The sequence below is a fragment of the Macaca nemestrina genome, chromosome 1 (assembly GCF_043159975.1).
Source record: "Macaca nemestrina isolate mMacNem1 chromosome 1, mMacNem.hap1, whole genome shotgun sequence".
Lineage (NCBI taxonomy): Eukaryota > Metazoa > Chordata > Mammalia > Primates > Cercopithecidae > Macaca > Macaca nemestrina.
In genome coordinates, this window is record NC_092125.1 from 128110837 (window position 1) to 128182925 (window position 72089).

Here is a 72089-nt window from a genome sequence, read left to right on the forward strand (position 1 = left end):
GCTTTAGTTACCAATCAGAGTTGTTTTGGGGAACAAACAAATAAGCACATATTAATTATAAAAGATGTGAACAGATGTTCAAAGCTGATCCATTGAAATCTCCTTAAAATGATACAGACCGTTTCTCTTACACAATGGATGCTGTACAGAATTCTCTGGGGGATCCTGAAAAATGCATCTATTCAGCATTGCTTATTATTTAGACTTCATCATTGTTTACAATCATTCAATAACTCAACACTAGTCTCTAACTTGTCAAATTTCCTAGCTAAATTTTAGGCCTGCTTTTAAAGTTGTCTCTATGGGGACCTGCTTAGAACAACAGAATTGGCATAAAAATTATTTTAAGCTGAACACATTTGGGAATCAACAGATGGAGAAATAAGCCTTCTCAGAGCTTCCCTTATTTGACTAAATGCAGAAACTTCTGGGAAATGGGACTGCTATCAATTTTCTTTTTTTGAGGGCTTTTATTCTCAGAAAAGAGAACAAGTAAATGTAACATAAAACCCCTTTCAAGGGTAGTTCTATGGCCATGGAGAAGAAGGAAACACCGCTCACACTTGCATAAAGAAGCATTATCAAAAACTTACTTATCTCCCAATTGTTCTAGAAACCGCTTTGTCTTTGCTAAATAAATCTATTTGTTCTCCACATGAAGGCCTTGTCTGCTCTCTGCCTTGTCTAAGTTGGCTCTCCCTATAAGTTGGCTATATAAGCCACTAACTTCAACTACGTTATCAAGCTACTTCTTTTCTAAACTCCTGTACACGTACGAATATTTTTCCCTGTTAATCTTTTGTCATTGTAGTTGGCAGCCACAATCACTAAGCCTAAGACAATAGAAGTTTTGGCCGGTCGCGGTGGCTCAAGCCTGTAATCCCAGCACTTTGGGAGGCCGAGACGGGCGGATCACGAGGTCAGGAGATCCAGATAATCCTGGCTAACTCGGTGAAACCCCGTCTCTACTTAAAAAAATACAAAAAACTAGCCGGGCGAGGTGGCGGGCGCCTGTAGTCCCAGCTACTCGGGAGGCTGAGGCAGGAGAACTGCGTGAACCCGGGGGGCGGAGCTTGCAGTGAGCTGAGATCCGGCCACTGCACTCCAGCCTGGGCGACAGAGCGAGAGAGTAGAAGTTTTCTCTCCCCAACACCTCCTAATATTTATATTTCCTCATGTTTCCCTCCTTCCATTTCTACTTCAATAGCATCCATTCACCATTTAATTGCTGCCTGTTTTACATTCATTTTACTCCTTATTTATTGGATACTATTTTTATCAAATTTGAGGTAAACTAATGTAGAGTTAGAAACGTATTTATGTTCTTAACTTCCTATATAAATACACATTGGAAAAAAAGAAATGGAATACAATTTCCTTCCATCTTATTTTTCTTTCTTTTTAAAATTTCCCCATATGATATTATTTCTACCTCATGTACTTTATGTGTATACTGTTGCCCACATTCAGGAGTTTATATATAATTTATATACAGGAGTTTATATACAGTTCTCTCAGTTAACACTTATTAAGAGTTTTATCCATGCAGATAATGGTGTGTGAAAGACAAAAAGACATAGTTCCTATCTTGCCAAGCTCACTGTTTAATCTTAGACATATACAGTAAATTAAATATATTTATATGAGTACAAAATAGTAATACACTATGTATTACGGTGTTTAAGACTAGAAGATAAATAGTTCTGTTTCCAAAAATGGTAAGATTTCTTCAAGCAGGTATTATTGAAATGGACCATTGAAAGATGAATAGGCATTGTCAGGAGACAAGATTAATTTGTTTCTCTCACCAGTGGCTACTATGAATCTGATTTGTGTGACAAAGCAGTCAGTTCTGTATATTTTAATCTCCTTACCAGTAGAATTACTTAATGCCTGCTTTTCACTAGATAACTAATAAGCCATTGCAACATCGTATTCTTAAATTTTTACCTTAAATTTCCTTATATCCAAGATTGGGGTAGCAAAATTTACCTGGGTGATACCTAGGAATACATTAGAAGTAAATATAATCATGATATCTTAGATGATTACCCTATTTTTCATTTTTGTACATTATTACCCAATCAGATTTTTAATTGAAAATAATTGTTATGTAAGTGTGCAAATAGACTATATATTACAGGTTAGATTATCCTAAGTGAAGTTTATTTTGTTGAATTTACTGTTTATTATAGTCATACATTTTCATTTCCAAATAGTGAAGCAGACTAATTCAGACTCTCCAGACTGGTATGCAAATTTAGAAATTATTCCATTTGAGCTCTTTATTTATTAGAATGATGCTATTCCTTAATTATTTTGCATATTGGCATTGATCAACTATCAACCTAAGTAAACTTATAGTCTAAAAGTAAAATTATATTATTTTCAAAGAATATTTAACACATTTCACAGAAAAGGTTTAATAAAAAATATAAAATGATCCATGGGATTAGAATTAATTTTCTGAAGCCAAGAATTTTATAAATCAATTGCAAAATATAAGTCTGTATATCTAAACATATATTTAGTATATAGGTATAACATAATAAATACCTGTACATGAAATGCATAAAAGAATAAATGCTTTCTGGTTTTTCTCCTTTCGCCAAAAATTTTTACCAGAGATGTATGAACACTTACACAGTTATTGATATTTTGTTACTTTGTGCTTTAACAACGCATTCCCAATTTTAAAATGTATGGGAGTTATAACCTCAAACATGTAATATATTTACCAGAAATATATATATCTATAATATTCTTTTAAAATGAATATATATGCCTAGGTGTGTGTTACTAAGTTTTTCCTTACAGTTTTGTTTTACACATAATAAAAGATGGTTATAAAAGTCAAAGATGATCTTATGTTTAAAAAGAATTGCCGGCCGGTCGCAATGTCTCACACCTGTAATCCCAGCACTTTGGGAGGGAGGCCGAGGTGGGAAGATCATCTGAGGTCAGGAGTTCTGAGACCAGCCTAACCAACATGGTGAAACCCCATCTCTACTAAAAAAAAAAAAAAAAAAAAAAAAAAAAAAAATTAGCTGGGCGTGGTGGTGGGAGCCTGTAATCGCACCTACTCGAGAGGCTGAGGCAGGGGAATCACTTGAACTTGGGAGCTGGAGGTTGGAGTGAACAGAGATCCGTCACTGTACTCCAGCCTGGGTGACAGAGCAAGACTCTGTCTCAAAAAAAAAAAAAAAAAAAAAAAAAATTGCCTAACTTCCACTTTAGGTCATCTCCATGTTTGAGAAATTGTGTTATTATTTAGCAAATATTTACTCCTTTTCACTCTGTCGGGACAGAAGATACTACGCTGACTCACTTTTAACTAACAAAATGTTAATAAACTGATAAAAGCAGAGCAATTTGATAAGCTCCTGAGCATCCGTGATCCATCAGGAGCAGATTATTTTCTTTTTTAAAAATTTATTAATTATTTTAACTTTTATTTTAGGTTTGTTACATGTGGAGGTTTGTTACATAGATAAACATGTGCCATGAGGTTTGTTGTACATATTACTTTATCACCCACTTATTAAGCACGGTATCCAAGCATTATCTTTTCTGTATTTCTGTCTCGTCCCAACCCCCCAACTGCGTAGACCTTGGTGTCTGTTGTTTTCTTTTTTGTGTTCATAAGTTCTTATTGTTTAGCTCCCCTTGATAAGTGAAAACGTGCAGTATTTGGTTTTCTCTTCCTGTGATAGTTTGCTAAGGATAATAGCCTCCAGCTCCATCCATCTTCTTGCAAAAGACATGATCTCATTATTTTGTGTGGCTGCATAGTATTCCATGGTGTATATATATAACATTCTCTTTATCCAATCTGTCTTTGATGGACATTTAGATTGATTCCATGTGTTTGCTATTGTGAAGAGTGCTGCAATGAACATTCACATGCACATGTTTTTATGGTAGAATAATTTATGTTTATCTGGGTATGTACCCAGTAATATGTACTGTGTCTAATGGCAGTTCTGCTTTTAGCTTTTTGAGAAATTGCCACACTGCTTTCCACAATGGTTGAAATAATTTAGACTCCCATCAACAGTGTGTGAGTGTTCCCTTTTCTCTGCAACCTCTCCAGCATCTGTTACTTTTTTGCTTTTTAATAATAGCCATTCTGACTGGTGTGAGATGGTACCTCACTGTGGTTTTGATTTATATTTCTCTAAAGATCATTGATATTGAGCTTTTCTTCACATGCATGTTGGCCACATTTATATCTTCTTTTGAGCAATATTTCCTGGTTAGCTGTATCCCTAGGTATTTTATTCTTTTTGTGACAATTATGAATGAGATTGCCTGTCTCATTTGGCTCTTGGTTTGGCTGTTTTTGGCATATAGGAATGCTAGTAATTTTTGTATCCTGAAACAAAAAAATTGCTGAAGTTGTATATCAGCAAGAGATGCTTTGGGACCAAGATGATGGAGTTTTCCAGATGCAGAATCATGTCATCTGCAAACAGAGATAGTTTAACTTCCTCTCTTCTAATCTGAATGCCTTTAGTTCTTTTTTTTGCCTGATGGCTTTAGCATGGACTTCCAATACTATGTTGAACACAAGTGGTGATAGAGGGCATCCTTGTCTTGTGTCAGTTTCCAAGGGGAATGCATCCAACTTTTGCTCATTCCATGTAATGTTGGTTATGCGATTGTCATAGATGGCTCTTATTATTTTGAAGTATGATCTATTCATGTTATTTGCCCACTTTTTAACAGGGAGTTTTTCTCTTGTAAATTTAAGTTCCTTATAGATGTTGGATGTTAGACATTTCTCAGATGCATAGTTTGCAAATATTTTCTCCCATTCTGTAGGTTGTTTGTTTACTTTGTTAATAGTTTATTTGACTGTGCAGAATCTCTTAAGTTTAATTAGATACCACTTGTCAATCTGTGCTTTTGTTGTATTACTTTTGGTGTCTTTGTCATGAAATCTTTGCCCTTTCCTATGTCCTGGATGGTATTGCCTTCCAGGGTTTTTATAGTTTTGGGTTTTACATTTAAGTCTTTAATCTATCTCGTGTTGATTTTTTATATGGTGTAAGGAAGTTGTCCAGCTTCAATCTTCTGCATATGGCTAACCAGTTATCCCAGCACCATTTATTGAATAGGGAGTCTTCTCCATTGCCTTTTTTTTTTTTTTTTTTGTCAGCTTTGTTAAAGATCAGATGGTTGTAGATGTGTGGCCTTATTTCTGGTCTCTCTACTCTGTTCCTGATATGATTTAGCTCTGAGTCCCTACCCAAATCTCATCTAAAATTGTAACCTTCCACGTGTAGAAAGAAAGAGCTGTTGGAAGGTGATTGGATTATGGGGGGCAGTGTCTCTCATGCTGTTTTCGTGATAGTGAGTGAGTTTTCATGATATCTGATAGTTTAAAAGTGTGGCTCTTCCCCTTTCCCCTTATCTCTCTATCTCTCTCTCTCTCTGTCACTCACTCTCTCTCTCTCTCGCTGCCTTGTGAATAAGGCACTTGCTTCCTCTTTGTCTTCTGTGATGATTATAAGTTTCCTGAGGCCTCTCCAGTCATGAAGAACTGTAGACCATTTAAACCTCTTTTCTTTATAAATTACCCAGTCTAAGGTAGTTCTTTATAGAAGTGTGAAAATGGACTAATACAATTCCATTGGTCTGTGTGCCTGTTTTTGTACCACTACCATGCTGCTCTGGTTACTGTAGCCTTGTAGTTTAGTTTGAAGTCAGGTAATGTGATGCCTCCAACTTTGTTCGTGTTGCTTAGGATTACTGTGGCTATTTGGGCTCCTTTTTTGGTTCCATATGAATTTCAAAATAGTTTTTCTTGTTCTGTGAAGAATGTCATTGGTAGTTTGATAGGAATAACGTTGAATCTGTAAATTGCTTTAGGTGGTCATTTTAATAATATTGATTCTTCCTATCCATGAGCATGGCGTGTTTTTCCATTTGTTTGTGTCTTCTCTGATTTCTATGAGGAGTGTTTCATAACTCTCATTGTAGAGATCTTTTACCTTCCTGGTTAGATGTATCCCTAGATATTTTATTCTTTTCGTGACAATTATGAATGAGATTGCCTATCTCATTTGGCTCTTGGTTTGGCTGTTTTTGGCATATAGGAATGCTAGTAATTTTTATATCCTGAAAAAAAAAATTTGCTGAAGTTGTATATCAGCAAGAAGTGCTTTGGGACCAAGATGGTGGGGTTTTGTAGATGTAGAATCATGTCATCTACAAACAGACATAGTTTGACTTCCTCTCTTCCTAATTGAATGCCTTTAGTTCTTTCTTTTGCCTGATGGCTTTAGCATGGATTTCCAATACTATGTTGAATACAAGTGGTGATAGAGGGCATCCTTGTCTTGTGTCAGTTTTCAAGGGGAATGCATCCAACTTTTGCTCATTCCATATAATGTTGGTTATGCGATTGTCATAGATGGCTGTTATTATTTTGAAATATGATCATTCAAAACCTAGCTTATTGAGAGTTTTTAGTATGAAGGGGTGTTTAATTTTATTGAAAGCATTTTATGTATCTATTGACATACTCATGTGTTCTTTGTCTTAAGTTCTGTTTATGTGATGAATCACATTTATTCATTTGTGTATGTTCAACCAGCCTTTCATGTCAAAGATGAAGCCTACTTCCTTGTGATGGATTCACTTTTTGATTCAGTTTGCAAGTATTTTGTTAAGAATGTTTGCATTTGTGTTAATCAAAGATATTGGTCTGAATGTGTGTGTGTGTGGTGTGTGTGTGTGTGTGTGTGTGTGCACGCCAGGTTTTGGTATCAAGATAATGGTGGTTTCAAAGAATGAGTTGGAGAGGAATTACTTTTTCACTTCTCAATTTTTTGGAATATTTTCTGTAAGAATGGTATCAGTTATTTTTGTACATCTGATAGAATTTGTCTGTGAATCCATCAGATCTTAGATATTTTTTGGTTGGTAGAATAATTATTACTAATTCAGTTTTTGAGTTTGTTATCTGTTTGGTCAGAGAATCCATTTCTTCCTGGCTCAGTCTTCAGAGGGTGTATGTGTCTAGGAATTTATTCATCTCTTCTATATTTTCTAGTTTGTGTGCATAGAAAAGAGCACTAAATATAGAATGGAAAGACCACTACCAGCAAAAACAAAAACACAATTAAACACACAGACCAGTGTCACTGTAAAGCAACCACACAAACAAGCTAACAGGCCCACATAATAACCAGCTAGCAGCACAATGATAGGATTGAATCCACACATATCAATACTAACCTTGAATGTAAATGAGCTAAATGCCCCAATTGAAAGGTAGAGAGTGGCAAGTTGGATTTAAAGGAAAAAAAAAAAAAAAAGCAAGGCCCAATGGTATGCTGTCTTCAACAGACTCATCACAAACATAATGATATTCATAGGCTCAAAAGAAGGATGAAGGAAAATCTACCGAGCAAATGGAAAACCGGAAAAAGCAGAAGTTGCAGTCCTAATTTCAGACAGATTTTAAACCAACAAAGATAAAAAAAAAAAAAAAGAAGAAGAAGAAAGAAAGAAATGTGTTAAAAGGTTCAATTCAACAAAAATACCTAACTATTTTATATATAGATGCATCCAACACAGGTGCACCCAGATTCATAAAGCAAGTTCTTAGAGACCTACAAAGAGACATAGGCTCCCACACAATAATAGTGAGAGACATCCACACACCATGGACAGTATTAGACAGATTGTTAAGGCAGAAAATTTAAAAAGATATTCTGAACCTAATGTCAGCATTTGACCAAATTGATCTGATAGACCATTGCAGAACTCTCCACTCAAAAACAACAGAATATTCATTCTTCTCATTGCTATATGGCACATACTCTAAAATTAACCACATAAATAGACATAAAACAATCCTTGACAAATGTGAAAGAATTGAAATCATACCAAAAACACTCTTGGACCAAAGCACAACAAAAATAGAAGTCAAGACTGTGAAAAACACTCTAAACCATGCAATTACATGAAAATTAAACATATCCCTGAATGAATTTTGGGTAAATAATAAAATTAAAGCAGAAATTTTTAAAAAATGGTCTTTGAAAATAATGAAACAAAGATACAACACCCCAGATTCTCTGAGACACAGCTAAGGCAGTATTGAGAGGGAAATTCATAGTACTAAATGCCCAGTTTCAAAACTTAGGAAGATCTTAAATTAACAACCTAACTTCACAACTGAAAGAATCAGAGCAGCAAGAACAAATCAATCCCAAAGCTAGCAGATGAAAAATAACCAAAATCAGAGCTGAAATGAAGGAAATTGAGATACAGACATTCAAAAGACCAACAAATCCAGGATTTTTTTGAAGAAATTAATAAAATAGATAGGCCACAAGTTAGATTAATAAATAAGAAAAGAAAAAAAATTCAAATAAACACAGTTAGAAATGATGAAGAGAATGCCACTATGGACCCCACAGAAATACAAATAAAAACAACCATCAGAAACTACTATGAATACCTCTAGACACAAAAACTAGATTATTGGCCAATCATGATGGCTCAAGCCTGTAATCCCAGCACTTTGGAAGGCTGAAACAGGTAGATAATTTGAAGTTGGGAGTTCAAGATCAGCCTGGTCAACATGGCAAAACCCTATCTCTACTAAAAATACAGAAATTTGTCAGGTGTGATGGTGGACATCTATAATCCCAGCCACTTGGTAGGATGAGGCAGAAGAATCGCTTCAACCCAGGAGGCGGAGGTTGCAGTGTGTTGAGACAGTGCCATTGCACTCAAACCTGGGTGACAGAGACAGACTCAAAACAAAACAAAACAGAACAGAACAGAACTGGATTATTTTCTAGTTGGAGTGTGACCAAAGGAGAATTTCGAGGCGTGGATGTAGGATCAACATAAGAATCCAAAGCATATTTGGGATCTGTTGCTTCAAAAGAAAATTGTTCAATCTGATCTACATACTAATGAATACCTAAGCAGGTTCTACTTCCTTATGGGTCTCAACTTTTAGGAACGTTGGAACTACCTTTAGAACTAAAAAAACTTCCTTATTTTACATGTAGTAACTCCTTTAACTGTGTGATCTTCAGGGAAGTAGAAAAATGTACATAGTGTATCTGGTAGGGATTTATTTTACTATTATATATTGTGTATGTGGATGCATGTGACATACATTAAAACTGTAGCATGAAGTTTAAAGCAACTATACCCTATGTAACACCATTGGCTAGAAACTGGCTATCGTCAATAATCTTTGTGATTCATCATATCACATCTCTCTACTTCCTCTTGGAATGAAGCCCTAATTCAAATTTGATGACAAACCCTTGATGTTTTATAATATTATTGCATATGTCTGTACCCTAAAAATTATCTTAATATTTCACATTTCTACTAGTGATACAGAATATACTGTGTCCTCACATACAACTCGTATTACAAGTGTTATTTAATTTTAGCCATCCTAGTGGCTGTATAGAAGTATTTCACTGTTATCTTCATACGTTTTTGTTTTGTTTTGTTTTGTTTTTTGAGACAAAGTCTCGCTCTGTCATCCAGACTGGAGTGCAGTGGCACGATCTCTGCTCACTGCAAGCTCCATCTCCCAGGTTCACATCATTCTCCTGCCTCAGCCTCCCGAGTAGCTGGCATTACAGGTGCCCACCACGATGCCTGGCTAATTTTTTGTATTTTTAGTAGAGATGGGGTTTCACCGGGTTAGCCAGGATGGTCTTGATTTCCTGACCTCGTGATCTGCCTGCCTCAGCCTCCCAAAGTGCTGGGATTACAGGCATGAGCCACTGCACCCGACCTTCATATGTATTTTTTAAATGAACAGTTATAATTAGTAAATTTATGACCTTACATTTATATTTGTATATTATGTATACATATTTTACTTACACAAATATATACAGTTAAATATGTGTATATACTAATATGTGTATTATATATAACATGTCCTTATGGGCACGTGTAATAAACATATTCAGTGAATATGTATATATATAATTATGTAGGCATAATATATATGAAACTTATTCATATACATATTTATATATATATATTATATAAAACATATACTTATGTACGTATATCTAATACACACATACACACACATACAGTGATTCTCACATATCAATACCATCCTATTCACTTAGCAATGTAAATACATTCTGAGATATGCGTTGTTAGCTGATTTGTCATGGGAACATCATAGAGGGTACTTACACAAAACAAATGGGATAGCCTACTACACACATAGATTATATAGTGTAACCTAGCGCTCTTTGGCTACACACTTGCACAGCATGTTACTGTTCTTAGTAGATTAGGCAATTGTAGCACAATGGTATTTGAATATCTAAATATCTAAACATAGAAAAGGTACAGTAAAAATGCAATATAAAAGATACAAAATGGCATACTCCGTCCTTACCATGGAAGTTAGTATGGATGAGTCACTGAGTGAATGGAGAGTGAATGTGCAGGCCTAGAACATTATTGTACACTACTGTCGACTTTCTAAATGCTGTACACTTAGGTTACAATACATTTATTTTAAAAATTATGTATTCATAACTTCATTGGAATTTTTTATTTAATACGATTTTTTATTTTTAACTTTTTGACTTTTGTGATAACGTAGCTTAAAACACAAACACATCATGCAACTGTACAAAAACATTCTTTATATACCAATTCTGTTTCTTCTATTTTTAAAGTTTTAATTATTTGAAAATGTGTCATTAAAAACAAAGACACAAACATACACATCAGGGTAGGCCTACACAGGGTCAGGATCATCAGTATCACTGTCCACCATCTCCATATCCTGTCCCACTGAGAAGTCTTCAAGGGGAATAACACATATGAGGTTGTCATCTCCTATGAAAATGCTGCTTTCTTTCGGAGGACCTCAGCAAAGACCCGCCTGAAGCTGCTCTACAGTTAACATTTTCTTTTTTTAATAAATAAGTAGAAGTATACAGTAAAATAAAGCTAAAAGTAGAGTATGATAAATACATATGTCAATGACAGTTTATTATTATTATCAAGTCTTGCAATATACTACACATAAATATATGTTCTCTACTTTTCTACAACTGGCAGTGGAGTAGCCTTGTTACACCAGCATCACCAGAAACACATGAATAATGCTTTGTGCTATGATGTTAGCAATGGCTACGATGTCACCAGACAATAAAAATTTTCCAGCTTTATTATGATCTTAAGAGACCACCATTATACATTCATTCTATCATTGACTAAATATTATTATGCAGCATATCACTGTAAATATATACATTTGACCCTCATTATTCAATAATTCATATTTATGAATTTGCCTACTTGCTAAATATATTTGTAACTTCACAATCAACACTCACAGCTATTCATAGAGCAATGAAAAATTCGAGCCCCTGGTGTGCATGTTCCCAGCTAAAGGAGAACAAGGCAACACTCTGCCTTCTTGTTTCAGCTCTCATACTGTAAATGTCCATTTCATGACCTATATAATGCCATGTTTTTTTCCATTATTGTGTTTTCTGTTGATGATTTTTCTGTTTAAAATAATCCTCAGGCGTAGTGCAGAAGTACCATCTAGTGTTACTAAGAACAAAAGACTGTGATAAACCTTTATGGAGAAAACACATGTTAGATAAGCTTCATTTACACACAATGGTAGATGCTGTTGCTTGTGAGTGCAGTGTTAATTAATCAACAATGTATATTAAACAATCATATTTAAACATAAACACTCATAAAAAAGTTATATATTAATCAGTTTATCAAAATATTGTGATCAGAGGCTTACAGAAATCAAATGTTAAATTTCATGTGGTGTCAATTTTTCATTAATTGCTAAATCTGCCTTTGTGGGGATTTTACAAAGCATAAATAGTACAAGGAGTGAGAATAAATGGTAAGTGCCTGTCTACATTTTTTACATATGTTTTTCAAATACACACATACACAAACTCCCTGTAAGATATACATATTGCAAATATTTTCTTCCAGTTGGTGACTTTTCTTTTTATTTTCATAACAATGACTAATGGAGGCAGGAAGTTTTAATTTTGATGATGTTTAGTTTATTATTTTGCCGTTTACAATTTCCATTTCTGTTTCTTAGGTTTTATATGAAGCCTTTGGCCTGTCAGCAGTTTGTTTATCAAAAATGAAAAGTGAAAGACATTAACAGATGTTTTGAATTAATTAATGATGATATGTCACTTGTGATATAGCTAAACCGGATCCTACAGGAAATATAAATTATATGCATGACAAAAAAAAATGGAAATAAATGCTTTAATCTTTTGCCTTAAGAGACTAGAGAAAAAGGTAAAAATTCCTGGAAGAAAGAGTATGAAAATATGCATACAAGCAGAAACCTAAAAAATAATAATAATAAAATAGAAAAATCACTGAAGCATACAATTGCTTCTCTCAAAAGATAAATTGAATACATAATCCTTTATTAAGTTTTATTAGAGGAAAAAATTAAGTATAATTTTAGCTATATCAGAAATAAAATAAGACAGAACTAGAGATCATGCAAATATTCAGACAGATAAGAATAAAATAATATAAATGATTTATGCCAATGAAAAATTTGGATGAATTTTTTTTAATTCTTATAATGAAAAACAGAAGAAATAAAATTAATTAATTTTATATAAAACATATTGTCATTATTGCATATGCCTTATAAAATAAAGAATATTTTCTCATCATAGGATATAATCTTCTAAAAAAGATGATTAAGAATGGGCAACTTTAAGATTATATTTTAAGATACCCTATATTCTCAATTATTTTTGCTTTTTTATTTCATAAGGTATTTAGACAATTATGTTAAAATTGTTGTTGTTGTTGTTTTCCCAGACAATATTAGCCTTTCCCACCTATTTAACAAGCCTTTTATTCTTCTTTCTTGCATGATTTTCAAATAGTACATTAACACTATTTTTGGTATTTCTTTTTGAGTAGGTTTCATAGCAAAACATTATTTCAGTTTTGACTGAAATTATAATTATTTTACCTTTGTTCTCATTTCATCTTTTTCCCCCTCGGAATAGAATTCTAATTTTCCAGTTTTCTTTCAGTGCTATAAAGACATCATTCCACTGTCTTCTACTGTCCATAATTTCTAATAAGATATCAACTGTCTTAGTCCATTTGTGCTGACTGAACAAAATACTTAAGATTGAGCAGTTCATAAAGAATAGAAATTAATTTGTCACAGTTCTGGAGGCCAGGAAGTCCAAGATCAAGTTGCTGGTGGATTCAGTGTCTGGAGAAGGCTGCTCTCTCTTCTTACAAAATAGCAACCAACATGAATGCTGTGTTCTCAGGAAGGAAGGAACACGGTGTCCCCACATGTTGCAAAGGATAAAGGGCAAAGAAAGGGCCTAAGCTAGTTTCCGATTAGCCTTTTCATAGGATACTAATTCATTTATGAGGGCATAGCCTGCATGACCTAATAACTTCCCAAAAGGCCCCAACTCTTAATACTACTAAACATCAACATAAATTCTGGAGAAAGCATGCTTCAAACCACAACATCAAAGTTCAGTCTTATTTACTTTTTAAAATGGAATGTATACATCTCTGTTCTTTTGGTTGATAAGATTTTCTCTGTCTTTAGTTTACAGTAATTTAACTATAAGAAGCACAGGTGTGGTTTCTTTGTATTTATCTTCCCTTGTGTTTAGAACACTTTGAATACATGGTTGATGTCTTTCATCACTTTGGGGAGATTATTACACTTTATCTCTTCAGATAATCCTTTACATTTATTCTCTTTTTGGGGAGGATTCCAAGTATATTTTAAAAATATAATGTAAAAATGTTCAATGTACCCAAATGTCTAATATACTTTTAAAAAAAAATTTTTATTAGCTTTTTCACTCATTTCTTTAGTCTGTATAATTCTTATCTGTGGTCTAATTCAGTAATCCTATACTCTATCATGTCCATTCAGTTGCTATACCTTTACATTAATTTTTAAATTTCATTTTCTTATTTTATAAATTCTAAAATTTATACTTAATTATGTTCTGAATACTTATTTCTATGAGCATATAAATAAATTATTAAAATTGTCCTCACTTCAATACTGATAAGCAAAATTTTCTACACCAAATATGTACAATGAAGACAAAAATAAAATTGAGACAGTACACACACATACACACACTCTCCTTCTACCTCTACTGAGTAAAGACATATGTATTTTTTACTTTATAATTTTATGTTTTGCTTTATTATAATTTTATTGACACAATAATTTTACATGTGTTGGGGTACAGTTTGATATTTCAATGTATACAATGTGTAATGATCAAACTAGGGAAATTAGTATATTCATCATATTAAACATTTAGCATATCTTTGTCTTGGAAAGAAATAAAATTCACTCTTTCAGCTATTTGAAAATATACAATAAAGTGTTGTTGATTATTGTCACTCTACAGTCCTATAGAACATCAGAATGTATATAACCTGTCTAGGTGGAATTTTATATTCATTAACCAACCTCTGGCAATCCCCACCTCCACACTTCCAGCCTTTTATATTATGTGCATTACTTCCATTTTTTTTTGTTGTTAAATGCTTTTCACAAATTAATCTATTGCAGTTTATGTGGTAATGTAATCCCTTTAATAGTCATTCCATTGCTAATAGTTTTAAATTAAAAACAACCAAGCAATAAAAATAAGTGATTTATGCCATGTTTTTTTCTATAACCATGTTTCTAATTCAAAAATAGAACTACTTAAAAATGCAGCTGATTTTATTATTGTAGTATATAACAAGCTTCTATTGATCCTCTAAATCATTTATTAGATGTAAAACAAACACATTAAAGAACTGAAATAAGTTTTGAGTAATCAGATTAAAACTACAAAAAAGCTTTTAATTAAAATGTAAGCTATTTTTATACTGAGAAAATATAATTTTATACAGAAATTTTCAACAATATTAATAAAGTAAATACATAATAGTAAATAAATAAGTTAAAATCATTTTACTTAACAATAAAACCCCAAGTCTTTAGTTTATTACATGTTGTTCTTTTATTTTAAAAATCCAAATTAAAACTCTCATTTAAGTCATATTTTCCACCAAGCTATAAATACATTGCACCTCATGCAAAATGTATTTCTGTCTTTTTGCCAACCATTCCACACAATTTCTTAAATCTCTGTTTTTATTCATATTGCTTTCTTATAAAGATTTTTCACTCTTACTGTATTTGTTTTCATGTTACTATCTTCGTTGATGTTCCTAGATAGAAATTATCTTTTCCTTCTCATAATTGTTACAATTATGTTAATTGTTCCCTCATTATTTTATTAATTCTGTCTTCTAGCTGTTTGTGAAAATCAAAGAAAGTATGCTGTAAAGTATAAATATATATGCAAATAAAGCTCAATAATACCCTATATATTAGTATTCTCTACATATCATCACTGTGCCTTAGACAGTGCAGACACATAGTGGGTCCATGTAGCACTTCATAAATAGATATAATTAATTGTTACTCTTAATGCTGTTGATTAAAATTTTGACATGTTTAATTATCTAGCTGATGTTGGTTTGTGGTTACCTGGAACTACTGTCATTTTTTAGTTATAGACTAAGTAATATTTAAAAAATTTTAACTTCCAATAATATTTGCTTCTTTTTAAATGAAAACTACTGACAGTAGAATAAAATTTTCCGCAATCATATAGTTCTATGAATTCAATGAATAGGTACTAGATATTAAAATAATAAAATGAAAACAACAAATATTAAAAATGCAAAGGCACACACTCATTTTCAGTTATGAAGGTTGATTATGATACTGTGTTAATATTTTTCAATATACTTTAATAGTTTGGGTGCACATGGTAAGGTCATTCTTTTACATTTTGTGTCTCTCATTTTGTTATTGTCGGTTCCTTTCTGATAAATTTAATTATCTAGAGTATGGATCCATTGAAACCACAGTGCGCAATTTATAGATCTCTTATTATTTCGCCAATAAAGTATTAATTATAAATGTTTTATACATTTTAGAACTCAATAATTGATACTTTTCATTGCAATATTTATCATCTTTTTCAAATATTTTCAAAATCCTCTTTTTCTAGATCTCAGAGAACTTCATACTTTCCTTAACATGAAGCAGGTAGTTCATTTGTTGTTACTGATCAGTGTTATTACCAATTTTGTTGAAACTATAAATATATGTCAACCAAAGAGATTTGGAATATTTTTAATTATATGCATATGCCAATCATGTTTTGGAAATTGTCTAAAATGTGATCAGTAATTTATTTACTCAGTTTACTAGCTTCAATGTTTTCATTTCTTAGATTGAGAAAGACATGTTACCACATTCTTTCATAAGATAGAAAATTTATTCAATATTTGGTCTAAAATTGTGTGGAAAATTACCCACAGACACTGAGATGTTATCTTGATATGAAAAGTTTGTAGGATGTATTAACCAAGAAATTTTTCTGTGGCCTATAATATTATTGGTCATTATAAAACCATTGTATTTACTTTCATTGAATAAAACAAATGGATATAAAATAGTAAAGTTTATCTCAACAGAAACCCCAACGTAATAGAACATATTTTTAACTGAATATGGGCAGTCAGAGCCTCTGAGGAGCCAAAGGACAGCTGGCATGACAACACTTGACATCCTGTGTGTAATTGGTTTTGAATGCTTGACGGATTTTTATAATGGTATGGAACACTCAGACTAGCAGGTAACTGTTGGGAACAGATTGACTGGTGATGAGGCCATTTCAATACAACACTTACATAAGAATCCTTTAGATTCACTTCACATTAAAGATGCATTCTTTTTAAGCTCAAAAGCTTTCCCAGCAGTATCACCTTTTCCATCAAATTCAAGAAGCACTGACTAACTTAACGATCAATAATTGTTTAATTAGTTTGTTATTTTCTTTTCTATTCAACATGTATGTCAGTTTTAGATTGGGAGAAAGATTGTATTAGGTAGAAACAGGGGAAATAAGAACTTTTGGGGCCAAAATTCTATTTATTTACCAAATATCACTTGGGTATCTTTTCATACAGGTACCAGACTCAGTTCAATTGCCAGAAAACAATTTCGATAGTTATAATCATCCCAAAAATACATAAGGAAGTAATACTCAAATTATGACAATAGCTGTGGTACAGAAAGAATAAATCTACATATAGAAACAAAAAGCCAAGGTTTACACTTTCAGTCCACTATTCACATCATGACAAGTTCAAATGCTTCTTCTTTCATCTATAAAGTAGGAGTGATAATACTTCCTAGCGTTGTATGAAAATTAAATCAGAATCTACATTTGTGTATATTGTCAGTATGTATATATAGATTGCTTGTTATAGAAACTACTCTCAACTACATAATATGTTAAAATTTTTCACCAATTTGTAATATTACTTTATTGTATAGCCTCCTATGTTTTGCTATTATTTTCTTTCGTTTTTTGAGGGGAGGCAAAGTTTGTAGCTGTAACATGATCAATATTTGAAATTATCAATGGCTTATCAGTTTTTTTTAATCCTAAAAACCTCAGTAATTTGCAACCTTTCCTTTTACAATTGTTATGCTATCACAGACTGTTTAAATTTATTATTAGGTGGCTACAATTTAAAAGAAAAAAACCGTTAAGTTTAAAGAGTTACTAATATCAGTATAATACAATTATAGAATGTGAAACCCACTAGATGTTAGGATAAAAGAAGAAAGATATTGACCATACTATAAAACAGACAATTTAGCATCCTAATATGTAGAAATAAGATATTCTAGGTGTTAAGAGGAATGAGGAATAATTATTCACTATCAAAATTGTTCATTGCTTTATAGACTATGAGATTTTTAAGATAAGAACCAAATGGTTAGAATATAGTCAGAGGTGAGAACTGAGAGCAGTAGCATAAGTAAAGTCACAGGGAGTAAATATAGATATATGAAATGTCACTAAATATGTCACTGTGGTATACAAAGAGGAGTGACAAAATATTTGGTCAATATATTCTTTAAGGGTGTTCTTTGCATCCACTCATGCTTCATTTCTATTTGCTTTAGAGTCATTCAGACTGAGTCCTAATTATCTCATACTTGGATTGTTAGCAAAGCCTCCTTTGCTCTAAGATACTGTTAACTTGAGTGTCCTCAAAAGCAAGTTTCGGATGTATCTTTCAAAATGATAATATCAATATGTTTTGTACCCACTTGAAAATAGTATTTGTGTTTTATTTTTATGAAGTTCACCAAAGTTGAAATAAATTATCTTCCCCAAATTATTATTCATTCATTTGGTATAAGAAATCTATATTCCTTACACAAGAATGCTCAGCATTTCCAGAATATTCCATTATGTCATGCCCTACCAACTCTCAATTCCCCAGCTACTTTACACATAAAGCTAAAATGATCATACTTTTCCTCAAAAGTATATCAGTTTTCATCACCAAAATTAAACAAGTTTTTCTTACCCCAGTTGCTATTCATTTATTCATTCGTTTATACAATTAGATTTAATAGTATTTGTTGAATAATTATTATATTCCATTTTTAATATGCAAGGATAATTTAAATTTTCTTTTAGCCTTCATAATGCTCCTTCCTATTTAGATCAATGGGAAAAAAATTAAACAATGGAAGTTTTTCTTTTTCTTTTGTTTTTTCTAGGCTTACAGTGTCTACTGCCCATTGCATGTATTTAGGCTTTTCTTATATGGCCTTTCTGAACTCTAGTGTGAAGTCAATACATAAACACAGTCTAATATCTAACAACTTTTGAAGAGAAAATACTACAACCCACATCACCCTCCCACTACCACCACCATACTCTTCTCTTTATGCACTTCATTATAAAAAAGCTACCTCTACTCATTCTAATTATATGTTATCTTAAGCTTACTACAGTCAGGTTATCTGCCTGACTCTTTCTCCCAACTGGTCTTGTCAAGGTTAGCAATGGCTTATATATTTCAATGTAAAGTAGAAAATTATCTTCTTTAGCTGCTTCCTTTACTAAATAGCACCATGGAGCTTAATCCTAGGGTCTCTTTTTGTTCCTATACTCATTTCCTAGGTGATTTCATTGAAATCCATAGTTTATTGTGATACTTGAACATTTGTAGTTCCATCATCAATCTTCTCCTCCACTTTTATTTTACCTATCCAAATGTCAGTGAAGTAGGTTGGGTGTGGTGGCTCACACCTGTAATCCTAACACTTTGGGAAGCCAAGGCAGGCTGATTGTCTGAAGTCAGGAGTTTGAGACCAGCCTGGCCAACATGGTGAAACCCCGTCTCTACTACAGATACAACAATTAGCAGGGTGTGGTGGCAGGCACCTATAATCCCAGCTACTTGGGAGGCTGAGACAGGAGAATTGCTTGAACTCAGGAGACCGAGGTTGCAGTAAGCAGAGATTACACTATGCACTCCAGCCTGAGCAACAGAGTGAGACTTCATCTCAAAAAAAAAAAAAAAAAAAATTAGCCAGGCTTGGTGGCACACTCCTATAGTCCCAGCTACTCAGAAGGCTGAGGCACGAGAATCTCTTGAGTATGGGAGGCGGAGGTTGCAGTGAGCTGAGATTGCGCCACTGCACTCCAGCCTGGGTGACAGAGCAGGACTCCGTCTCAATAAAAAAAATCAATGAAGTTATCCCCGCATGGATATCATATTGGATTGATAGGGTTTCCACAAAAACATGTCCACCTAGGCCCTCAGTAGGTGACCCCCTTTGGCTGTAGAGTCTTTGGAGATGTAATTAAAAACTAGGTTATACTGGATTAGAGTGAGTCATAAATCCAACAACTGATGTCCTCATAAATAAAGGAGATGAGCAAGAGACACACAGTGAAGGTAATGTGAAGACAGAAGCAGACATTGGCATGATGTGTCTGCAAACTAAGGACTATCAGGAACCACAAAAGCAGAAATAAGCACAGAAGGATTCTCCTCTAGAGCCTTGACTGCTTTAGGCCACTGAGTTTGTGATAATTTGTTAAAGCAATCCTAAGAAGCTAATATACATGTCTAATAATTATTGCTAACCTAATCTATCCATAACCAAATTCTCAATTTTACATCATATACTTTCCCAGTAACTCCTAATCCAAATCATCCTGGGTTAAGAAAAGGCACTCCAAAGCTCCCATTTGCTTAGGCCAAAAGTTCGAACTCATGAATGGTACTTCCCTTTCTCCACTTGCCTCAGTTTTTTTCCTCAAGTTCTGCTGCTTCCACCCTCATAATGATATTCCAAATGTAACCACTTATTAACAATTTTACTACTATCAGCCCTATTAAAACCATGATCATTTTTCACCACAATCATTGACTGGTGTTTTTGCTTCTTCCTTTACCTTGCTATAGTCCCTATTACATAAAATAGCATAATGACTCTTTAAAAATGCAGGACAAGTGTCACTCTCCTAATCAAAACTCCTCTAATGGTTTTTCACTTAAACCAAACAAAACCTAAAATTACTGTAATATATACCTAGATGTATTTAGACTTAATTTCCTACCACTTCCATACTCCTTTCCATTAGTGCTAAGGTGATCTTGCTCTTTGAAAACACACAGAAATGTATCTTTTCAACAGCTATTCCCTGTGTAGGTAATGTTATTTCTCGAGATAGCAACATGGACTGCTAACCCAGCCACTTCAAGTGCAAATCTAATAATCCTCTCCTGTCTACTTGTGGAAAATAGCAACAAACCTAACATACTTAGAAATTCCTTTTTTTTCTTATCCTGACATTTCACTTATCACTATTCAATATAATGTTTTCATTTGTTTATGTAGTAGTATTCTGTCTCTTACACTGAATTATAAACCATTTTCACAGAGTATTTTTTTTCTAATTTGCATTTTTTTTTCAATGTGCAATCTGCTTCATTGGAGATCTCCTTGAATAAAATAGTTTCTAATAAGTATTTTCTAAATAAATTAATAATGCATGTTCTTATAACAGTACATTAGTGTGGTGGAACGAATGCAGCAATGGCCTTAATTTGATCATATTTCCTATCATCACAGCCTTTAATTTTTTTTTTTTTTTTTTTTTTTTTTTTTTTTTAACACAGAATCTGAGCTTGGCTACCTAACTTACTTTGGCTGATGTGATGCAAGCAATTGTGATGCAAGCACAGACATAAAAAGGACTTCCACATTAAGGCTCACCTTCTTGCTAATGTTAGAACACTGCCACCATAATCTAGGCTACTCTGCTGGAGAATTCATGATATAGAGTCCAGTTAACCCATTATTTCAACTAACAGTCATACTAATATATAAGATATATGAATGAAGACATCCTAGACTAGGAAGCTCTCAACTTTCCCACTAGCAGAGCACAGAAAAATGTCCCCAACCCAACAACAATCAACAGAAGTAAACTAAAGCTGGTTCAGGTCAGCAGAATGCCAATATGACCCATTGTTATGTGAATAATAATAAATACTGTTTTAAGAAATTAACTCTGTGTTTTGTTTGCTTTTGTTATCCACAAAAAATTGATAAAGGAAAAGAATAATGCTATCCTAAATTGACGATATTTTCCCCTGGCAAAGTTTACAATTATATTCAGTGTTTAATAACTATTTATTGCTTGAATTTATTAATATATGCACCATCCAGTTCTTTTAATATGGTCAAGGTTTAAGTTGATTAAAATTTAACAGATAGCTAACCAAATATCTTACCATGTAAAGATTAATTTTGTAACTACTTATTATTTTATGATCTGTAAATTCCAATTGATCATATGCTAGGTAGATATAAAATTAAAAATAAAAATAACATAATTAGCCCAATTTTAACTCAATAAAATATTATCTATGATAAGAAAAAATAGGAACCAAAGCTTTAAGTAAAGAATCAAATGTGAGAAATATAAAGAAAATATAATATCTGTCTTTTCTTTCACTTTTTCAAGCAAACTAAATACTAGCTGCTCATTGTAATAACAGTTCCCTTTTCCCTTTTTAAATAAAAATATCAAACAAGCAAAATAACATAATGGAATGAATGATAAACTGAACACTATTTTAACCACCGTTAATATTTATCAACCGTCAATGTGTTTTTGTTTTGTTTTGTTTTGTTTTTTGAGACGGTGTCTCACTGTGTCACCCAGGCAGAAGTGCAGTTGTACACTCATGGTTCACTGCAGCCTCTGCCTCCTGGGCTCAAGAGATTCTTCTGACTCAGCCTCCTGAGTAACTGGGATCACAGGCATGTGCCACCATGCCTGGCTAATTTTTGCATTTTTGTAGCGATGGGGTTTCGCCATGTTGGACAGGCTGGTCTCAAACTTCTGACCTCAGGTGATCCGCCCTCCTTGGCCTCTCAAAATGTTGGGATTACAGGTGTGAGCCACCCCCCTCCACCGCATGGCCACAAATGTTAGTTTTTAAATATTTGCCTCAAATATTCTCTGAAACAGTTAACAATTACAGTTATAGTTGAGATACATCATAAAAACCTCTATAGATTCCTTTTCTTCCCATCCTAACCAGAGGTAACCATTTTTTTAGAAAGCCTTCCCTTCTACTTTTAAATATGTTTTTATTTCATATATTAATAATACTAAAGATATTAATATAATTTTTTATTTTCTTTATATTATCAATTAGATGCATCATGCACAAATATATATCTCTATTTTAAGATCACTTAAGTTGCTTCCAAATTTCAGCTAATCTTCATATATAAGAGCACACATCTCAGAGTTTCTCCCTTCTAGGTTGAGAATATAACTGAAATTGAAATTGTGGAGTCATAACAACACAGAAGAGATATTGTGTTCTGCTGTGCGGGTTCTCTACTGCACAATTTTGCATCATTATTGCCTACGTGAAGGGCACTGCTCTGCGACGTGAATGAAATTCACAATCCTCTTTGTTCAGAGTTTCTAGATTGCAAATTTTCCTTTCAAAATGGTTTCAAGTAAATATGCCTGCAGCAGCTGTATGAGCTTTCACTCCCTGTGCCTTCCCCTACTCCTAATATTGACTCCTGATTAGAAAACAGTTCCACCATTCTAAAGGTTATACAATGTTACGTGATTTATTCAGTGTATTTAATTCATAACTAGTGAATTAAATATATTTTTATGTATTTGTATTCAGATTATTCTCCTCTGAAAGTTTCTATTCCTATCATTTCCTCTATTTCAATTAAGTTTAATATAAAAATGAAGTTTTTGAGGGAATCTATATATTTCAGATAGAAATAGCTTGATAGGCACGGTTTGAATCATCCTTAATGTAATTATCTTATAAAATGAATATAAGAAATTTGGGATTGCAAACTAATATTTATGTCAATTTTTCTGTCACAGAATATATAAATCACTTGATGATAGTTATGCCACTGTATTAATCCAATTTTGGCTTGAGTAAACATTATATGTTTCTTACAAACATTTTATATGATTCTATATTTTCATACATTTAAATAAAAACACATCAACTAGTTCATGTTTAAAAATTATTGTTTGTCCTTTGTGAAGGACTTCCAAATTCTTTATAGACCTGAGATTTAAAAGATGAAATAAACAATTCTGAAAGAAAGGCAGATGAGGTTGAGAACAAGTCACCTGCATCATTGCCTCCTGGGTACTGTAAACTGATGCCCAATTATAAACAAAGGGTATAATATTTTGCAGTATGTTGTAAATGAGAGTTTAAAAGAAAATGGTTATAATGACAAGACCCTGTATTGAGCAAAAAATCTGGTGTAGTGCCTAGCTAGCAGATTTTTCTCAAGAACACTGCAACCTTGCCTGAAAAACATGTCCTTTATTTTTGTTTTCTTTAAATGGACACTTTTAATTTTTTTTTTTCTATTCATAGTCTTTTAACAATGTCTTAATAGTTACCAAAGGTGTCAAAACAATGATTTTCAACTGGATCTCTTTATGCAAATTTTGGATACATTCTTGTACAGTATTATTCATACAGATATACTCTATCTTCTTTGACTACAAGAAAACAATAGTTGATATATTAAGTCATTAAATATGCAGGTATAAGTTTAGTTTATGAATACTCCATATATTAAGAACTAATAACAGTAGCTAACACTTTGATGCTTCCATTTATGCTAGGCATGTTCTAAGTGCTTCGTATTTTAAATAATTTGATGTTTCTGCAAATCCTATGAGGCAAAGACTATTTTTCCACTATTACTATTACTACAGCCATTTTTCAGATGGGGTTTGTGAGAAATGCAGAGATAACTACTTTGACAAAATAAATAACAGTAGGTTGTAAAGCTGGTATTTAAACCCTGGCAATTTTGCTCCAGAGTTGCTTATTTACCTCTACAGCAGTGCTACTAAATTATATGCAACCTTGACATGTCAACCAATCTTTTCAATTGTATCCCTCATGTTGAAAAATCAGGAATGTAAAAAAATAGTAATATTTTCAACCTAAAACTACATGAAATTGATTTTTTAAAGTTTTATTAACTTACCTGCCAACGTATACTTGCTATTTTTCTAAAATATATGCAATTGCCCCATTCATGTATAATTGATTCCTCCCCCTTTCCTCATTTTAAAATTTTCCACATATTTCTAATAAGCTCATTGTCCTCTATATGTTCTCAGAGAGCTAATCTTTTCTTGTGTTAAGTAGTTATCAAAAAAGTATTTAACACTGTTGCCCCTGCCGGTGCGTTTATGTACAAGGCAGTGGTTCTATTGTTATGCTATAAAGTCATGCTGTCAGATGTTTGAATTTGTAGCGAAATTGTTTACCAGCTTAAGAAACTTTTGAGCTGAGATGATGGAGTTCTCTAGATATAGGATTATGTCTTGTGAAAACAGAGACAGTTTGACTTCCTCTCTTCCTATTTCAGTACCCTTTATTGCTTTCTCTTGCCTCATTGCCCCGGCCAGAACTTCCAATATTATGTTGAATAAGAGTAAAATGAGAGAGGACATCCTTGTCTTGTGCCAGTTTTCAAGAAAAATGCTTCCAGCTTTTGCCCACTCAAAAATTGTTAATTATAGATTCAGCAAAATATGTACACATGTACAAATGTACAATATGTAGACGGTAGTCTGAATACTCGTACTCTGAGGATTTAGTAACTTGTGATAGAGTGTAAGTCTGCAATTACTTTTATTTCAAAATGTGCAACGTATTTTATTCCACTTTTCATCCATCATGGCAGGTGTAGTATGTTCTCAAACATATGAAACAAAATCTACTGAAGAAATACTGGTATATATTTTTTAAAATAAATTACTGTTTTTTCAGAGTACTCTGTCAAAATTTTGTTGAAAGCATGCGGCTTAAAAAGGTGCATATACAAATGTCTCTGTAGACATTGTTTCTCATTTAGATCAAAATTTTTTTAGATTTCTTTATTATATTGTCCAGGTTTTCTTGCCTTTTACGAAAATGAAGCAATCATTATTAAAGTGTTTACACATTAAGAATATACAATCCGGGCCGGAACCGCCATCTTCCAGTAATTCGCCAAAATGACGAACACAGAGGGAAAGAGGAGAGGCACCCCATATATGTTCTCTAGGCCTTTTAGAAAACATGGAGTTGTTCCTTTGGCCACGTATATGCGAATCTATAAGAAAAGTGATATCGTAGACATCAAGGGAATGGGTACTGTTCAAAAAGGAATGCCCCGCAAGTGTTACCATGGCAAAACTGGGAGAGTCTACAACCTTACCCAACATGCTGTTGGTATTGTTGTAAACAAACAAGTTAAGGGCAAGATTCTTGCCAAGAGAATTAATGTGCGTATTGAGCACATTAAGCACTCTAAGAGCTGAGATAGCTTCCTGAAAGGCGTGAAGGAAAATGATCAGAAAAAGAAAGAAGCCAAAGAGAAGGGTACCTGGGTTCCACTGAAGCGCCAGCCTGCTCCACCCAGAGAAACACACTTTGTGAGAACCAATGGGAAGGAGCCTGAGCTGCTGGAACCTATTCCCTATGAATTCATGGCATAATAGGTGTTAAAAAAATAAATAAATAAAAGATCTCTGGGCTGAAAAAAAAAAAAAAAAGAATATACAATCCATTAAAAGATGTATTATTCAAGTTTATAACAGTGTTATCTGGTATTCAAGTCGAAATTAGATTCCTTTTTTTTTTTTTTTGAGACGGAGTCTGGCTCTGTCGCCCAGACTTGAGTGCGGTGGTCGGATCTGGGCTCACTGCAAGCTCCGCCTCCCGGGTTCACGCCATTCTCCTGCCTCAGCCTCCCGCATAGCTGGGACTACAGGCGCCCGCCACCTCATCCGGCTAGTTTTTTGTAGTTTTTTTTAGTAGAAACGGGGTTTCACCGTGTTAGCCAAGATGGTTTCGATCTCCTGAACTCGTGATCCGCCCGTCTCGGCCTCCCAAAGTGCTGGGATTACAGGCTTGAGCCACCGCGCCCGGCTAGATTCTTATAATAATTTTATTTTCAATCTATTTCATGGAATTAAATCTTTAGAGAAAAAATCTCTAGAGATGTAACTTTTTAGACAAAAAAGACATTTTTGATGTTATTTATGATGCTATTACTAATTCAGTTAACATATTCAACACTGAAGATAAAACAATTTGCAATCTATGACAAACAGTAAAAATTTTATAGAGCATTGTGTTTTGGGAAAAACAATAATTTTGCTATATTCTGAAATGTATGGAGTAGAAAGTTTTTGAAACTGGTTATTGTTTACATAATTAATATTGACACTGAAGCAGAAGACCTCTGTTATACAAAGGGAAGATATGATTGTCAAATTCACAAATTCTAAAACATGTACAGCTAGCGTGACTAAACTAAAACATTACTGAGAATAAGCTAATATTTTATAAAATGAAATAAGTGCTTCATCATGGCATGAGATGTTCAATCACTTAACTGCAGACAGCCAGTCTCTGTGGTGGTGAAACTAATCAAAGCAAGCAATTAAGTCATCATTTTTTTTTTTCGGTCTAAACCATGTTACCTTTGCTCCCACTTCCACACTCCTCTACCCAAGACATAAACACATTTTTTACATTGTGAGTATTGATATCAATTTCTTATCCGGACTTATTTTGTGCTTTATGTCATGATTACCCAATCCCTAGAACTGTGACACTGTTTCCTCTTCCCCTGTTTATTTTGTGCTTTCAAAAATGTTTATTTTACACCCAACTATACCCTTTAAACTAGACACAAAGATCTCTCTTTCAATTTCAGACACATTTATAAAACCGCTCAGTCAGCATCTCTACTTCACAATCTTATGGACCTGGCCCAAATGAACACTTGAGGCTTGTCTTTCAGTAAATAGCAACTTCATTCATCCAGTTAAAAACTTTTGAGTCATTACTAACATGTCTTACTCTTTTAAAAATGACACCCAGTATATCAGAAATTTCTATAAACTCTACTTCAAAATATTTTCCTTAGTCGTTTAATTTTCCATACATCAACTGCTGTCTCCCTGTTCCAAGACATTATCATTTCTCACATAGATTAACTCAGCAGGATCCCTTCAAATTTTCACCTTACAAAGATATATCCTCCCATGGTATGTCAGGCTTTAACCATGGAATACCCTGCTTCGTCTAGCCTCACATGCTACTATTTTCTCTCATTCTTACTTTTCTGTAACTATAATTGCCTACTTCCTTATGCAAACATGTAATGCATAGTTAAGCCTCAGGGCCTTTATTGTCAAGGTATTTCCTCTTTATGAGAGCTTCTTTCCCTGGATACTTACAGTGCTCATCTCTTCATATTCTTCAGGTCTTAACATAAGTGCCACCTCCCAAGAGAGGGCTTTTTTTCCTCTACCTGAAACTATAAATCCTACCTCACATTTCATTATACTTCTACACTTCTGGCTCTATTTTTTCTACATAGAACTTACACAGCTCTCTATAAGTTTACTTATTTTTCTTAATTTTGCTTTTTCCTATTTACTACCATATAAGCTCCATGACGGGCAATTATTTTTGTAATTTTAAAATTTATTCTGGTACTTACCATAAACATTTGTTGCATAAATGAATGAATGAGTATTCCAGAAACTCTATAGAGTTCTAGAGTGTTCCTTTATTCTCCACTGCCTCCCTGAGAGTGCCACACCCATAAGTTATACAGAGAACATGGCACTACTACATTTAAACTATGAGTTGTTGTTTACAGCAAAATTTCATCATAAAATGTTCTATTTAAAGTATGAATTGTTAGTACCAGTAAACTGTTATTTTCTATTTGTTTTGTATACATATTTAGAAACAGAATGGTCTATATTTTATATACAAGTTCTATTGTGATGATTTAAAGCTGCCTAGAATATTTAGCTAAAAATATTGCTTGTGATGCTGTTAAAGTAGTATACATTGTTCAAATTATGAAAGATTTGAACATGAAGAAAACACATGGTTTGGGAAAGCATATGTGACTAAAGACATGCTGACATACAAGGGGTCACAGAGCTAGAAGATACCAAAAGCATAGTCCCAGATAAGATGTCACTGGAAGAGGATTTATAGCCATATTACGTTTATGTAAACAAAGTAATGGTGCAAAGTGGTGTGGTGCAAAGAACGTCTTTGGGTGGTGGGAGAAGCGCCACAATTGTGAGTCATTGAACCCAATGTTGTCCTGTTAGAGCAGAAAGAAAAACCAAGCCAAACTCTACTGACCCCTGCCAACAGAGAGCTCATTTAAACCAGCGCTAGCCAGAGGGGAATCCCCAATCCCAGAGATCAGAACTTGAGTTCCTGCAAACCTAGCCGCCAATGGCTAATGTGCTCTACGTCTCTAAGTAAAATTGAAAGACAGTCTAGGCCATAAGGACTGCAACTCTTTGGTGCATCCTACTGCAGAACTGGGCCTAGAGACAGTGAAATAAGGAGGTATGCAACCTACTGAGACACCAGCTGGAGAGGCTAAGGGAATGCTGGCATCAGCCCTTCCCTAAACTCAGGCTTCAGTTTGTGGCTCCAGAAGAGACTCCTTTCTGCTTGAGGAGAGGAGACAGAAGAGTGGGAAATACTTTGTCTTACATCTAGTATACCAGCTCAGCTACAGTCGAAGAGAGCACACAGTTCAGTGTCATGAGAGCCATGTTGCAGGCCTTAACTCCTGGACAACATTTCTGAACACACCTGGGTCATAAGAGAACCTACTCCCTTGAGGGGAAGGACCCAGTCCTGGCAGCATTCATCACCTGCTAGCTGAAGAGCCTTTGGGCACTGAATAAGCAGCAGTGATACCCATGTACAATGTCAAGGGCCTTGGATGAACCTCGAGACTTCTTGGCTTCAGGTGAGACTGCATATTATCAGCTTGGGGTGGGCGCAGTGGGGTGAAAGTCTTTATGATTGGGAAAAGCAGAGGGGAAAGTTAGGGGACATTGCCTTGCACCTTAGGTACCAGCATGGCCACAGAGTGGCAGAGCACCAAATAGGCTCTTGGGGTACCAGACTCCAGGACTTGACCCTTGGATGGCATTTTTGGACCTTCCCTGGGCCAAAGAGGAGCCCACTTCTCTGAACGGTGAGTCCTAGTACAGACAGCATTCACCACAAACTGACTTAAGAGTCCTTGGGCCTTAAGGAAAACATGGCATAGTCTGGCAATATTCTCTGTGGCTTGTGTTGGTGGTGGCTATGGGTGAGGTTCCTCTGTTTTTGCAAAGGAGAGGATAGAGTGGGGCATACTGCATACTGTGGCTTGAACTCCAGCACAGCCAAAGAACAATGAAATACCAGGTAGACTTTTAAGGTTTTTGACTCTAGTACCTGAATCCTATATGGTACCCCTAGACCTACCTGGGGTCTGAGACAAGTCGCTATCCTGAAGGGAAGAACACAAACTTGGCTAGACTTGCCACTAGCTGATTGTAGAACCCCACGGCCTTGAGAAAATATAGCCAGTAGCCACAAGTGCCTACAGCAGGCCTTGGGTGAGACTCGGAGCTGTGCTAGCTTCAGCTCTGATTCAGTGCAGTCATATTGGTGGTGGTCAAAGGAGTGCTTATGTCACTCCACCCCCAGTTCCACATGTCTTAGAACAGAGAGAGAATTTGTTTGCTTAGGAGAAAGTAAAGGAAGAGAACAAGAATCTCCACCTGGTAATCCAGATAATTCTCCCAGATCTTATCTAAGATCATCAAGGCATTACCTCTATGAGTCAGCAAGAACAACAGCATTATTGGGCTTGATGTGTCTCTTAAAGCAGATACAATTTAGAACACAATACCTAAGTCCCTTCAAGTATCTTCAAACCTTCCCTAGAAGAATGGGTACAAATAATCTGAGACTATGCAGGCTACAATAAATACCTACCTAACTCTTCAGGACCCAGACACCAAAGAACATCTGCTAGCTTCTACACCATCACAGAAAACATGACCTTAGTAAATGAACTAAATAATGCACTGTGGACTGATCCTGGAGGAACAGAGATATGTGACCTTTCAGACAGAGAATTCAAAATCTATGTTAAGGAAACTAAAAGAAATTCAAGATAACACAGAAGAAATTCAGAATTATATCAGATTAATTTAACAAAGACATTGAAATAATTGAAAATAAGCAAGTAGAAATTCTGGAGCTATAAAATTCAGTTGACATGCTGAAGAATGCAGCAGAGTCTCTTAATGGCAGAAGAAAGAATTAGTGAACTTGAAGACAGGATATTTGAAAATATACAATAAGATGAGACAAAAGCCGAAAGAATAAAAAACAATAAACCATGCCTATAACATATAGAAAATAGCCTCAAAAGGACAAATCTAAATGTTAAAAGACAGGTAAAGAAAGAGATTGGGGTATAAAGTTTATTCAAAGGGTGCAGTAACAGATAATTTACCAAACATAAATATACCAGTATCCACACACAAGGTTATAGAATACCAAACAAAAGACTATCTTGAGGTGTTTAATAATTAAATTTCCTCCACAAAATCAAGGATGAATAAAGGATCCTGAAGCAAGAAAAGAAAAAAAAAAAAAATACAATGGAGGCCCAGCATGTCTGGCAGCAGACTTTTCAATGTAAACCTTATAGGCCAGGAGAGAGTGACATGACACATTTAAAGTGCTGAAGAAACAAAACTTTTCCTCTTAGAATAGAATACCTGGCAAAAATAAAAAAGAAAATTAAAAAAATAAATCAATCATGAAGAATAAATGAAGATTTTCCAAGACAAACAAAAGCTGAGAGATTTCATCAACACCAGACCTGTCCTGTAAGAAATGCTAAAGTGAATAGTTCTATCAGAAAGAAAAGGACATTAATGGGCAACTAAGTAATCATATATAAAGGTTCAAAAATCACAGGTAAGCATATGGGAAAACATAGAATATCATAACACTGTAACTGTGGAGTGTAAACTACTCTTATAATAAGTACAAAGACCAAATGATGAACTAATCAAAAATAATGCTACAGGAACTTTTCAAGACATGGACACTACAATAAGATATAAATAGAAACAACAAAAAGTTAAAAAGCAAGGAGGCAAACTTAAGTGGTACCATTTTTTATTAGTTTTCTTTTCATTTGTTTGTTTATGCAGACAGTGTTACGTTGTCATCGGGTCAAAATGTGCTACACTATAGTATTTTCAATCCCTCATGGTAGTCTCAAACCAAAAACATACAGTGAGACACGAAAAGTGAAAAGCAAGAAAGTAAATCACATCACCAGAGAAAATTGCCTTCGCTGAAAGGGTGACAGGAAGGAAAGAAAGAAGAAAACACTACAAAACAACCAGAAAGCAAATAACAAAATAACCAGAGTAAATTCTTACTTATCAATAATAACATCGCATGTAAGTGGACTAAATTCACCAATAAAAAATATAGAATAGCTTCGTGCATGAAAAAATAAGACCTATTAATCGGTTCACTAAAAAAAAAAAAAAAAAAACAAAAAAAAAAACAAAAAACCTCGCACCCACACACACACACACACACACACTTCACTTACAAAGACATACATAGGCTAAAAATAATGGGATGGGAAAATATATTCCATGTCAATGAAAACCAAAACAGAATAACAGTAGCTATACTTATATCAGAGAAAAATAGACTTCAAGATAAAAAACTATAAGAAGAGACAAAGAAGGTCATTATATAATGATAAAAGGGTCAACTCAGCAAGAATTTATAACAATTTTAAGTAGATATGCACCCAATATTGGAACACCCAGATGTATAAAGCAAATATTATTAGAGCTGCAGAGAGAAATAGACCTTATCTCTTGAAAGCCCAAGAGTTCAACACCCCACTTGCAACATTAAACAGATATTCCAGACAACAATTAACAGAGAAACATTGGACTTATTCTGCACTACTGACCAAATAGATCTAATAGATATTTACAGTACATTTCATCCAACAGCTGCAGAATATACATTCTTTTCTTTAGCATATGGATCATTCTCAAGGATAGACTATATGTTGGGTCACAAAACAGTCTGAAAACATTCAAAAAATTGAAATACTATTAAGCATCTTATCTGACAACAATGGAATAAAACTAGCACTCAATAGCAAGAGAAATGTTGGGGAAAATACAAACACACACGGAAATTAAACATTATGATTGTGAATGACCAGTGGGTCAATGAAGAAATTAAGAAAACTGAAAAAATTATTGAAACAAATGATATTGAAAACATAACACACCAAAACTCATGGAATACAGCAAAAGCAGTACTCAGAAAAAGTTTATAGTACTAAATGCCTACATAAAAAAAAGAAAGAACTTCAAATAAATAATCTTACAACACAACTTAAATGCAAAAACAAGAGCAAATCAAACCCAAAATTAATAGAAAAGAAATAAAAAATTCAGAACAGAAATAAATGAAATTGAAATGAAGAATACAATACAAATGGTCAATGAAACAAGTTTTTTTTGAAAAGTTAAACAAAATTAACAGACATTTATCCAAACTAAGAAAACAGAAAAAAATACAAATAAATAAAATCAGAAATGAAAAAGGAGACATTACAACTGATACTGAAGAAATTCAAATGATCATTATTAGTAGCTACTATATGTTAGTAAGTTGGAAAATCTGGAAGACATTGAAAAATTCCTAGATACATACAACTTATACAGATTAAACTAAGAAGAAATGAAAAACCTGAAGAGACCAATAACAAGTAACAAGATTGAAGCTATATTAAAAAGTTTCCCAGTAAAAATAGAACCAAAAAAAAAAAAAAAAAAAAAAAAAAAAAAAAAAAAAGCCTGGGAGCGGATGGTTTCCCTAACACCAATTCTACTCTAACTATTCTAAAACATAGAGGAGAAAAGAATGCTTTCAATCTCATTCTACAAGGCCCTGATACAAAACATAGAGGAGGAAGGAATGCTTTCAACCTCATTCTACAAGGCCCTGATACAAAAAAAAGGACAAAAACACAAAGAAAAAGAAAGAAAGAAAGAGAGAAAGAAAGAAAGAGAGAGAGAGAAAGAGAGAAAGAGAGAAAGAGAGAAAGAGAGAAAGAAAGAAAGAAAGAAAGAAAGAAAGAAAGAAAGAAAGAAAGAGAGAAAGAGAGAAAGAGAGAAAGAGAAAAAGAAAGAAAGAAAGAAAGAAAGAAAGAAAGAAAGAAAGAAAGAAAGAAAGAAAGAAAGAAAGAAAGAAAGAAAGAAAGAAAGAAAGAAAGAAAGAAAGAAAGAGAAAGAGAGAGAGAGGGAGGGAGGGAGGGAGGGAAAAGAGAGAAAGGAAGGAAGGAAACTACAGGTCTATAACTCTGAGGAATATTGATGCAAAACTCCTCAAGAAAATAGTAGCAAACTGAACGCAACAAAAAATTCATTAGAAAGATCATTCATCATGACCAAGTGAGATTTATAACTGGGATGCAAGGATGATTCAACATATGCAAATCAATCAGTGTGATACATCATATCAACAGAATAAGGACAAAAACCATAAGATAATTTAAATTGATGCTGAAAAAGCACTTAATAAAATTTAGAATTCTTTTATGATAAAATTCGTCAAGAACTTGGGGATAGAAAGAGCATACCTCAACATAATAAAAGCCATATTCAACAAATACACAATTGTTATCACACTGAATGGGGGGAAAAAAGGCTTCCCGTTAAGATCTTGACCATGACAAGAATGTACAGTGTCACAACTGTTATTCAATGTAGTACTGGAAGTTCTAGCTAGAGCTATCAGACATAAGAAAGAAATAAAAGGCATCAAAATTGGAAAGGAAGAAGTCAAATAATCCTTGTTTGCAGATGATATGATCTTATATTTGGAAAAACTTAAAGACTCCACTAAAAAACTGTTTGAACAGATAGACAAATTCAGTAAAGTTGCAGAATACAAAATCAATATATAAAAGTCAGCAGCATTTTTGTATGCTAACAGTGAATAATCTAAAAAAGAAGTTAAAATGTAATCTTATTTACAATAGCCACAAATAAAAGTAAATGCCTATGAATTGACCACAGAAGTAAAAGATCTATGCAATGAAAACTACAAAAAAAAACTAATGAAAGAAATAGAAAATGATCCTGGCCGGGCGCGGTGGCTCAAGCCTGTAATCCCAGCACTTTGGGAGGCCGAGACGGGTGGATCACGAGGTCAGGAGATCGAGACCATCCTGGCGAACACGGTGAAACCCCGTCTCTACTAAAAAATACAAAAAACTAGCCGGGCGAGGTGGCGGGCGCCTGTAGTCCCAGCTACTCGGGAGGCTGAGGCAGGAGAATGGCGGGAACCCGGGAGGCGGAGCTTGCAGTGAGCGGAGATCGCGCCACTGCACTCCAGCCTGGGTGGCAGAGCAAGACTCCGTCTCAAAAAAAAAAAAAAAAAAAAAAAAAAAAAAAAAAAAAAAAAAAAAGAAATAGAAAATGATCCTTAAAAACAAACAAACAAACAAACAAAAAAACCATGTTCTTGGATTAGACAAATCAGTATTATTAAAATGTCCATACTACGCAAAACAATGTACAGATTCAATTTATTCCCTATCAAAATACCAATGGCTTCCTTCACAGAAATTAAATAAATAAATAAATAAAATTATATAGAACCACAAAAGATCCAGAATAGTAAAAGCTATCCTAAGCAAAAAGAACAAAACTGGAGGAATCACATTACCTGATTTCAAATTATAGTACAGAGCTAGAGTAACCAAAACAGTATGGCACTGGCATAAAAACAGACACACAGAAACAAATCCATACAGTAAACTCTTTTTTTTTTTTTTTAATGAAGTTTTATTTTTATTGCCCAAGCTGGAGTGCAACGGTGCGATCTCGGCTCACTGCAACCTTTACCTTCCCAGTTCAAGTGATTCTCCTGCCTCAGCCTCCTGAGGAGCAGGGAGTGCGGGCACCCGCCACGGTGTTCAGCTAATTTTCTATATTTAGTAGAGATGGGGTTTCACCGTATTGGCCAGACTGGTCTCGAACTCCTGACCTCAGGTGATTCATCTTAGCCTCCCAAATTGTTGGGATTACAGGCAAGAGCTACTATCCTTGGCCCAGTAAACTTATTTTTAACAAAGTTACCACAAGCATACATTGGTGAAAATGTAATCTTTTCAATAAATGATACTGGGAAATCTAGATATTCATATGCAGAACACTGAAACAGACCTGTATCTCTTACCATATACCAAAGTCAAATAAAAATGGATTAAAGCCTTAAAACTAAGTTCTCAAAGTCTGGAAGTACCACAAGAAAACAGGAAAAATCTCTAGGACATTCATCTGGAAAAAAATATATATATTGTGCAATAACCCACAAGCACAGGCAAACACAGCAAAAATGGACACATGAGATCACATCAGATTAAAAATCTGCACAGCAAAGAAAACTGTCAACAATGTGAAGAGACAGCCCTTGTCTGTTGGGCAAACTACCCAACAGACAAGGGATTAATAACCAGAATATCTAAAGAGTTCAAATAACTTTATAGGGAAAAAATCTGAAAAAATGACTAAAAATGTGCAAAAGATTTTAATAGACATCTTCCAAAGGAAGACATACAATGGCAAACAGGTATATGAAAATGTGCTCAGCATCATTAATCATCAAATTAATACAGATCAAAACTACAATGAGCTATCTTCTCATCCCAGCTAAAATGGCTTATATACAAAAGGCAGGCATTAACAAATGACGGTGAGGATGTGAAGAAAAGGGAACCCTGGACACTCTTGGTGGGAATGTAAATTAGTATTAGCACTATGAAGAAAAGTCTGGATGTTCTTTAAAAAACTAAAAATAGAGCTAACATATAATCCAGGAATCCCAGTGCTGCATATATGCCCAAAATAAAGGAAATCAGTATATCTTAGGCATATCTACACTTTTTTATGTTTGTTGCAGCACATTTCACAATAGTAAGATTTGCAAACAACATAATTGTCCATCTGGAGATGAGTGGATAAAGAAATGTGGTACTTATACACAGTGGAGTGCTACTTGGCCATCGTAAGTAATAAGATTTTGCCATTTGCAGCAACACCAATGGATATGGAGATCATTATGATATGTGAAATGAGCCAAGCACAAAAAGACAAACATTATATGCTCTAACATTTTGTGGGATTTAAAAATCAAAACAATCTAAAATTAAACAATAATAAAATAAACAATAAACAACAAATTGAAACAATGTTAGGATAGTGGAAAAGTAATTGCAGTTTTTGCTATTAAAACTAATAAAATTCTTGAAAATAAACAGTAGATGGATGGTTAACAGATGCTGGGAATTGTAGTAGGGGTTTTGCTGGGAATGGGGAAGTGAGGATTGTTAATGGGTCCAAAAATAATTAGAAGGAATGAATAAGACCTGCCATTTGATAGCACACCAGAGTCACTATAATCAATAATAACTTGATGATACATTATAAAATTATCAAAAGATTGCAACTGGATAGTTTATAACACAAAGGATAAATGCTTCAGGGGATTTCTACCCCATTCTCCACGAAGTGGTGGTTTCACATTGTATGCCTGTATCAAAATATCTCATGTACCCTATAAATATAGACACCTACTAAGTACCCACAAAATTAAAAACTTAAAAATTTAAAAAATACAACTTATCATGAGAGAGGAGTACATTGACAATAGATCTTATATTGATTAAGTTCTCTGCAGTAATGATATTATGGCTGTAAGACATACATCTTGTCTTAAATGTGCAGGGACATTTTAACAACAATAAAAAAGTAGGATAGCAGAAGGGTTGTAAAGATGAAACAGAGAGTACCAAAATTTCTATCACTCTACTTTCTTTAATGTTAATATACATAAACATGGTGCATTTATCAAAATGAAGTAAATAACATTTTAAAAATTGTTACTTTGAGCATTCTCAAAACCTAAAAATAATTTACCTTTAGGAAAATTACTGACATTATATATCTCAACAAGAAAATAAATGTGTAAACTCTAGTCATTTCAATAGTAAATATTTGGAAATACTTAACATTAATTCCTAGTTAAAAAATCTTTAAAATCTCAGAATAGAAGAATCATTTTGCTACCTGGTAAGAATATATGTTAATAAAACAATAAACTTATTTCTAAAAGAGAAAAATGCTTGATTTCTCCAAGATTCTCAAGTTAAATATTGACAAATTATATATACATAGCATAATATAGTATATAATACATAATTATTATCTGGATCTTCGGTAGGAGTAGGGAAGTTATATTAATGGTGCAACCAATTTTTAAGGGCTTTTTCAATGACACTTACATTGTCTATGATATGAACATTCAATAAAATTCTGTAATCAGTCATTGTAGCATCTAAGATATTAGACAGTTTACTAATAGAAAGGTATTACTTCCAGAAAGATGCAATAATATATTTTTAGTACTGGAAACAATGGCAGTGTAACAGTCGCATGTAATATGGACTTCTGGGGAATAAAATTACAGAGATTTAAATTGGAATCTCAGGAAATTGGTATAATAATTTCGAGCAATTATATTATCTTTTTCTAGAACCAAAAAAAAAAAAATAGGTCACAGTCATTATTTTGAAATGATAGTCTTAGTTACAAGCACCACTTTTAACCGTGAATTAAGAGTAGAGTTTTTATGAAAACCATGTGTGAAAGGACAACTATTGTATATACATAATTCTTTTCATCCCTACTCATACAGAGGAACATTGCCACACAAACATTATACCAACAAATTCACAATCAGTTTAGTGATCTTTCTCAGTTTTCTAAATTGTCAAATTGAATAAAAGTACTGCTACTTTAATGGGTTGTTTAGAGAATGAAATTGATTTAATACTTGATACATTAGTATGCAAAGAGCGTGGAAGTATATGGAGTATATATCATGCTCTTGATAAATATTAGGTAATATTACTCTATAACAAATATACCAGATTTTGACATACTCATTAAACTTCTAGGTACTTATACAAATTATATATATTTTTTCTATTTTAAAGTAATATACTGCTACTAATTTATTCAAACATTCAAAAAAGTCAGATCAAATAATAAAAATTCCTTAGATAATATTAGAAATTGAGCAGAATAATATTATCATTCATAATTTTTCTGTATAATTCCTCATTTTGTATTTGGAGTTTAGGCTTCACAGGTGATTTAACTTTTATCTTAACCATTTGGTCTTGGAGCAACTAAGATTTTTAATTTGTAATACAAGAATACTTATGAGACATTAATGCTACTTCATCTATTTATTGTGGTTCATAATAAAAGTGATTTTGAGGCAGTACTTAGAGAAAAGCTAAGACAAATGATACTTTTTGCATTTAAATTAATTATTATAATTGCTTTTACATGTAAATACTGTTTATTTCTGAATATTTAATTTATTATCCTGAGTTGCTGGTGTATAATCACGACATCTACAGAGGCTAATTTATTTTTCAAAAAACTAAGGAACACTTTCTTTTTACATATATAAGCAAGCTCATGTGGGACAAAACAGTAAAAAAAATTAAAATAAATTAAATTTTTGTTTTCCATAACAGAAGTCCAATATGTGCACTTAATTTTAGGAATGTGCTTTGTATTTAATGTTTGACTGAGAATAATATTATATATAATCATAAATAAAAATAGTTTACTATGAAAAATACATGATATCCCATACTTATTGTCGAATAATTCACATTGTGTTTGGCTAAATAGCTGTAACTAAAACATTATTTAATCATATATTTATTTTATACAAAAAGTAACATTTTGTTAATTCTTTATAGGATACATTTTTATGAAATTCTTATATCAAAGAATGTAGCAAATATTCTGGCAATGATGCATGACAACTGATAACTATCAGTTTATTTTCAGTAGATAATACAGAAAAAAATAAGGTCTTTAGAAAATTGTCCTGTCTTTGAATGTTATGTTAAAACTACAAACTCTCAGGTAATGTATCCATTTGGAGCCATCTTAACCAAAATGCCTTAAGAAAGCACATAGAAAAAAATGTAAAAGCAATGGGCAATTCTCAAGTCAAAGATGCCAACTTAATAATATCATTTTTATTCCACTATTTATTATTTAAAATGTTATTTGCCAGAGTACTAAAATTATGGCACATTTTGCAGATTTTCTGAATGGGCTTTAGCTGTCTAGAAATACCCATAATGATAGGCATGCATTTGTCAATATGTGAATATAATTTAGTATGTATTTCACTAATATAGTTAGTCTATACTTATTTTTATATTTAATTATTATTTTATTATCCAATATGGATTTAATAAACAGCTATCAAATCTGTTAATTAGATATGCATTATACCACATTTATATAATCATAAACTTTCAGTACTTTAAACTTAAGATATAGCAAAATCAGTGCTATTTCTTTAACTCAAATATGAAACATTATTAAGCTGTGATATGTTATTGAAATATTTCACTGTGAATCTATTTTATAATGATACATTTCTGACATAAGAACATGAGGGGATGTTGCAAAATATGGCACATTCTTTCTCTGACCATCATAGTTTTTGTTTTTTTGTTTTTTTTGTTTGAGAGAGGAAGGTGTGTTTTATCAACTAAGAGAAAATGGTATTAGTAGAGAAGAGTTAATGGAAATGTTTGCAGCAAAAAGTCTTCTTGGCTATAATATATGTACAAAGATAATACTTTTTTATCTATACACTCCAGTGTTCAGGAGTATCAACTATTTTTGTTTTGCTGTAATTTATATTGTGATTCTCCAGCCCACCAATGACTATAACTTAATATTGGCCAATGCTATTAAATTTTCAGCAAGCAATTCAAAGATTCTTTTTCTCTGGTAATTAAAGGTTTATTTTGTCAAGTCATTTTTTTTTTTTTTCTTAACTGGCATAAATTTAAATCTTAACAGGCCGCCTTTCATTATCGTCCCTGGCTGGCATTCCCTGAGGTGAAGATGACATTGTTTCTTACTTGTAATCACACTCCACATTTGCATTTGATCAAATGTTGATGCTACTATTTGATTTCTGGTCAAACACTTAATGATGATTATAGCTACACTCCTTATCCTAGTCAATACTTGCTCCCAAGTACATTAATCAAGATGAATCTATTCATGCCACTATTTGACTCATGCAAACACATTTGACTCCTCTCTTATGATGCTATGCTGTATGAGGATCTTGTTAGTTGTTTGAAAGAGATATGCCAAACACCATGAAGATAGATAGAGAAAACAGGAAGTTAAAAATTTGATACAAAGTATTCCAATATTATAGTTCAGAAAATTCAAGAGGTTATTGGAAGTCTGTGGAAGGATAGAAATAGGCACTAATTACCCAGAGGGTGGGCAAGTGAATGAGTACATGCGCTAGGGGAGTGTAATATGATTGGTAGGCAGCATTAAAGCTTTACTTAATATTATTCTTTACTTATGATAAGTTCAATCAGCATGGTTGTGAGGTATTTCCTTCCTGGTTGCACTGTTTAGGTGCAGAGCTAGAATAAAAGATTAAAACGAGGTAACATTTTGCCAAGTGATTACACCAGAGAAAGAGAAAAAGGTTGACCTACGAAGAAAGAAGGCCTTATAATGATTGCTTTTGGAGTTCACACAACTTAGGTTCTTATGGTAGAGAATACTTTGCTCAATTCTGTGATCTCCAGATATCTAATCAAAGAGACTACAGAGCCATGGTTCTTTCTTTAATGGTAGTATTAACATGTCTTCAAATCACTACTTCACAGAAAAATTCAGTAGGCCATACTCCTATCCATGTCTCAGGGAGTTGAAGTTACATTTCCATTCTATACAACCACACGCCATTATTATAACATCTTGACAGTGAATGGATTGTTCCAGTACTTTTCACAACTTATTTTTCTTTCTTTTTTTGGAGATGGGGAGTCTCACTATGTTGCTAGGCTAGTCTTGAACTCCCAGGCTTAAGCAATCCTCTTGCCTCAGCCTCCCCAAGTGCTGGGATTACAGGCATGAGTCAGCATACCCGGCCCACAATTTCTGATAAATATAGTTAGTATATAAGCAAAATGAGAAGTTCAAATGATCTTCTGTGTTCTATATTCAGTGTTTTAGAAAATAAGGTAATACAGTAATCAGAATACTTACTTTTAAATAGTATAATTACATGAATATAAAGTTTAGATTGATTTGATTATTACTTCCAATTAGATAGATTTAATTGAATAGGTAATTTGTATTCCATTTCATTTCTGCAATAGACACCCATATTTTAAATGTAGTTTTATTTGACCCTGTACAATGGAACCCCTACTCCTATAGAGTTAGTGAGTTTAATGCCTTTCTATGTAATAATTAATACAATGTATCATAACTGATTTAATCACTACCATGGTTCTTTGACATTATTTCTCTCATCCCATCACTTGCTGATACTTACTATCTAAAGCCTTGTGAGTCTCTCTGTCTGTATTGAGTTATTCTCCTCTATTCTTTCACTCTCCCAACATAAGAAAATTGGGTCTTTAAGTATGTCTATAACTCCTTTAAACTAAACTAAATTTAGAAGATTTTATTAAATTTATATAGAATTAAAAAACAGTAAATTGTATCCACTATCCACTTCCAAATACCTTCAGGAATGTTGTCTTTATAGAAAAAGAACTAGAAATTAAACACGTATATCATTCTATGCAAAAAGAGAAGATTAACACTAAATTGAAGACTTCACTGACCAAAAAAAAAAAAGTTTACTTTTCAGTTGAAAATAAGGCCAGTGTGGCATCCACGTTACCACAAACCCACCTTTAACATCTTAATCACCAGTTCTATAGGAAGAACCTGCAAAATTTAAAGTAGAAATAGGCAAATGAGACATGATTTAATTCCTGATCTTTGCAATCTTTCACATGGACCCCTATTCCCATTAGGGACCTTTGACAATTGAACAACACTATTGTACCATCATTGCCCCCATGGCCTATGATGCAGATGATATTATAAAAATGAGATTTTTAAGTACTATAAATGTGTAATCTGATTTTTAAAAAGCAAAATGCATATGTTTTTACTTAGTTATCACATTTTAGGCATATTTTTATGTATGTTATGCTTTTAAATATTTTAAAGTTAATCAGAATGTTTTATCCATTTTCACTAGTTTTAAAATAGTGTTATAGACATAGAAACAATACAGATATATATCAAAATAACAATACAGTGACTAAGTATTTAAATAAAACACAGAGATCTTAACTAAACTTCTTACTGAAATACTAAAGTGTATAGATCAAAATAAAGTGTTCACTTACCATTAATAAAAACAAGTTCTAACCACTCTATTCAACATAACACCAATGTAACTGTTTCTAGTAAATTTACCCTTCTTTACCTTCATGACACTTAATGTATTATTCTTTGTCTGGGTCCAAAGAGATACATATATATTAAGTATAAAGATATTAATACTTTCTTTAATACTCTCTTTTTCTCTTTCTCTTCACAGCAAGGTAACCGCTGTATAAGTAAGAACTTGGTCTAGGTAAGAACTTTACCTTTCTTGTTGAAAATAGTGTCCAACACAATGGAGGCAATACATTTATTTTAAATATAAAATAAGTGAGAAGACATAAATCATTATCTAATAGCAAATATTTACTTTGCTATATGATGGGAGATACACTAATATATTTGCACAAAATTTCATTTAATTTTTACAGTAACTCTGATAGGTAGAGACTATAATTATAATTTTCTTTCTAAAATGTGGAAACTGAGGTTAGAAAATAAGTGCCAGAATTGTGGAATTTCATAAGCTTTGTGTTTTATGAGGTTTATAATTCATCTAACTTCTAGTTATATCTGAAATCAGTAATTTATTACTTTTAAATTTGCCTACCTAGTTAAATAATACACATTCAAAAATTTGTGTTACATTCTACTTCCTTTTTAACTTCTGGAGAAATTTATAAAAGGATATATACTTTATAAAATCCTAAAATATTTATTATTTTTGGTTATGCACATGAGATACTAACACCAAAATACTAAGCAAGATCATATAGAGATGTATAGCTTTCTGATATTAAAAATGTGAAGTTTTTAATATCAGAAAGAATAACAATCTACTTTAGGTAAAAATAGGTAATAATAATCTGTAATTTATCAAAAGTAAATATGCCCTTTATTCAACAATTAAATTTTTATATATAAAATAAATCTATGTGACTAAATAATGTGTGTGTGTCTGGCCAGGTCTGGTGGCTCACGCCTATAATCCCAGCACTTTGGGAGGCCAAAGCAAGTGGATCACCTTAGGTCAGGAGTTTGAGACCAGACTGGCCAACATTGTGAAAAACCCGTTTCTACTAAAAATATGAAAATTAACCAGGCTTGATGGTGGGCACCTGTAATCCCAGCTATGCGGAGGCTGAGACAGTAGAATCACTTGAACCCGGGAGGCAGAGGTTGCAGTGAGCCAAGATCAAGCCATTGAACCCCAGCCTGGATGATGAGAGTGAAACTTCCTCTAAAAAAAAATAAATAAATAAAAGTATGTATATGTTAATTCTTAATATGCTTTTTCAATAAAATGTTATCCTATCTTTATATTTTATTCTTATAATATTTCTGTTGTTTTAATCAATTCCTCTGAATATCAGTTTTGCATAATGTGTTATATATTTAAGCTTAAAAGAGCTAAGTAATAAAAGGCAACCTCCATGGTAAAATTTTTAAATGTTAAAAGTCCATCACTTTGAAGTCAATTCAGATTTAGCATCATTTATAATTCATTACAACTCCGTTTAAACACTGCTTCAAGCATCTCCTAGGTATTTATATTGGAGAAAGATAAAACACACAGATGCTCATTGCTGCCTAATAAATCTCTTCCATGCTTTTCACTTGCAGTGACAGAATAACCTGACCTTGCAGAAGGGCTGTCATGTAGTGTCTTTATGGAGATGTGAGAGCAGCCCCAACAAGCAAAAGCTAAAGCCTAGATGATCTAGAACTCTTCTACCATTGCTTAATCTTCTTAATATACTAAGACAAATCCTTTTCTTCATTTTTATATTAACATATTTCAATTTTATAACCCAGTTTTTTAACTCTTAAATAGAGCTGTAAAGGATGTAGGAAAAATGCTAGGCAAGCACACTATTAATAGAGAACTCCCTAGCTTAAAAAAGCCACAGGAAAGCTGATTTTAAATCAACCCCAAATTACAGGAGGGAAAGATTAGGATGGCAAGAACAAACCCATAAAACTATAAAGGATGAGGCAATAAAAGTAAAGCAGTGAGATGAAAAGTAATGTTTATTAATTGTCTAGTGACTTTTCTTCCTATTGGGCCTCATCTCTTCGTTGAAAGGAGTCTAAATAAAAATCATAGCATCTGCTTTTTTTTTTTTCTTCTTCTGCAGATGTATCAGTGGTGTCATATATTTGCAGCTGCCTTCCTGAATCACAGGTAATTGTGTATCTGGATTCTCATTTGCAACAAGCATGGTCTTTGAAGAAAAAGAGACATTTATTCATCAGTGTTTTTTACAGGCAAAGGCATGATTTTATTTGCCAAGGGTTTAACAAAAAACTTAAACACATTTAGCAGCTTGTTTATTCTATTCAAGAAAAAAAGAAGCCTCAAATATCATAGTCTCAATGGCATTTTTTAAAAATTACCTAGAATGCTTTTGTGCTAATGTTAATATGGCCAAAACATGTATTAAAAAAAAAAAAAAAAAAAAGACTGTCTCAGTATATTTTCAAACTTCATCCACTAAAACTCCTACATGTTGTTTTAAAATTTTACTCAGCTTAATAGTTCCAGGAAATAATAAGGCTGCCTTAAGACTGCCTCACTGAATTTTCTATAACGTAAAAAAAAAGGGTATTTCGCAAAATTGTACTGTTAAATACTTTAGTAAAGCAGCACTAAAAACCTTTATCATTTTAAAGTATAAACTCATGCTTAAATTCTGTTTATAATGCCTTTCTAAAATTTATGCTGTCAAAATCTCTTGGCAGCCCGTCTACTCTATGGGTGCTCCATGATTGCTTCAATGCTATCATACACATATTTTAATATCATTTGATGTTAAATAAGGAATAGCTATTCATTTTACACATGGAATAAAAAACAAAAACAGACATATTTTTCATAATAATATTTCAGATAGTATTACATGATCTAAATTGATCTAACCAGAAGGATAATATTTTATTCCTAATTATAAGAAGAATAAAAATAAGTGGTGCATTACCATCTGTTTCTGTAATGGAAATCTATCACTTAGTATTAATTTCAGCTGGAAATAATGGAGATACAAAATTACACGGGCTGAAGCAAGATAACATATTTATATCTTGTATAAAAAGCTGGAAGAAAGCAGTCCAGAGCTAGTATGAGAGTACAATTTCAAAAAGTCCCTGAAAATCCAGGCATTCTCTGGTATTCAATTGGCCATTCCCAAAGTGAGTGCATGCTGCCGCCCAGATCCAAGGTCATATCTAAAGATACAGCTGTCATACCTCATCTTTGGTAGCAAGATGGAAGAGCAGAAAATAGAAAATTAAAAAGACTTTTACATCTGTTGCAGGACGTTCACTCAAGGAGTCAAATAACCCATCTAATTAAACTCCTATAACCAGTATATGATCATATTCACATCAAGCTGCAGGAAGATTTTATCCTGAGTGACCGTGTATTCAGTTAAAAATGTAAGCATCACTTTCCTGTTCACTCTTAAAGTTGGTGTGCACCAGATCTTGGCTTTGTTTCCTTTTTTACCGACAGGCACAGCTTAGTGATCTCATGTTGTCTCAAGGATACGCATACTATCTATACTCCAAGAAACATTATATTTATATCTCTAACGTAGTCTTCTCTCTGGAGCACCAACTTGCTATATCTAACTCCTATATTAAAGCTGCACTTTGTTGTTTAGTAAATATTTTAAACTCTACATATTCAGAACTGATTATGTCAATCTTTTTTTTTTTCCAAAACATAATTCATGTATTCTGTATTTCAGTAACTCGGTCATTGAACCAGGGAACCTTTCTTTAATCTTTTCTAATTCAGGTTAAATTATTTTTGGTCTTTCCTTCTAAATATATCCCAAATGTAATTATTGCTCATCACCTTCAGTGCTACACCTATGTCTGACCCAGAAACATCTTTGACTTGAACTATTGCAATGGTCTTCTATCCGTTTTTTCTTCTTTGAACCTTGTCACTCTGCAAGCTATTCTCAAAATATTAACTGAGTAGAACTTCTAAATTGTAATTCTGATAATTTAAGTCTTCTACTCAAAACTCCAATGTGGCTCTTCATTGCACTAATAATTAAAGCCAAACACCCTTTCTAAGTTGCCCCCTCCACTACCTCATTGACATATACTGCTTTTACTGCTCTCCTTAGGACTCCAAACACACTAACTTCCTTGCTGTTCTGACATATCTTCAATTTAGGACATTTATTCACCTGCCCTCTGCTTGAATTGCATGCTTTAGCCTGGCTATCCACTTGGATCTGTCATGTCTTTGCTCAGGTACTACTTTCTCAATCAGGACTGCTTTGTATATGTTATTCAGCACTAAAACTTCATCCCCACAACACTTCAGCATTTGTCGTTAACTTTAATATTTTTTCATAGCACTTATTAATTTCTAGTATACTAAATAATTTATTTCAATAAACTACAGTATACATATGTGTGTTTGTGAATATATATGTATATGTATACACACAAACACACACACATATATATATATATATATAAATGTGGAGCAAAACGATTTAAGCCACCCACAATTTAGTGATTTAAAAACTAGAATATATTATTACTCATAAATATACAGGTTGGCAGTAATTATGCTAATCTAGTCCAGCTTAACTGATCTTGGCTGTGCTTTTGTGACTGCGGTTTCCTTGCAACACCATGCATCCTGGATTGCCTAGCAGGGCCTCTATGACATACTGGGTTGTTGACCAGCTGCAGTCTAGGATTGACCAACATATCATAGAATAATTGACCAATATAACATAGACCAAGGTAATGTGGAAAATGTGGTAAATGTACTGTGCTGTTCTAATAGCTTTACTTCATTTAATTCTCAAATACCTTCAAGGTATAGCTGCCATTGTCCTAATAAGCTAAGGCTGCTGTAAAATAAATACCATTTTCTGGCGGGCTTCAATAGCAGACATTTATTTCTCACAGTTGTGGAGGATGAGAAATACAAGATCAAGGTGTCAGCAGATTCAGTTTCTGATGAGATCCCACTTTCTGACTTTCTGGTTTGTAGACAGCAGCCTTCTTTCTGTATTCTCACATGGCTCCTGTTTCTTCTTCTTCTTTATTATTATTATTATTATTATTATTATTATTATACTTGAAGTTCTAGGGTACATGTGCATAACTTGCAGGCTTGTTACATATGTATACTTGTACCATGTTGGTGTGCTGCACCCATCAACTCACTCGTCAGCACTCATCAACTCATCATTTACATCAGGTATAACTCCCAATGCAATCCCTCCCCTCTCCCCCCTCCCCATGATAGGCCCCGGTGTGTGATGTTCCCCTTCCCGAGTCCAAGTGATCTCATTGTTCAGTTCCCACCTATGAGTGAGAACATGCGGTGTTTGGTTTTCTGTTCTTGTGATAGTTTGCTAAGAATGATGGTTTCCAGCTGCATCCATGTCCCTACAAAGGACACAAACTCATCCTTTTTGATGGCTGCATAGTATTCCATGGTGTATATGTGCCACATTTTCTTCATCCAGTCTGTCACTGATGGACATTTAGGTTGATTCTAAGTCTTTGCTATTGTGAATAGTGCCGCAATAAACATAGGTGTGCATGTGTCTTTATAGCAGCATGATTTATAATCCTTTGGGTATATACCCAGTAATGGGATGGTTGGGTCATATGGTACTTCTAGTTCTAGATCCAAGAAAAAAACAAACAACCCCATCAAAAAGTGGGCAAAGGATATAAACAGACATTTCTCAAAAGAAGACATTCATACAGCCAACAGACACATGAAAAATTGCTCATCATCACTGGCCATCAGAGAAATGCAAATCAAAACCACAATGAGATACCATCTCACACCAGTTAGAATGGCAATCATTAAGAAGTCAGGAAACAACAGGTGCTGGAGAGGATGTGGAGAAATAGGAACACTTTTACACTGTTGGTGGGATTGTAAACTAGCTCAACCACTATGGAAAACAGTATGGCGATTCCTCAAGGATCTAGAACTAGAAGTGCCATATGACCCAGCCATCCTATTACTGGGTATATACCCAAAGGATTATAAATCATGCTGCTATAAAGACATATGCACACGTATGTTTATTGCGGCACTATTTATGATTCCAATATCAAAAATATAAAACAGAATTTTTACATCTATATTTTTGCCATGTTTTCAGATTTTGCATTATGACAAGTAAAGTTGCATTCTATTATTTTATGTTTGCGTTATATCTATTTGATAGATTATTATAGATAAGATTCTAAATTTTAAAAAATAAGTGCATGTGTAATTTTGTTAGGTATTGAAAAATCTCCTCCACAGAATTGTACTATTTTGCATTCCCATCACCAAATGTTTGAAAATGTATGCTTATTCAGAGCCCTGACAATAGAGTATATTGTCAAACGTTTCGCTTATTGATAATTAGATAGGTGGAAAATATTCTGTAAGCATATTATTTTCTTTTATTACAAATTAGGTTTAAGCATATTCATGTGTTTAAAGGCAATTGTTTTTGGAAAAATGTTATATATACTTTATTTTTTCGGTATATTTGTTTGCCATTTTCTTTCCAATTTTTGGAAACTTAAACAGAAGTGTAAAAGAATAGTCATTAGAGAGAAGGAATATCATTCCATATGGAAAGACTGAGATGGGAGAAAACAAAGATGAAAGGGTTTATTCATTGATAAGTTAAATACTACCCAGTTCGCATGTAGTAGTAATAGTCTTACATATGTAAAGAAAACAATATAATTTAAAACATAAAAGTAACAAAAAGTTTGGAATGGTAAATATGTTACACTGACCTAAGATGATTGTATTATCTAAAAAGAGAACAAAAAATTTAACTTAAATGTACAAATTCAAATATTAACAATGTTTGATTTAAATTTTAGGCTAGACCTTAAACAAATGCAAAGTCATAATTTTCTACTTAGTGGACGGAAAACGGAATATAAATAGATGCTAGATTTCTCAACAATAATAAGAAAAACTAGAAGAGTGTGAAATGATGTTTAAATTATAAGAAAGGACTTGTCAACCTAATATTGGCTTTGTTGTTAAACAGTCTTCCAAAAGCAAAGGTTAAAAGATACTTTAACAAATAAAAATTGAATATTCACCATCAAAATCTTCTCACTAAAAAAGCTTCTAAAGGGTATACTTTACAACAAAATAAAATGATCCCAAGCCAAAAATTTGCAGTGAAGAAAAACAATTAATAAACATAAGCAAATATCAGTGTATAATACAGGAAATACATCATCTAATTTCTCGCCATTTAAAATTCAAGACAGAAATAAAATATGCAATAGCTTACAAATTAAGAAAATGATCATTAAAATTATACCTAGATACATTCATATTGATAAATTTTATATTTAAATTAAATACATGAGATCAATTTAAGAGATAAAGTAATGACAAAATGCTAATAAATGTTTTGGCAAAATTGTATCTATCAAATAGAAAAAAATAAAATTTATGAAGTAAAATAATATCAATTAACATTAACACTAACCTTTAATACTTAAGATAATAAGGAAAACATACTATCAGAGGTACTTTTTTTATAAGAAATAAAGCAGTTTGAAAAGACAATATAGCAGATATATAGTGTAGAAGCAATAAATATGAAGGAATAGATAATATAGATGAAAATGTAAAGATTTATCAATGTATTAAATTTGTAATTAGACAAAGCCTTAACCTGTGATACAGATTAATTAATGTAACAATGTTATTTATGTGTTTATACTCTTTTTTTCCTTTTTCATAAAATGTTGTGGTACAGGTGGTGCTTCGTTACATCAGTAAGTTCTCTACTGGTGATTTGTGAGATTTTTTTGCACCCATCACCAGAGCAGTATTCGCTGCACCCATCTGTAGTCTTTTATCCCTTGCCCCCCTCCCACCCTTCCATCCTAGTCCCCCAAGTTCATTGTATCATTCTTATGCCTTTGTGTCCTCAGTGTGCAACCTTTTTTATTTCAAATTATATAGTTTGATATGGTTTGAATGTTTGTCCCTTCCAAATCTCATATTGAATTGTAATCCCCAATGTTGGAGGTGGGGCCTGGTGGGAAGTGTTTGGGTCACCGGACTGGATCCTGTATGAATGGCTTGGTGCCCTCCACATGTTGTTGAAATCACACAAGATCTAGTTGTTTAAAAAGGAGCCTAGTACCTTCCTCTCACTGTTGCTCCCTGTCTCTCACTCCATCTCTCACCATGTGATGAGACTGCTCCTGCTTTACCTTCCATCATGAGTGAAAGCTCCCTGAGGCCTCACCAGAAGCTAAGCAGAGGCCAACGTCATGCTTCCTGTATAGCCTGCAGAACCATGAGCCAATTAAAAAACTCTTTATAAATTACCCAGACTCAGGTATTCCTTTATAGCAAAGCAAAATGGAATAACACATAACTGTTTCAAGAAATAATTTTTCCCCAGTTGTAACACCTGCCCTGGTTCCAAATTTCTACCATGTCACTCAGGTATATAAATTATATAAATTAGTTAAAGTTGTAGCCAGTGAGCCTTTTGAACATAGGGTTAGTTGTATTGTTTTACTAGTATACCATGTTGTTCCCCCCAGCAGTTAAAATATGTGTTTTTAATTTTTTTTAAGTTTTTAACCTTATATTTATTTCAATTATCCTTCTCTTCACTTTTTACTTTATATATCTACCTATCTAGAATAAATTAGCCAAATTCCCCGCAGAATGTGTTGAAAAAACATTGGGCGTTTTCACAGGCAATTTACCTTTTTTTCAAAGGCAATTTACTGTTTTTACTTGATTTATAGTATCAATTTAACTCTTTTATAATCCTCTTTTAAACTTCATGTACTATATGTTCATTGCAAATTGATTAAATTGTTCTTTATTCACTAGTTCTCATGGCATCATGAATCAATGAAAAATAAAATTCTATGTCCATAATTTAAAGCATTCACATTTTATTAAATTGCATATTAATGATAAACAGACTTTCACACACTTTTGGCATACACAGATACTGATAAATGACACATGTATAAAATAAGTAATTACATGAGAAATAACTTCAAGCATTTCTGTCATCATTTTAAAATGAAAGAAAAAATAATATAGTTTAGAGGCAGACCTTGCTGCCCCACTTTAAACATAATCCATCTATTGGTTACTTTTAAGTCAGGATCAAATCATTTTATATCATAAAAGTACAATCTGACATGCTTACTACCATTTAATTTTCTCTTTTAAAAACCAATCTTAGATTGACTCTCCAGCAGTAATTTATCTCTCAGTATCAGAAGACAGATATTTTGGTTTAGTGAGAACAAAAAGTCCCATTGGTAGTAATTTAGTTTCTCTTGTGAGCTGACAGCACAGGAGTATCTACCTGCACTCTGCCTCCCAAGGCAAAAACAATAATTTGTTTCCAGAAAGGAGTATCTACCTGCACTCTGCCTCCCAAGGCAAAAACAATAATTTGTTTCCAGAAAGTTTGGAAAATTGAACAAAGTATTTAAAAAATGCATATGTGTATGTGGGTATATGTCTATTCATATGTACATACAAACACATATAAATATATATATATAAGATACGGAAGAAAAATTTACACAAATATAAAGCATATATTCAGGCATACATGGAAGATAGTATAAATGCAATTCCAGACCACTACACACACATACACACACAGTTGGCCCTCCTTATCTAAGGTTTCACATCTGCAGATTCAGCCAACTGCTAACTAAAAATATTCAGAAAGAACACAATAAAAAATAACAATACAGAAACTTAAAAAATGGAATAAGATGGAGGGATAGGAGGTAGGACTAGCTTGCAGCACCCGCTCAGGCACACAGAGCAGTGTGTGGTGACTCACATCATGAACTTTTGCTCCAATAAATACCACAACAACATACAAGGAAAGCTGAGAGAATCCACAGACCCTTTGAAGAAAGTGGATCACCAGTGCTAGTTCACTAAGATGCCAAACAAGTTGTGAGTCCACTTACTTTCTCAGCATGGAGGCGGGTGGTCTGGGGCAAATACTCAGCCATGGTCACTGGCTGCCTGGAAATAGACTCCTTGCTGTTGTGGGGGCACAGTGGTAATAAGACTGGACCTTTAGGACTGCAGGCTGCCTGGGAGTTGGGTGAGGGCTGTGATTACCAGCTTTCCCCTAATTCCCTGGAGACCTGTGTGACTCAGCAGAAGTAGCCAAAATCCCCCCAGCAACCTAAGTCCATTGGCCTGAGAACCACACCCAATCCACCCCAGCGGCAAGCCCTGACCAAGGAGAGTCTGAGCTCAGACAGGCCTATCCCTTCCCCCACCTGGTGTTCTTTCTCTACCCTCCCTGGTTGCCAAAGACAAAGGACATAATCTCTTGGGAGCTCTGTAGCCCCAGCCACCACGTATTCCTTTCTATACAACCGTAGCTGATGTACTTTTCAAAGTGCTACTGGCTGGAGGCCAACCAACACAAAACCAGCATACTAAACACAAATACAATCAAGGACCCTAAGAGAGTCCACTTCACTTCCCTGCTCCCTCCACTGGAGGAAGTTCTGGTATCTATGGCTGAAAGACATGAAGACAGATCACATCACAGGGCTCCTGGAAGACACTCCCCAGTCATGAATCAATCTTGTGAAAATGACCGCACTGCCAAAGGCAATCTACAAATTCAATGCAATTCCCATCAAAATACCACCATTATTCTTCACAGAACTAAACAAAATCAATCTTCATATTCATATGGAACTAAAAAAGGGCTCGCATATCTGAAGCAAGACTAAGCAAAAAAGACAAATACAAAAGCATCGTATTACCTGACTTCAAACTATGCTGTAAGGCTATATTCACCAAAATAGCATGGTACCAGTATAAAAATAGGCACATAGACCACTGGAACAGAATAGAGAACCCAGAAATAAAGTCAAATACTTACAGCCAACTGATGTTTGACAAAGCAAACAACAACATAAAGTGGGGAAAGTACACTGTATTCAACAAATGGTACTGACTTAATTGGAAAGCCACATGTAAAAGAAAGACTGGATCTTCAACTCTCACCTACACAAAGATCAACTCAAGATGGATCAAGGACTTAAACCTTACCTGAAACCATAAACATTCTAGACAATAACATGGGAAAAACTTTTCTAGACATTGGCTTAGACTGAGACTTCATGACCAATAACCCAAAAGCAAATGCAACAAAAACAAAGATAAATAGATTGGGCTTAATTAAACTAAAAAGCTTCTGCACAGCAAAGGAAATAATTGCAAAATTAACAGACCTCAGGCATGCAAGGAAACAAAATAATGGCATTTGCAGCAACTTGGATGAAATTAGACTATAATTTTATGAAAAGTAATGCAAGAATGGAAAAATCGAACATTGTATATTCTCACTCATAAGTGGGAGCTAAGCTGTGAGAAGGAAAAGGCATAAGAATGATATAATTGACTTTGAGATCTCAGGGGAAATTGTGAGAGATTAGTGAGAAATAAAATACTGCACATTGGGTACAGTGTACACTGCTTGGGTGATGTGTAAACCACAAAATCTCAGAAATCACCACTAAAGAACTTACTCATGTAACCAAAAACCACCTGTTCTCCAAGAACCTACTGAAATTAAAAAATAAAACAAATTAAAAAAATACAAATTTAGAATTAATACAGTATAACAACTATTTACATAGTTAGGTGCTTATTAGGTATATAAGTAATCTAGCGATTATTTGAAGTATACAAGAAGATATGTGTAGGTTTTATGAAAATATTATGCCATTTTATATAAAAAACATGAGCATCCAAAGCAGGTGTTGGAACAAATTCCCTGAGTTACTGAAGGAGAACTTACACAAATAAAAAACATACATTCAGGCACACCTTGGGGATCTTACAGATTTGGTTCCAGATCACCATGATAAAGTAAATATCGGCCGGGTGCTGTGTTTCATACCTGTAATCCCAGCACTTTGGGAGGCTGAGGCGGGTGAATCACCTGAAGGTAGGATTTTGAGACCAGCCTGGCCAACATGGTGAAACCCCTTCTCTACTAAAATACAAAAATTACCTGGGCTGGGTGGTGCATGCCTGTAGTCATAACTACTCTGGAGGCTGAGGCACGAGAATCGCTTGAACCCGGGAAGCGGAGGTAGCAGTGAGCCGAGATCGTGGTCACACCACTGCACTCCTGTCTGGTTGACTGAGCGAGACTTTGTCTGAAAAATAAAATAAAATAAAATAAATAAAATAAAATAAAATAAAATAAAATAAAGTAAAATTAAATTAAATTAAATTAAATTAAAATTTAAATTAAAGCAAATATCACAATAAAGCAAGTCACACCATTTTTTCTTTTCCCAATGCGTGTAAATATTATATCTACAGTATACTGTAGTCTATTAATTGTGCAATAACATTACATCTAAAACAATGTACATACCTTAATTTAAAAATACTTTATTGCTAAAAAATATTAACAATCATATGAGCCTTCAGTGAGTTATAATTGCTTTGCTGGTGGAGGATCTTGCCTTGATGTTGATGACTTCCAACTATTCAGGGTGGTGGTTGCTGAAGGCTGAGGTGACTACAGCAATTTCTTAAAATAAGGCAATAATGAAGTTTGCCACATCAAATTTGCACTTCTCTTACCAAAAAAAACAAAAAACAAAAAACAAAAACAAAACAAAACAAAAAAAATCTGTAGCATGCCAAGGTGTTCGATAGCATTTTACCCATAGTAGAACTTCTTTCAAAATTGGAGTCAACCAACCATGCGTGGTGGCTCATGCCTGTAATCCCAGCACTTTGGGAGGCCAAGGCAGAGAGATCATCTGAGGCCAGGAGTTCAAGACCAGCCTGGCCAACAGGGGGAAACCCCAACTCTACTAACAATACAAAAATTAGGTGGACGTGATAGCATGAATCTGTAATCCCAGCTACTAAGGAAGCTGGAGCAGGAGAATTGCTTGAACCCAGGAGGTGGAGGTTGCAGTGAACAGAGGTCATGAACTGCACTTCAGCCCGGACGACAGAGTGAAAACTGTCAAAAAGAAAAAAATTGGAGTAAATCCTCTCAAACTCAGCTTCTGCTTTATTAACTATGTGTGGAATAGTCTAAATCCTGTGTTGTCACTTCAACAATGTTTACATATTCAACAGGAATAGATTCTATATTGAGAAATCACTTTCTTTGCTTATCCATAAAAAGCAACTCCACATGAATTAAAGTTTTGTCATTAGATTGCGTAATTCCAGTCTCATTTGCAGACTTCACTTGTAATTCTAGTTTACTTGCAATTTCAACCACATTACAGTTACTTTCTCCACCAAAAACTTGAGCCACTCGAAACCATCGATGATGGTAGGAAACAACTTCTACCAATTTCCTGTTTATGTTCCTACTGTGATCTCATTCCATGAATGGCAAATGTTCTTAATGGCACTTAGAATGGTGAATCCTTTCAAGAAGGTTTTCAACTTACTTTGCCCAGATCCATCAGAGGAATCATTGTCTATGGAAGCTATAGCTGTACAAAATGTATTTCTTAGATAATAAGACTTGAGAACCAAGATTAGTCTTTGATTCATGAATATTGTATTAGCAGGCATAACAACAATGTTAATCTCCTTGTACGTCTACATCAGAGCTCCTGTGTAACTAGGTGCATTGTCACTGAACAGCACAATTTTGAAAACAATTATTTTGATAACATCTCAACAGTGATTTTAAAATAGTCAGGAAATAATGCTATAAACAGATGTACTGTCGTTCCAGTTTTGATGTGGCAATGATAAAACAAAGCAGAGTAGATTTAGCATAATTCTTAAGGGCCCTAGGTTTTTTTTGAATGTTAAATAATCATTGGCTTCACTTCGAAGACACCAGCTGCCTTAGTCCCTAATGAGACAGTTAGCTTCTTCTTTGAAGTTTTGAAACCAGAAATTTCTCCTCTCTAGCTATGAAAGTCCTAGATGACATCTTCATCTAAGAGAAAGCTGTTTGGTTTACATTGAAAATCTGTCATTTAGTGAAACCACCTTCATCAATGGTCTTAACTAGCTCTTCTGGATATCTTGCTGCAGCTTCTACATTTGCACTTGCTACTTCACCTTACACATGGATGTTAAGAGACCACATCTGCTAGCTTCTTTACATTTTCTGCAGCTTTCTCACCTCTTCAGCCTTCATGGAATTAAGGCTTTCCTCTGGAGTAGGCTTTAATTTAAGGAAATATTCTGACCCATCTGTCTTTTTATTCAGACCATGAAAGCTTTTTCCCTATCAATGGCTATTTCACTTTCTTATGATAGGTATTTTTGCTGTAGTAGCATTTTTGATTTCCATCAAGAAGTTTTTCTGTGCATTCACTAGTTGGCTGGCTGGCTCAAGAGGTCTAGCTTTCTGCCTACCTCAGCTGTCAGCATGCCTTCCTTTCTAAGCTTACTCATATCTGGTTTTTGATTTAAAGAGAGAGACGTAGGACTCTTTCTTTGACTTAAACACTAACAGAGTATTGTAGGGTGATTACTCATGGGCCTAATTTCAATATTGTTGTGTCTCAGGAAATAAAGCGGCCCGAAGAGAGAAAGGGAAATAGAAGAAGGGGTAGTTGGTGGAGCAGCTAGAACACACACGACATTTATTTATTGAATTTGCCGTCCTTGACAGGCATGACTCATGGTGCCACACAAAATTACAATATAACATCAAAGGGTATTGATCATAGATCACCGTGATAGATACAAAAGTAATGAAAAACTTTGAAATATTGCAAGAATTACCCAAATGTGATGTAGAGATACAAAGTGAGCAAGATGCGAAGGAATTGGCACCAATAGACTTCCTGAATACAGCATCCCCACAAACTCAATGTGTCAGAAACACAAGATCAAATGTAACAGAACAAACCACAATGAAATAAGGCATGTTTGTATATGGACATAAAATGTATGTGTTTACACATATATTAATAAGTAAATATTTCTTAGCAATCATATACCGTCTCTATTTTAATTAAACATTTTTTTCCAATATAAACTTAATACATCGAAACACTATATTAAAATTTTGATCTGTTTTTTCATATTTTCCTTCTTAAAATGTCACGCTCTTCTAGGCAATAGTCAGAGTGGGCTAAGTATCAGGCTGGGCGTATAGATCTAAGCGTCAGGCTTCTAGTATCACTGGAATTCCAAGCCAGCTTCTGCTGAGAACCTTAAGCTACAACTTTTACTGTGTGAAGTTCCCACCAGGCAATGAAGTCAATCAGTAGAATAAGAAGTATAAGGATATAGAAATATAGTTGCTCAGAGAAACAACACATATGTGCTATACCTGGAAGCTTTCAAGCGCAAAGGCAAAACTGACTTTTCTTTTTTTTCCTTTTTCTTTTTATTGTAACCAAATTCTTCCCCCTTCACCATACTTAAGGAGAATAAAACAGAGAAAAAAAATCCCCTTCAAGGATTCATCTCTCCAAAAACTTGATTTAAGCCAGAAGAAACCGGTATGAGAATTTTTTAGCACTTTGTTGAGAACAGCTTATGACAGGGAGCAGATAAACTATATTAAAAAAGGAAATTATGTTTCTGTTGCACATTTGGGTGTACAATATAAATTTTCAACCCAGTTTACCTTTACCATTTCTACTTTTCTAAAACAATGCCAGAAGATTATAATTTTAAAATAGCTTTCAGCAAAAGCCAAACGAGTTTTAACTTCTGAGTCCAGATTCAAGCCTTCCTCAGCATATAATTTATAGAGCCATAACACCTATAAAAAGCCTCTCTAAGTAAAATAATTTTTATATAATTTCAACTTTTGTATAGACTAAGGGGTACACATGCAAGTTTGTTACATGGGTAAATTGTGTGATGCTAAGGCTTGGATTCCTAACATCCTGTCACACAGGTAGTAAGCATAGCACCCAGCAGGTGGTTCTTCAGCTCTTCCCTCCCTCCTTCTTCCTGTCTAGTGGTCTCCAGTGTCTATTGTTCTCATCCTTATGTTCAATTTATTCAGTGTGTAGCTCTCACTTGTAAGTGAGAACATGAGGTATATGATTTTCTGTTGTTGCATTAGTTTGCTTAGGATAATGGCAGCTCCATGCAGGTTGCTGCAAAGGACGTAATTTTGTTCTTTTTTATGACTGAATAGTATTCCATTGTGTATATGTACCTAGTTTTCTTTATCTAATCCATGTGGATGGGTGCCTAGATTTATTTTGTGTCTTTGTTTTTGTGATTAGTGCTGCATTGAATGTGCAGGTACATGTGTCTTTTAATAGAATGAATTATTTTCCTTGAGGTATGTACCCAGTAGTGGGATTGCTGAGTCAAAAGGTAGTTCTATTTTAAGTCCTTTGAGAAATCCCCAAGCTGCTTTACACAGTGCCTTAACTACTTTATTTTCTCACCAACAATATATGTGTTTCCTTTTCTCCACAGCCTCACCAGCATCTGTAGTTTTTCAACTTTTCAAAAATCATTATTCTGATTTGCGTGAGATGGTATCTCATATTGATTTTGATTTGCATTTCTCTGATTAGTGATGTTGAGCATTTTTTTCATGTTTGTTGGCCATTTGTATGTCTTCTTTTAAGAAGTCTTTGTTAATGTCCTTTGTCCATTTTCTTTTGATCTGTTTTTTTTTTTTTTTTCTGCTTGGTGATTTGTTTAAGTTCCTTGTAGATACTGGATATTAGACCTTTGTCAGATGCATAGTTTGTGAATATTTTCTTTCATTCTGTAGGCTTTCCATTTATTATGTTGGTAATTGTTGTTTTTGTTGTTCCTGCTGTTATTTTGTTTTTACTGTGGAGAAGCTCTTTAATTAGAACTCATTTATCAGTTTTTGTTTTTGTTGCAATTGCTTTTGGGTATTTAGCCATCAATTCCTTGCCAAAGACTATGTTGAAGGGTATTTCCTAGATTTTCTTCTAAAATTTTCACAGTTTTCTCTCTTATGTTTAAATTTTTTAATCCATCTTAAGTTTTGTATAAAATGAGAGGTACAGTGTCTTTTAATCTACATATGGCTAGACAGTTATCCCAGCACCATTTATTGAAAAAGGAATCCTTTCCCCATTGCTTATTTTTGTTAATATTTTTCAATCATCAGGTGACGGTAGACTTGAGGGTTTATTTCTGAGTTCTCTAATTGTTCCACTTATCAATGGGCCAGTTTTTACTGCAGTAGCATGTTGTTTTGGTACTGCAACATTTTAGTGTATTTTGAAGTCGGGTAATGTAATGCCTCTAGTCTTACTTTTATTGCTGAGGATTGCTTTGGCTATTCTGGCACCTTTTTCCTTCTAAATAAAATTTAGAATAGTTTTTTTGTTTGTTTTTTTTTTGTTTGTTTTTTCTAATTCTGTGAAAAATAAGGTTGGTATTTTGATAGTGATAGTGATAGTGTTGAATCTTTCAATTGCTTCAGACAGTATGGCTATTTTCCAATTCATGGTATTGCTTTTTCCAATCTATGAACATAAAATATTTTTCCATGTATTTGTGTGATCTCTGATTTCTTCAGCATTTTGTACTTCTTTTTGTAGAGATCTTTCACCTCCTATATTAGGTAAATTCCTAGGTATTTTATTTTCTTTGTGGCCACTTTAAGTGGGATTGTATTCCTGATTTGGTTATCACCTAAAATATTATCAGTGTATAAAAAAGCCACTAAATTTTGTACATTGATTTTTTTTTTATCCTGAAAATACTGAATCTGTTTATTAGTTCCACAAGTCGTTTGGTGGACTCTTTAGGGTTTTCTGTGTATATCATCTATCATCAATGAGAGATAGTTTGACTTCTTCTTTTTGGATACTTTTTATTTCTTTCTCTTGTCTGATTGCTCTTGCTAGGATTACCAGTACTGTGTTGAATATGAGTAGTGAGAGGGGACATCCTTGTATTTTTCTTGTTCTCAGGGTATACCAAAGAATTTCTGAACATTAAGAAGAAAGGCAACAGACACAGATGGGAGAATTGGTACTTGGTGAACTCCCATTTCACTAAAAAATGGGTGGCTTTAGTATCGTGAAAAATTAAATATTATCTCATTCAAAAGTATATTATCTCATATACTTTTACTTAGTATATGAAAAGAGAAACATGAAAAAGTTAGTTTATGTACTCAAGATCTTAAAGCTGATTCAAAGTCAATTTCACACATCTAGTTTGTAGTATAACCAGGGTTGACATCAAAGCAGTAAGCCTCTATGTTAAGTACCAATTTCATCTTCTCTAGGAGTTAAATTTGGGAATCATAAATAACCCTAAAATCAGCATATCAAGGAATTTCAACTAGGTAGTAGATATATTACACACTATTTAGGAGTCACATTAGCCTATCTGCTTTGGTCTGTGTACCATGGCTACATGCTTCACACAGACTTGAGGGAATGTTAAAAAACAAACATGTGGCTATTTATCTTATTTCTTACCAGAAGAATTGAACCACTTATAAAATATAATCAAGTTGAAATAATCATAATAGACTACAAAGTAGAAACCTATGTCAAAAATTATCCAATTATCAAAAGCTATCAGCAATATGGTGAGGAGTAAAAATTTTGATTATTAGATATATTTTTTAAGAAGACAGACATACACATGCGCACACACACAGAAAGACAGACACCGCCGGGCGCGGTGGCTCAAGCCTGTAATCCCAGCACTCTGGGAGGCCGAGGCGGGCGGATCACGAGGTCAGGAGATCGAGACCATCCTGGCTAACACGGTGAAACCCCGTCTCTACTAAAAAAAATACAAAAAAAAAAAAAAAAACTAGCCGGGCGAGGTGGCGGGCACCTGTAGTCCCAGCTATTCGGGAGGCTGAGGCAGGAGAATGGCGTAAACCCAGGAGGCGGAGCTTGCAGTGAGCTGAGATCCGGCCACTGCACTCCAGCCCGGGTGACAGAGCGAGACTCCGTCTCAAAAAAAAAAAAAAAAAAAAAAAGACAGACACATATGTGTGATATATCTACACTCCATTATTTATTACAGCACAATAGGTAACACATAGAATCAATCTATGTGACCTTCAATGGATGAATGAATAAGGAAAATGTAATATATATATATATATATGCATGTGTGCATGTATGTGTACGTAAATACACATATACACAAAAAAACAAATATTACTCAGCTGTAGAAAGGGATGAAATACTGCCATTTCTTACAACACAGATGAACCTGGAGGACATTTTAAGTGAAATAAGCCAGATGCAGAAAAATAAATACTGCATGACATCATTCATATGTAGAATCTTAAAGGTTAATGGCATGAAAGTAGACATTAGACTGGTGTTTTCTGAAAGCTGGGATGGTTAGAAAGGAGAAGAAGACGGGAAAACATTGATTAAAAGATATATAATTAAGTTGTGGGGTTCTGGGCAAAGTGGCCGAATAGGAACAGCTCTGGTCTGCAGCTTTCAGCGAGACCAACAGAGAAGGTGGGTGATTTCTGCATTTCCAGCTGAGGTACCTGGCTCACCACATTTGGACTGGTTAGACAATGGGGACAGCCCACAGAGGGTGAGCTGAAGCAGGGTGGGGTATCCTCTCACCCAGGAAGTGCAAGGGGTTGGGGAACTCCCTCCCCTAGCCAAGGGAAGTCATGAGGAACTGTGCCTTGAGGGACAGTGCTATCTGGCACACATACTATGCTTTTTCCTATGCTTTCACACAGTTTTTGCAACCCGCAGACCAGGAGATTCCCTCGGGTGCCTACACCACTGGGGCCCTGGGTTTCAGGCACAAAACTGGGTGGCCATTTGAGCAGACACTGAGCTAGCTAGCTGCAGGAGGTTTTTTTTTTCTTTTTTTTCTTCCCCCCCAACCCGCCCAGTGGCACCTGGAGCCCCAGCAAGACAGAACCATTCACTCCCCTGGAAAGGGGGCTGAAGTCGGGACGCCAGGCCAACATTCAAATTCAGGAAATACAGAGAACACCACTAAAATACTCTTCGAGAAGAGCAACCCCAAGACACATAATCCTCAGATTCACCAAGGTTGAAACAAAGGAAAAAATGTTAAGTGCAGCCAGAGAAAAAGCTCGAGGTACCCACAAAGGGAAGCCCACAAGAATAACAGCAGATCTCTCTGAAGAAACCCTATAGCCAGAAGAGAGTGGGGGCCAATATTCAACATTCTTAAAAAAAAGATTTTTCAACCCAGAATTTCGTATCCAGCCAAACTAAGCCTTAAAGTGAAGGAGAAATAAAATCCTTTACAGACAAGCAAATGCTGAGGGATTTTGTAAACATCAGGCCTGCCTTACAAGAGCTCCTGAAGGAAGCACTAAATGTGGAAAGGAAAAACTGGTACCACTAATTTACTAAAATACAAAGAACAACAACACTATGAAGAAACTGCTTCAACTAATATGCAAAATAACCAGCTAGCATCATGAGAACAGGATCAAATTCACACAAAACAATATTAACCTTAAATATAAATGGGCTAAATGCCCCAGTTAAAAGACACAGACTGGCAAATTGGATAAAGAGTCAATACCCATAATTGTGCTGTATTTAGGAGACCAATCTCATGCAAAGACTCACATAGGCTCAAAATAAAGGGATGGAGGAATATTTACCAATCAAATAGGAAACAAAAAAAAAAAAAAAAGAAAGAAAGCAAAGCAAAGCAAAAGCAAAAGCAAAAGCAGGGGTTGCAATCCTAGTCTCTGATAAAACAGACTTTAAACCAAAAAAGATTTTAAAAAAGACAAAGAAAGGTGATACATAATGTTGAACGGATCATTGCAACAAGAAGAGCTAACTATCCTAAATATATACGCACCCAATACAGGAGCACCCAGATTCATAAAGCAAGTTCTTGGAGACCTGCAAAGAGACTTAGACTTCCAGACAAAAATAGTTGGAGACTTTAAAACACCACTGTCACTATTAGACTGATCAATGAGACAGAAAATTAGCAAGGATGCTTAGGACTTGAACTCAGCTCTGGACCAAGCAGACCTAGCAGATTTCTACAGAACTCTACACCACAAATCAACCGAATATACATTCTTCTCAGCACCATATAGCACTTATTTTTAAATTGACCACATAATTGGAAATAAAACACTCCTCAGCAAATATAAAGGAACATAAATCAAAATAAACAATCTCTCAGATCACAGTACAATCAAATTAGAACACAAGATTAATAAACTCACTCAAAACCATACAACTACATGGAAACTGTAGGACCTGCTCCTGAATAACTACTGAGTAAATTACAAAATTAAGGCAGAAATAAATAGGTTATTTGAAACTGATGAGAACAAAGACACAATATACCAGAATCTTTGCAACACAGCTAAAGCAGTGTTTAAAGGGAAATTTATAGCACTAAATGCCCACAGGAAAGATCTCATATCAACACCCTAATATCACAATTTAAAAAACTAGAGACGCAAGAGCAAACAAATTCAAAAGCTAGCAGAAGACAAGAATGAAAGAGGCAGTAATTAATAGCCTATCAACCAAAAGAAGCCCAGGACCAGACAGATTCACAGCTGAATTCTACCAGAGGTACAAAGAAGAGCTGGAACCATATCTTCTGAAACTATTCCAAACAATATAAAATGAGAGACTCTTTGCTAACTCATTTTATGATGCCAGAGTCATCCTAATACCAAAACTTGGCAAAGACAAAACAAAAAAATGAAAATTTCAGGCCAATATCCCTGATGAACATCAATGTGAAAATCCTCAATAAAATACTAGCACACCAAATCCAGCAGCACATCAAAAAGTTTATTCACCACAGTTAGATCAGCTTTATTCCTGGGATGCAAGGCTGGTTCAACATACACAAATCAATGAATGTAATCCAGCACATCAACAGAATCAAAGACAAAAACCACATGATTATCTCAATAGATGCAGAAAAGGGCTTTGATAAAATTCAACATCCTTTCGTGATACAACCCTCAATAAACTGGGTATTGATGGAACGTATCTCAAAATAATAAGAGCTATTTGTGACAAAATCACAGCCAACATCATACTGAATGGGCAAAAGCTGGAAGCATTCCCTTTGAAAACTGGCACGAGACAACGCTGTCCTCTCTCACCACTACTATTGAACATAGTATTGGACGTTTTCACCAGGGCAATCAAGCAAGAGAAAGAAATAAAGGATATTCAAATAAGAAGAGAGGAAGTCAAATTGTCTCTGTTTGCAGATGAACTGATTGTATATTTAGAAAACCCTATTTTGTCTTAGCCCATAAACTCCTTAAGCTGATAAGCAACTTCAGTCTCAGGATACAAAATCAATGTGCAAAAATTACATGCATTCATATACACCAATAATAGAGAGTCAAATCATGAATAAACTCCCATCCACAATTGCTACAAACAGAATAAGATATCTGAGAATATAACGTACAAGAAATATGAACAACCTCTTCAAAGTGAAGTACAAACCACTGCTCAAGTTAGTAACAGAGGACACAAACATATGGAAAAATGTTCCATGCTCATAGATAGGAATAATCAATATCATGAAAATGGCCATCCTGCCCAAAGTAATATATAGATTCAATACTATTCCCATAAAGCTACCATTGACTTTCTTTGGAGAATTAGAAAAACTACTTTAAATTTCATATGGAGCCAAAAAAGAGCCCGTAAACCAAGATGATCCTAAGCAAAAAGAACAATGCTGAAGCATCATGCTACTGACTTCAAACTATACTACAAGACTACGGTAACCAAAACAGTGTGATATTGGTACCAAAACAGATATATAGGCCAATGGAACAGAACAGATGCCTCAGAAGTAATGCCACACATCTACAACCATCTGATCTTTGACAAACCTGACAAAAGCAATGGGGAAATGATTCTCTGTTTAATAAATGCTGCTGGGACAACTGGCTAGCCATATGCAGAAAAGTGAAACTGGATCCCTTCCTTACAAAAATTGACTCAAGATAGATTAAAGATTTAAACATAAGACCTAAAACCTTGAAAACCCTAAAAGAAAACCTAAGCAATACCATTCAGGACATAGGTATGGTCAAAGACTTCATGACTAAAACACCAATAGCAATGACAACAAAAGCCAAAATTGACAAATGGGATCTAATTAAACTAAAGAGCTCCTGCGCAGCAGAAGAAATTATCATCAGAGTGAACAGGCAACCTACAGAATGGGAGAACACTTTTGAAAACTATCCATCTGACAAAGGGCTCATATTTGGAATCTACAAGGAACTTAAAGAAATGTACAAGAAAAAAAAAGAAAAAAAAAAACAAAAACAATGCACCAAACAGAGGGCAAAGGATATTAAGACACCAAACAGAGGGCAAAGGATATTGAGACACTTCTCAAAAGAAGACATTTATTCGGCCAACAAACATACGCAAAAAAGCTCATCATCACTTGTCATTAGAGAAATTCACATCAAAAGCACAATGAAATACCAACTGACACCAGTTAGAATGGCAATCATTAAAAAGTCAGAAAACAACAGAAGCTTGAGAGGATGTGGAGAAATAGGAATGCTTTTACACTGTTGGTGGGAGTGTAAGTTAGTTCAACCATTGTGGAAGACAGTGTGGTGATTCCTCAAGGATCTAGAACCAGAAATAACATTTGACCCAGCAATCCCATTACTGAGTATATATACAAAGAAGTATAAATCATTCTATTATAAAGACACACGCACATGTATGTTTACTGCAGCACTATTCACAATAACAAAAACTTGGAACCAACCCAAATGCCCATCAATGATAGAATGTATTTTTTAAAATGTGGCATATATACACAATGGAATACTATGCAACCATTAAAAGGATGAGTTCGTATCCTTTGCAGGGACGTGGATGAAGCTGAAAACCATCATCCTCAGAAAACTTACACAGGAACAGAAAACCAAACATTGCATGTTCTCACTCATAAGTGGGAATTGATCAATGAGAACACATGGACACAGGAAGGGGATGGTCACAAACTGGGGCTTGGCAAGGGGTTGGGGCAAGGGGAGGGATAGCATTAGGAGAAATATCCAAGGTACATGACTAGTTTATGGGTGCAGCAAACCACCATGGCATATATATACCTATGTAACAAACCTGCAGGTTCTGCACATGTATCCCAGAACTCAAAGTATAATAATAATAATAAAACAAAAAAAATACATAATTATGTTAAACAGAAGAAAAAAGTTTCAAAAGATCAACTGTAAAGCAAGTTGACTCTAGTTAATAATTATATATTGTATTCTTGAAAAATATAAAGAGAAGGAATGCTATGTGCTCTTACCACCAAAATGATAACTATGTGTGGTAAGACACTTGTAACTGGCTAGATTTAACTATATCATGATGTATATGTACTTCAAAGCCATCATGTTGTATACAATAAAACATACAATGCTATCTGTCCTTTTATAAAGTTACATATGTATATAACTATATATATATAACTATATTCATATATATAACTGTATATATATAATTATATATATAACTGTGTGTGTGTATGTGTGTGTGTCTGTATGTGTGTGTGTGTGTGTGTGTGTATATATATATATATATATATATTTTTTTTTTTTACAGTTGATCCTTGAACAACACAGGTTTGAACTGCCCAGGACCACTTATATGTGGACTTTCTTCAATAAATATATTAGAACATTTTTTAGAGATATTTAAAAACTTGAAAAACTCACAAACTGTAGCCTAGAACAATAAAAAAAAGAAAAAAGTTAGAGATGTCATGAATGCATAATATACATGCAGACATCAATCTATTTTTTCTTGCCATAAAATATACACAAATCTATTATAAGCAGTTGACATTTATCAAAGCATATACACACAAACACTTCAGACCATTCATGGCACCATTCACAGTTGGGAGAAATGTAAACAAACATAAAGATACAGTATTAAATTACAGCATAAAATTGACTCTATTCCATACAGTACTTCTGTAATAATTTCACAGCCACCTCCTGTTGCTATTCTGATGATCTCCCATTGAGAGTATCTGCTTAAAACGCTATGTGACGCTCATCATGGCCATGTGAGCAGTTCCTCTTTCCAGTAAATTACATTTTGCAGTAAAAAGTGATCTCTTGCAGTTCTCATGTGTATTTTTTAATCATGTATAGTGCAATACCATAAACCTTGAGTAACACCATGGGACCAAAATTAAGTGCCACTAATGATGCTGGAAGTGTTCCCAAGAAGCAGAAAAAAAGTCATGGCAATACAAGAAAAAGTTGAATTGTTTGATATGTACCATTAATTTGGGTCGGCAGCTGTAGTTTCCTGTCATTTCAGATAGGTATTACATCTTAAAAATGGGCAAAATAAACTTATGGTATTAATGATTAAAAACATTACAATACTGTAAATGTATTTTTTTCTTATAATTTTCTAAAGAAGATTTTCTTTATTCTAGTTTATGGTAAGAATACAGCATACAATACGTATAAAATACAAAGTGTGTGTTAATTTACCATTTATATTATCAGTAAGGCTTCTAGTCAACAGTAGGTTATTATTGGTAGTTAAGTTTTGGGGCAGTCAAAAGTTATATGTGGATTTTTAACTGCATGGGGATTTGATGACTATAATTGTGTGTCGTTTCAGGGTTAAATGTAGTTTTTTTTTTTAATTTTTAAATGTAAGATCAAATAGCAGTTCAACTAGTAGGAAACTAGTTTTCATTGTTAGTGTGACATCTTTGGTTGTATGTATCAAATTCTGAGTATTAGGGTAACTAAAGGATAATTCAACAGTGTGAACAGTTCATGTTCTTGAACCCTAGTTTTCTTTTGTTTTATTTTGTTCAACATTGCCATCATATATAGTATGATCACAGAGATTTTCTAGCCTCTTCTAACATCACCAAATTTTTTACATTTCTATAAATGTAGACCTATGGGAATTTTTACCATGTAAAATGTCTGTACAGAGATGCGTTTCAAAAATTTAGATTGAAGAGAAAATTGAACATGTATTCTATTCTTTAGTTGGTTTTCTACATTTTGAATGCATCTTTTTTGTACCTGTACCTTTCTGTATGTCATACCACTTGCTCCCCAAAAGATATTCTTTAATTTTAAAAGTTATCATATTTGTTATTAATATCAGAGAACATATTCAAAAAATATGGTTGAGATAATGGGTTAGTATATAGAATGTCAGAAGTTTAACAGTAAAAATACAAACAGTAGAAATAAAATATTAAGAATATTTCACTTGGCTAAAGATTTCTGTATGTGCCAAGAGTTTTCAGACTACAATGGTGACTACGAAGGAAGCCAATGATTAAGGGAGAGACAAAGAAAAAAAAAAAACATAAATGGCAAGGCAGATTGTATTTATTAAAATTATTTGGGGAGGGAACAAATAGAATTTTGGGACAGTAACAGTTTCTAAAACATATGAAAATAAATTTATTCATGTTTACAAATTGTTTTCTTCCAAGCTTCTAATATATCTAAAATTTTAAAAGAAAATAATGTTTTAAAGGCAATATATTTCTTAAATACATAGAAAGTAGTTCCTTTGAGATGGTAACCATATACAGATCTTTCAGGACACAAAGATTTCTCCAGCAGATTGTCTTAATGCAAAATCTCTAGAGTTTTACAGTAATAAAGATGGTCTCTAAAAGATTCAAATTAGCTCTGAAATCTAAAGAGATACAGGGAATATCTCAAACAAATAATATATAATTTGAAAGTTGAATATTCACTTTTGAGTCTGCATTAATGAATGATTTGAAAATAATTATTTACATATATATGTAAAGACTCATATACACACATATAGGCATACATATGTACATATATCTTTAAAATTATAATTGTGTCATAATTTTAAATTCTTAAGGCATTTTTTAATATGGGAGTCATTATTTTATTTTAAAAATTACAATACACCTTTTTAATTTTTGTTGGAAGTTGTATATGGAAAAAAAAGATTAAGAGAAAATCCATGTAAAGCACTCACTCCCTATGATATTTTATTCATATGTTCTAAATATTTTTCCAGGGTGAGCTTTATACTTGTAAAATTCTTTCACTTAGTACACCTTTTATATATTACCTGGAATTACTTAAAGTTATTCAGAGTGATAATAGCTTGCATCTAAGACACTTCTAAGCAGTCCTTGCATGTAAGACTCACTATGAGGAAAGTCCTTGTTTTATGTAATCTGCTTTTGTCAACATATATTTCTGAAAAAAGATGAAAAATTGACTGGAAAAGGATTTCTGGACAATTATTGTACTATTGATTGTTTATAATTCTATACATTTAAGTTTACAGATGATATTCTATTTTTATAAATATTAAAAGGACCGTGACTTTTCAAAAGGCTCAAAATAAGGAATCACTTACAGTTATTATCTCATTTTTTTAAATTTAAAAGCCTCCCTATTCTTTAGACTTAGGGCCCCCTTTTTAGTAATCTCATTAGCAAAACACACACACATATACAACTATTTTGAAGCAACATCTGTTCATGTGCTTTGCAGCGAGAAAAATTTAATTTTTCAGATTAATTGTATCTGTATTTTTGATTTTTAGAAAACCATATTAATTGTGAAGGCAAAAAGGAATTCCTTCCTTTTACATTATTACATTTGGACAAGTAATATTATTGGAAAATTATTACATTAGAATATTAGTCACATCCTCTGACATTTGAAAATGTGAATAAAATAATTATTAATTAATAATAAAAGTATTAAGTATCATCAAGTTTCAGATAGTTTACTTTTACTGGAGAAGACAAAAGTTTTAAAATGAAATATCCATTTGGGGAGGTATTTTGATTTTTGGCACTTTTAATCAATAACAAACAAATATACCTATATATGTTTATACATGTTAAAAATAATATTTTAAGTAGGCGCATAAGAAAACTTACAGTAACATTTTTCTTACTTCTTGATTTAATAATTTTGAAGTTGGCCTGCCTAGAGATGGATAATCAATTACTGATTACTTTTATTCAATCACTGCATATTTTTATAGAACTACTTAAAAATTCATATTTTTCCAATTTCTATTATATAAACACAGGTGTAAATTTTTTTGCTGGAAATAATTTTAGGAAGCACCAATAAATTGTTTAAGAAAACTTAATGTTACATAAAATTGGATCATATATACAATTAAGATGCAGTTGGAAAATAATTTGATCTAATTCTCCATGCTATTAAGTAGATAACGCACAGTGTCAGCATATTTAATAGACTGTTGTCTATAAATTCTACTGCACATTTAACTTGTGAATTCAGTCCACTTTCTTTTATTCTTTAAAAATTCACGAATGTCCTAAAAATAAGTACACCACTCTTCCTAATTAGAAACTATGCATAATTCATTCAAATATTGCTATGGTTTAATTTGTGGCATTCTTTTAATTGAAAAGAAAAGGCCATGCTGATGACACAGCACATTTAAACACAATTCATTGTGGATTTGCTCAGATTAATCATGTGCTTTATGAACAAAGAAGACATTCTATAACATTAGTTATGTTTGTAGTTTGAAAGTACTATAAAAAGGGACTTTGGGGCCTTGCCCATCTTTGGAGGAAAAAAAATGTCTGTTTTCTTCCAATAAGAAACACAAACACAAAAATCATACTAATCTTCCTATTTTCAGTAACCCCACTCCCACAGGATCACCCTATTGAGTTAGGGGTTTTATACTTTATTAGTACATTATTATTCTCTTTTTCACATTTGATTTACCAACTGATAAAAAAAGAGTTTATTAAAGCTAACTAGACGTAAGAAACACAAAAACAAAACCAGTTATTCTGTTTTTCTATCTATTTTTTCCTCTTTCATCTTTTACTTCTCTCTCTCTCTCTCTCTCACACACACACACACACACACACACACACACACACACCCCACTCCAATTTGCTAGGAGTATGACTTTCTCCTATAATCCTCTAATGTAGTGGCTTGATTTATTGAGGCCTATTTTATAATGTTATTTATTTTTCTTGTACCTGCGAAGTCTATCTTCTCTATACTTGTTTCTTTTACTTAAGGGCGCCAATATTGGCTGGATGTGGACGCTCACGCATGTAATCCCAGCACTTTGGGAGGCCGAGGCGGGCAGATCACCTAAGGTCAGGAGTTTGAGACCAGCCTAGCTAACACGATGAAACCCCGTCTGTCCTAAAAATACACAAAATTAGCCGGGCGTGGCGGTGAGCACCTATAATCCCAGCTACTCAGGAGGCTGAGGCAAGAGCATAGCTTGAACCCAGGAGGCAGAAGTTGCAGTGAGCTGAGATTGCGCCATTGCACTCCAGCTTGG

The 72089-nt window shown here is 33.8% G+C and overlaps 1 pseudogene; it reads left to right on the forward strand.

The window, feature by feature from the left end:
• Positions 1-25529: 25529 nt before the first annotated feature.
• LOC139356750 (large ribosomal subunit protein eL21-like) lies at positions 25530-26032 on the forward strand (annotated as a pseudogene).
• Positions 26033-72089: the final 46057 nt, after the last annotated feature.